A 72089-nucleotide genomic window follows, 5' to 3' on the forward strand; every position below is an offset into this window, starting at 1 on the left:
TTTGATTGAGCATGATTTTCTAAGTATAAGCAGCGTAACATTGTTTTTCTGCAAAGTGGAAAAAAAAGTGTTGCTGTGCAAGTTTCTAAAATGGTTTAGTGTTGGATAAGCTACGCTGGAAAAACAGTAAATGGTGAAGTTTATGACTGAGTTTACAAGACTGAAAATGCTGATGCGATGCTCACCACTGTAGCTTAGTGTGCTAGCGTTGTTACATTCCCTCATAAGCACAAAATACAGTTGTAGTTGATGGGAATGATGATGGTGCTAGACAACAAGTCAGGGGATCACCAAACACTTACTTAAATCCATCCAATAATGTACAGGCATTTTCAATAACTGTAGTCATTATAATCTATCATCTGGGGACCATGAATGATTCCCAGATCAAAATTCAGCATGAAGCAATGTGCATAAAATATTTCACCTGGTTTCTAAAAAGTCAGGGGTTCATCAGAAACATTCATCCTCTGAGGATAAGGAGTATTTGCAAATGGCAAGCCGATAAAAGTAATAGTTGAAAGAAATCCAGATTACGAAACATAAATATCAATCAGCTTGAGGAGGTGAACAAAAAAAAGTCAGATCACTGATGCATGGCTAAAAACCTGCAGGACCTCCTTAGTCTCTGAATGAAGATTTAAAAAAAACTCAAGCTGTCATGAAATGCATTCAGACAATCACCTCATAGAATTTTTTTTTTAGAGCAGGTGGAAAAGGAGAATGAAAAGAAACTGCTCATCTTGACAAGGTCAAGAGAAAAGAAAAGAGTTTTCTACAAGGAAATTACAGCCCGATTCCTGCTAATCAACACATCTGCTGGCTGACATTATCTTACAGCACTCTGTTCACCGCAGGAGAAAAGCTGAATGTCAAACTCGTTTTCCTAGAGAGGGAAGTTTGCGATATTAACATTGTCTCTAACCATCTCTGAACTTCTGGAATGAGGAAAGCAGTACTTCCTTGAAAGTGAATAATGCGCTTATTCCATGCAGGAAGTGGCCAAGCTGAATGTCTGGATGACGACTTTCTCTCAGCTCTTTCATGCTTTGGCTTCCTGCATTTGAATCCATTAATCCTTCATACTCAAAGTCTCCTCCCACTTATTTTTTATTTCTTAGGAAGTCATCCATCCCATTCTCCCTAAGCATAAGAGGAATAATGAGGTGATTAGGTGATTTTTTTTTGTTTTGCTGAGTTGTGTTTACCTCCTATATATGTTGTGAACACAATGTATTTCCGTGTTACAGGCAGAGAAATCTTAAAACTATTGTCCCATCAACCAGATTGCACTTCGCTGAACTGAAATCCTTTATACATTTTATACATCATAAAAGGAAACTGAAGTGTTGGAGATGTTGGAGTTACTTGTGGTAACGTCTATCAGTATCTTTCTTATATACTTCCTGTGTCACCCTATGTTGCTGTTCTATAGGATCTACTGTCAGTTATGTCGGTCAAGTAACCAGAGGGGAGATTTAGAATTCATTGAAGTCCTGTCTGGTTCTGCAGGTCGATTGATGTTGGCTGCCACCTAGTGGCCAAACATAGACAGCACGTGACTTGCTTTTCGTTTCATACTTTATCGATTTTTTTGCAAGGCTGGATTAAAATTATTTATTCTTTTAAATGAGGGGAAATTTGTTAGAGATACCAACATTTTGACTTACTTATCTCACTGTAATGTTAAATAAATAAAAGATCCGATGGAAATTGGAGTCTGGTTTTAAATAAAAATCACTTTATTTTTTTAAAATAAATGCATTTTTTACAGTCAGAGAAAACAAAACAAAACAGCAGGACATGCACCGCTGCTCCTGACACTGGAGGCAAACAATGATAACTTAAGAGAAAAGAAAAACACTCGGCTTGCTTTTCTCTTGACCTCTGATCACTTTTGCTGATTTGTCTCAAACTCCAGGGTCTAAACAATGTAGGACTCCTTCATACGGACATGTATTAAATGGCACACCTTAGCTGTGACAAAACAAGACAGTAAAGTGAAATAACTTTGCAGTACATAAGGTATCACTGTCTAAAGAATGAGCTAAAAAAAAAAAAGGGAAAGTAAACCCTCAGAGTCACAAACGGACATTGTCAGCCACAAAAAAAGTCAAAATGAACAGAAATACAAGGGGGGAAAGCACATAGAGAAGGCATAGGTATCTGTAGTTTTTTAATTATAATATGTACTCAAAAAATATCTTCATCAAACCTGGAGTTTGAGACTAGTGTTATCTTCATATATATCTTCATCTGACAAGTCACAACATAAGCAGGCACATTCTGAATACTAGACAAGTTGACGGATGCCCCCCCCCTCCCCCTTCCCTAAAAGCAGAAAAAAAAAACTGTACAATTCTATAAAATGTTTGTGTTTTTACATTAGTTACAAAAAAATAATACTTCATTTACTGATCCTTCATTTTAAGGACAGATGAAAAAAAAAAAGTTGCATTCTTCAAACTTGATGACCTTTTGCTGGTGTGTAATGATAATTATAGGATATAATACTATATGGTGTGAGAAACAGACTGGCAATTGAGTTCTAAGTAAAAAAAAAGTTGTGTGTGTGAACTGTAACGATGACACATCTGGGATTCCAAATGATTTTACATCAACGTGTTTGAAAAATGATGAACAATCTGCAGCACCTTTCTTTTTTTGAAAGCATGCTTTCAGATCATGCTTCCAAAACACGCTTCTGTGAAGGGGGATCGCCTAAATTTGGGAGGAAGTAATGAAATCTTGAAACATCATGGAGAAACGAAATTTTTAAGAAACTAAAATGACTAGACGTGATTTGTTTTTTATTGGATAAGATTTTTCAAATCCACGGGACTCTCATCCCAGTGAACTGAACTCTAGTGTTTCCAGACACGCTCAGCATTAGGTATCTTTTAAATATAAAATTAAACTCGGGCTCTTTAATGTCACACCTGTCAGCTAAGCAATTACACTTCAACAGACTCGACAGTCGCTTCAGCCGAGTTCTGACACAAAACTGACAAGACATCTAAAGCAAAGGGAACATTAGCAACAGCTTATTCATTAGCAGGACTGTATAGAGTAGAAAGGCCTCCGTGTGACTACACAGGGATTAAACCTCCATAGAGTGGAGAGGATGGACATGAAGCGCTGCCGTCGGTGGCCACTGCCGTTTACAGACGCCCCTTTTGTTTGGACGCTTTCAGGATAAATAAGTCGATATAACCGCATGAATCAGCGGTACTGCAGTCATAAAACGCTTTAATGAGAGTTTGATGTGAGCGCCTCAAGTCTGGTTCAAGAAGAAAGAGACAAAGAAGAGAAAAAAAAACAACAACCGTGAGAGATAGAAGGAAAAATAAAATATTCTTTGGGATTACATCTGGTGTTTGATTGGTTTTATGAGGTCGTCGTGGATGCAAGTGGTCAGCCGTTGGGCCGAGGAGGAGGGGCAGATGGTCGCCACAGGAAAGGAGAGAAGCCTCCTGTTTTAGGGTTCTGGAAAGCTTCTGTTCAAAAGTTCATCTGGACCTCATTTACCACAATGATAGTGGTTCAACGAATCAGCATTAATGTGAAAAAACAATGTGTGAGTTTGTGTGTGTGTGTCTGCGTGTGTGTGTGTGTGTACATACAGACTAAAATGCTGTCATCCATGGCAACTATGAAGCTGTTCTGGAATTTTCAGCACAGTTCCAAATTATTAAAAAAGACTGGGGGGGAAATAAAATAAAAATACAATACAATTGAATGTGGTTCCACCACCCAAACCACACTTAGTCACTCCCCTCCTGGCCCCTGACCTACAATCACTGACCCCCTGGTGGTCTGGGGGGGGGGGGTCGCTCAGACCCAGCCACTGGTCAGCTTATAGAACATCTCCTCATCTAGAGATTCGTTCTGGTCCTTGGCACGCGTGGACAGGAAGATGTAGCCACCGATGAACTCGTGGACCACCTTACAGTCCACCTCTGCACAGATGAAGGACAGACTGGGTTCGTCGGCAAATTCCACAGTCACCTGATGGGGGGAAAAATCAGTCACGCTATGACAAAAATCTGAGGGGATCTGATTATATTTCTCATCAATAGACAATAGAGTGTACGATGACATATACTACTAGAAATAACTGCTTTCTCTACCATCTTGATCTCCCAGTTGACGTTCCACTGTTTCATGTTGCTGAAGCGCCAGGTCTTGATAGCATCTCCAGTGCCGGCATCCATGCGGATCAAACGGTTGTAAGTGATGCCGATCAGCTCCTCCCGCTTTCCACCCTGGAACCTGACAAGAAGAAAGCCTCTTTCATATTTAAGCATGTAGATGAAATGATATGTGGCACTTAAACATAAAGCAAAGACCAGGTGACAGAGGCCTACATATGAAGGCAGCAACAACATACTTTGCAAGGAAATGAGTGATTCCAAACTCAGGCAGGGACTGCCACGCCTGGATGAAGCGCATCTTGGCTTCAATGAGGCTCATCTGGGCCACATTCTGGTGGGCTTCAAGAATCCGGGCAGAAATCTTAGAGATACAGAAAATACGCATGACTTTTCACAATATGTCCAACAGTTGACCAATGATATTTACACACAACCTGTGAAGAAATACCTCCTGTCGTCCCAGTTCATTCACCTGAAGCACCCAAATCCAAATAGGGTCCCAGATGAAGTTATCACACACATTATCAGGATTTCACCAGAACGCAGTAAGAGTCTACAAATACAAACCTATCAGGCCTCTGAGGAGCGAGACTATTGTTGGTGATCCAAGGGAAGCTCCAATATGTATGACTGTCCACTAGGGCTGCCACAATTAGTCGACTACTTAGAATTATGTCGGCTATTAAAATCGTCAACAATTTAATAGTCGATGTCATTTCTTGCTTTTTTTAAAATCTTTTTTTTTCGCTCAAAACCGCTGCTGCACCTTCCACTGTTGCTTCTGTTTTTCTATCCTTGACACATTTCATGTGTTTTCTGTAATGTTAAGATTAATAATAATTCTGTAATTACATGAGCTCAGTCATTGTTGCTACGTTTGATGACAAAGACAAAGGTAAGGAAAAAAACAAAATAACCCTGAAGTATTTAATTTTGTGATATTTAGGCTAGTGCCTTTTCCTTATTTTACTCAGCTGTTTGCACTGTTTGCTACACAGTTCAACAACTGTTTTTAAATTACACAATGTTTGTTGTTACAAAAACTTTTCATTAAATGTTTAATGAACTATCATCTCAACTGTCTTCTATTTTTAGTTAGCACGTACCTTAAACACTTCAAACTGAAAACTAATGATGAATATATAAGAGCAGCTTCATGCTGTTGCAATAAGGTGTATGTTGTACATTCAATTGACGTTTGACCACATTAGTCAACTAATCAAAAAATAATCGGTTATTAGTCAACTATCAAAAATCATCTGTGGCAGCCCTACTGTCCACAGTCCCCTACTGACCCTGGGTCAGTAAGGGAAAACATGCAGCCCATTATTTTAATCATGCAACTCAACAGGGCTGCCATCTGTATAATTAATGATAAGCATTTTCAGTCGTGGATTTAGTCTTCCTCCTCCACAGGTCACCAATCAGTCACTTCATTTGCTTGCAATATGGAAATCAGCTAATAGAGACTCAGGTATTAGTAAAATAAACAAGTCCATTTAAGGGAACTTTGTGATGCTCACTTCCCACGTAACATTTAACATTCTCAAGTTTAAATAAAAACACCCACATAATTAAAAAACATAATTAAACTACTTTGAGATCACAAAATTTGTTACTTTAGAATACATTTTCTAATATTCTTTCTAGATTCCAAAGGGTTGATTTGACAAATGATTTGCATTAATGTTAAGTTTGCAGGACGTGTTAAAAAGCCCAAAACATGCAAAAACACTGGATCATTTGTTTGACTGAAAAACCCCAGGATATCAATTTGTCCCTAACTTGCCTGCAAAGACTCAAATATGACCAAATATTACATCAATAGGATGGCTTGTGATTTGCATGTCTTATGATTTGCTGCAAACATTATAGCTTGTGAGAACAAGAAGAACCTACTTCTACTGGCCACCAGCCCCTATGCGCTACGGTTGGTTAGGTATGACGGTTAAGACGCAAAAAAAAAGGTGTCAAAGCTTATGCATCATGCACAAACGTACGTATCTAAGGCTTACAGGCAACCAGTGGCTCAACTTACCAAGTCCCTGATATAGCCTGGCTGAACATTGGAGGTGGGGAAGGGTGAAAAATGAAGCAGATGCATATAATGAGAAAAGAAATACATTTTTTTACAAATAACAAGCAAGGAAACTAAATTTGAGGATGAAGGTATCAAAAACAAAATAGAATGTGGTCATAGTCGCAATGAAACCAAGCAAAATGTGAAGAGTGGCAGTGAAGGTTGGGAGTCATGCAGCATTTAGAGTACAGCACAGGCACACAATATTTGGCTGGTTTCACGTGAAGGTAGTGATAATGGAACTGTACAGTTTACGCTTCTCTTCTATCTCTTCTATCACCACAGTCATTCAAGTAATTCCACGGATTTCTAGTAATTCAATTCCCATCCACCAGATGGCAGCGCAGACCAAGCCGCACCCACAGGGGCCTCATACGTCTCTGATTCAACAGTATATTATTGTGCCTTTAATGTTTGCTTTCTCAGATGTAAATGAACAGATTTGTTCAGAGGCCATGTCGGTCCAAGTAAACTAAAGGTTCCTGTGTGTCTGCTCCAGGGACTTCTCTCCCAACAGGAAGTCCAGTTCAAGGGAGATGGGGAGGGGTCGCAGCTATGAGAGTGTGGACTGGCTTTTCCCAGAGAGTTGTCCCACTCCGCATTCCCAGGCGCGGCTCATTTCCTGATGTTCCACGCCCACTACGACAGTACACGTGTGTGAGTGCGCCTGAAAATACACTCTTTCATGCTGTGCCTGAGGGACACCGCTTATCACACTAACTGTTGGTTTGCAGGTCCAGAGAGAACCATGGCACGAGACACCTCCATCTAACCATCCATCTATGCATCTCTTGCTTCCACCGCGACCCGACCCAAGATAAATTGAAGGAATCAGATGGATGGAAGGACAAAACAAAAGAAATTACAGTAGTGTTCCATAAACATAGTTTCCATGAGTTTTTGATTGTACGCATGTGGTTTCAGGGAATTTCCAGCAAACTTCATGATTCATGTTAATGAAATTGATGAGCTGCTAAAAACTGAATTTCTATCATTGTCTTGTAGTGTAGAAACTGGAGCGGGAATCTCAGTATCAAAGAGCATGATGTGGAGATGAAAAAAACCCCCCATTGAACAAATCGTGGTTTGTAGCTTCACTAACAATAATTTAATACATTCTATCCACCCTACATCCAGCATATTTCAGGATATGACCAAGACTGTTTCTGGGTCATTACTTACTGCAGCAACACCCTTCCAACATCCCTCCGACCCTTTGGCAAATATTCCACTTGTGCTGCAACTTAAACGAAACCAGACTGAGTAAGCTATGGGTAGACACCCCCCACATGCACACATGTATACCCAACTAACACCACTATGGTAACCGTGTACTCAGCTGCTCCGCTGTACATACGCCATCCTGTTGGTTACATGCTAATCTGATGGACACATTGCAAACCTTTTCAAATGCTGGCATGTGTATTCATTCACATAATTGTTGTCGATGACATTGCTTTCACTCACAGTCTGGACTTGCAGAATAATTTCTTCATTTGTCAGTTCTAGCAGAAGTTTTGTCCACAAGTACAAAGACAGAGGACAGAAGAACTATTCATTACAATATGACATGAGCAATTCTACTGTATGCATGCCGAGTGGTTTGGACGTCTGCTGTCCTGGTTTCCCCTCAGACGGAGGGGGGCTGGGGAAGTAGGAATAGAAGGAAGAGGAGGAGGAGAGTAAATGAGGGGGAGTCGAGGGAGGCTGCATTCCAATGCAAGACAACACAGGAGCGGTCCATCTGGGAAGCATCAGACGCTTTAATTCCACAACAGACTTGTCAAACAAGTAAACAAGTTTCCCGAAAATACACATCAGCCCTTAATCCGTTCTCTTTGTTCATCCACGCTGCTTTTAACTAAACCTGGGAGGCACATTTAAATGCATCTTGAGTAGCACTGCCTACCTGCTTATTTTTGTACTTTTTCAGGTAGCGCGGAGACACCAGGCATTCCGGGTTGATATCGGTGGTGATCGGCTCGATGAACTGAGGGTCAGGGTTCATGTGTTGCATTTTGAGGAAGGACAGAATGTTCTGCACCTCCAGGTTGTAGGAGCTGTCGGCCATGGTTTTGCCTTTGGAGGCCAAGCGACATGCAGCCATCCAGTGGGCGTACTGTTTCTCCTGGAGAAGAAAGACAAACGCTGACATTGAAATCCTGCAAAAAGACAAGAAATGACTGTGACTGGTAAAAAAAAATAAAGAACTTGGGTCCACACCGTGTCACACCGAAGCCAGATCTCATTCATGCCATCAGCCACAGGGATTAGCAGTTTGATGTTGAATTTCTGACCCGAGATGTTCACATCTGGAGTTACCTCACAACCTACACATGGAAGCCAGAGCGCAGAGCAAGACACAGGTTAAAGATCATACGACAAAATAAAGCATAATATATATTTTAATATAAAAAAATTCCCACAACATGACACCATTTGTACCTCTAAGATTCATTTGGTGAGCTGGTGTCCCATGTGCCTCCTCTTTACTCTTGTAACAGGAAATTGTGATATCCTTGAACGTACACCAGTACTGCTTGTAGCCCTTCAGTGTCAGTTTCTTGGGTCTGCAAAATGCATAAGAAAAAAGACTTCTTAGGAAGATGAAGATAAATAAGTTTTTAAAAAAACCCTACAAAAACAGAGAGTCTCAAGTGCAAAGTCAGCAAGGTGAATAGGAAAGGAGACAAAATTGGAAATTAATGGAACACCAGATGAGATCCACACGTTTTATAACGTTTTATGAGTCACACTCCCAGATGCCACCAGCTTCTCAACCAAAGGCAAGAATGAGTATGCCTAAAATCTGCTTGGTCCAACTATAATAACTGAGAGCTCAGCTGGCAAATGGCCTGTGGCAAATAATGCATCCCATTACACTGATGCTGACCAGACACCATCTCTGTCGTTTGATTCAGCATCTTTTAGACAAATGAAAACTTTGCACGAACGCAACCACAGTTGTTCTGGGTTCTCCAAAGTGTAACAGTGAAACTGCAAAAAGTGTTGTGGGATTAGGAGGGTCTGGATTTGGACTTACTTAAAGACTTTGACGTAGTCCGCTAGCTCAGGAATAGATGTGATGTCACCCTAGAAGGAAGGAGGAGACAACTGTTAGTTTAAACATCTAAACCGTAACAGATTAAGAACATGGTTAAACATAATCAAAACTGAACTCTGGCTCAACCTTGTACATTTTCCATGTCACTCCATGGCAGAGTATTCTAAAGACGACATTTTATATGCAATATCTCTAAGCTCAGTTTACTCTGATAAGCTGTATAAACTAAAACAGTCCTGGGGGGCGGGGCTACAGTCACAACAGATAAAAGTGTTGGGTTCATTTAAGTACATAATATTTCACACTCCCAGGCTCTTGTCAGATGAAAGCTTAATAAATAACAGCAAGAAACTTCATTGTTCGTTCCCCTCTGCTGGACGGCGGTTCCTAGTCTCCATGGGTTTGAGCTCCTGTTTAATAAAGCTGATGACAGGAGACATCATCAGACCTCACTAGAGGAACAATGAACCAAACATACTGTCAACTACTGCAACTGGGGGAAATAATAATGGTGTATAATAGGGAAAAGAAAAACCAGTAAAGACATTTAAAATCAAAAGTTTTATATTACAGAAAATGACAATGTAAATATTTATTTGAAAACTAATACAGTATTTGAAAACACATCTTGACCCTGTTGTGTTATCATACCAGTGTATTGGACGTCTTTCCACCCTCCAAAGTAATCTCCAGGTCTGACAAGGCTGCGTCGACCTCATCTACCTCCTTCTCGCTGTTGTTCATGTGGTTGTCTGACGACATGATTGACAGCTTGTTGATGTGGTACTGAGGTAAAACAAGAAAAAAAAGGTTTCCTTTAAGCTACTTCTGACCTGTCATAGAATTATGATAGCATAATTAGAAGGTCCACAACGGTGTGAAATATGGACAACTCCATACCAAATCATGGTCTGTAAATCCTCAAATTCATTATCCTTATGTTAGCGGACTACATCTGAACCAGTGAAACAGAGACGTCTGGAAAGGTTCTCATCAACATCTTCCTTTAGGGCACAAAGTTACGGTAAAGACCTTCAAAGGTTACGGTGAACAAAACAAAGACTTAAGTTTCTGAGTGTGTGTACCAGATTTTCTTATTTTATCCATGAAGCAAACTGGAATCTATAAAATTTCAAAGAATATTTTTATCCAAATTTTCTGGTGAAAATTAATCACAAAGGTAAAGGATGATGGAGTCAGCAATTCAAACCCCTTCATCAAGTGATTTTAATAAAGGTTTCCTGCGCTAAGTGTTACAACAAATAAGCCCTCCAACTTTGGCTCATAAAAGTAAACTGCCCTGTGTTAATTGCCGCATAAATACTTAAACGTGTTGGTATTTATACTAGAAAGCACCGTCAGCGTGTACTATTGTTTATATCTGCGATAAAATGAAACTTTATTTTGAAGGAGACGAAGGAGAAGAGAACATGTTTGAAGATCAGGAGAGGATGAAGTGTTGGTGGTCATGACTCGCTAAAGAGGAATAAGCAACATTGGTAAGGACAGAATGTTTTCAGTGTGCCTTTGAACTTCAATAAGCCTCTGAAAATGTTTTTAGTGAGAACATATGTGAGACTCGGCGCATTCTCGTAAAAGAGGAAACACTAATTCATTAGGATGCAACGTTGCTAAAACTTTTACCACGTTTCCCTCAAAGTGTGAGACCCAGACACTAAATACAGCTTGTTGACAAACGGTATTCATAATGTCAACCCATTGCCAACCCCCACCAATATATGAATGAACAGCTGTCAGGACAGCGACAGATAGGGAGGGGTTTTTGAAGCTTTAGCTAGCTGTGGTTACAGAATGTGGGACAAAGGGTTTTGCCATGACACTTCATTCCATTGCATTTTTGATTCGATTGTCATCTAAAAGCTGCAAAGCCAGGTGGCTTGTTTCCCGTTTCGATTTTTAGGTGGTTGTTTATCTGCAGAGGTACAACGTGCTATCTTTACCCCAGAGGTTGGCTTTACTTCTCTTGACCAATGATTACCTCATTTCCATGCACAGCCTAAGTGGAATGTCCAAGTGACAGCAGGCTAACACAAGTCAGTAACATATTGAATATGAACCATCATTGTTCTTTATATAGATCCTGTGTATCTACCCAGACCAGAAGCTCAGAGTACCCAACTGAAACAGTAGTAGCTACTCAAGTGCTAACAGACAGGTAGTGAAAGAGTAGCTTCCTGTCTAAACACCCAACTCAGACTCATACATCTCATACATCTCTCAGGAAGTGTAACAAGAAACCCGTTATGTTTAATTATAAACCAGACTGATGAGGCACATCCTAACATCAGCGTGTCAGAGGGCTTTTAGAGGAATGTGAGCAGGTCTACGAGACGGTATCTTTCTGGGGATGGGTGGTCTTGGCCAAGGGACCGAGTGCTGTTGCCCGAGATGCTCTATAATTACCCTGCGGATGAAGACAGGGTGGCGTCCTGAGGTCTTGGCACCCCCCCATACCCAACTGGGTCAGAAATAGCAGAGGTGCCCCCACACACACACACAAGTGAGCGCACACATACGCACACACAGGGACCTACCTGAGGGGGTTAAAGGGTGCCACACCTGTATATCCTTTGCACTACTTCATGCATGTCTGTCCCGATAGACTTCAAAATGGTCTTAAAAGAGAAGCGTATGCATCTGAAATATTTAATGATTCAGGTAACTGATTAACACAGAAGTTCCTTTTGAAGTCCAATAGGAATGTGTGGCAATGTCCCCATTAAATCAGTTCGCAACTCTCTGCAAAGCATTAGCATGCATCCTACAGCAGAAGCAGCAGCTCGAGTCTGAAAACCATCCTATTCATTAGCTTGTGGATGAGATGGCAATATACCCACTGACCTCTGAAAAACAGGACTACACGTCATTCAAATTCAGATCCTGGCACAAAAAAGCTGCAAAAGGAAAGTCAAGATCTCACACTCACACACACAAACACACACATTTTTTAATATGTACCTGCAGGGCAGCAAACATCATCATTTCCTCCTCTGTGCACTCAATTTCCTCCAGCAGGATGGCCCACTTGGCTTGTTCATAGAGCTGGTTGACTCGGATGGCATCGTACTGTTGAGAGGTTGGACACAGATGTTAACACACACACACCAAGACTGAATAAACAAACGCCCACATTCGCTAATACACACAGGACAGAATTTAATTTCAGCAGAATTCACCACAGCAGTCCTAGAGCGGTCATGCTCCCAAAGAACAGTTATTACTTTTCTCCCCTTTAGGTAGTCAGTATATTGTCATACAGTATATTTTCACCCTTCATTTTGATAGCAACATGCGAACATATATCCCACAATGCCTCTGGGGCTTCTGTGTAAGATGAAACTGCATTCTCTATAGGATGTACCTTGGGGTTCAGGTCAAAGAAACTGTGGTATTTGAACCTCAGCAGCAGCACCTCATTCTCTTTGACATCCTGCTCCATCAGAGACCTGGATGAGTCCAACCATCTGTACATGCACAACAAGAACATGTCATATGAAACAACCTCCCTGCAGCTTTCTGAGCAGCAGAAGAACCATAAATATACTCCCAACTAAAGCATTTTGACCATGAGCTGATTAAATACAACCACTAATTGAGGATCATCTCACCCTTGGTTGATTTTAGCTTTATCCAGAAGAGACTGGGGCTTGTAGAGTTTGACCAGGATGTCTGGGGAGGAGATCGGCTGGCTGACTGCGAGGATGCCAGGATTTCCCTCAGAGAGGGGGCTATCCCCAAACCAGGCAGAGGTGGGTGATAGAGGGCTGCCATCTCTGGAATCATAGGTGGGGGTCATAGTCTTGCTGTACAAACCCGGGCTGGAGTAGATGCTCCCTGAAAAAAAGCATTAAACCATCAGAAGTTAATGATGATATCCTCCAAGAAAACAGTCTTATAGTTGGAATGAATATTACAATAATTATATTATGTTATTATTATTATTATTAACCATTATAATTTTAATTGTGGCCTCACACAGAAATTTAAAAAATGAAATTTTTTTTAACAACACACACTTGCAGCCTAGAAGGTCAGCTAGCAGTCACCACCACCATGTGACCACCAGCCCACATTTTGCAGATGAGTGGCTTAGACAATGTTTCCCTGCTGATGGCCGGATTGATGTGGCTCAGCATGCAGATGTTGCCCAACATGGTCAGAGTCACCCACTTATTCACAGTCAAAAACCCTGCAGGAATGCACTACACACAGCAAACTACCGCACAAGATGCCACAGAGAGGAGAGGGGGGGGGATGCAAAAATAGGGGAGGATGTGTAGATACAATGAAGATGATTTCTTAATGTAATGTTAAATCTAAAAAGGTAAACATGATCTACATTTTCTTTTGCTCTTTTGGTTTTCAATCCCTATTTAAATTCAAACAGTTGTGTTTGCATTTCCTTTTGGCTTGGAGTATTTTTGGCCCACATTCCCCCTCCCCTCCGTAGGGTCTAGGTCAAGAAGCAACACCAGCTAAACCACTAAATCCCTTCTGAAATGAGGAAATGGGCTCAGTTTATGTTTGCGACTTTGCACGTGTATGTTTGTGCATGCAGGCTGAGGTCATGAGAACAGCGGGCCCCGCTACGGTCACCCGTTCCTTGCAGGGAGGGTGCTATTCAGCAGCTCTTTTAAGGTTGCTCCTCAATGCCTCCCTAATGGGTTCATCAGGTCATGAGGAGAACTCCCATTTCCCATAGGGTCTCTTGAGGAATCTCAAATATCCAGAGAGATATAAAAAAGAAAGCTGGCAGCCCATTAAAAATACAACTAGGTCACTTCCATCCTGTTTACAGACCATCCAGTAAAGGCAAAGAGGCGCTAAGAATGTTATCGTGACTTGACTCCCTAATGCTCCCACACTGCGGATTCCTGAAGGGCTTAGATGGATGGAGCTGGACCACCAGGGGCTCCTAAGACAAAAAGTCAATCAAGGCAGAGCTGTCAATAAATAAATGTGTCTTTTGTGGATTAGATTTTCAACAAAAAGCTCATGTGTGCAGTTTTAGCTGTGGAATGCATTTAGGACTTTGGACGAATATAGAAAAAAACCAGAACAAAAACCCACAAAAACAGGATAATAATTTACCTGTGACTGTTTCTCCCTAACAGCTTAACTTTAGTTATCCGCAAACGTTTGAGGGGGGCTGGAGCAACAGAACAAAAAATGATCTCTGATCTAGCTGATATGAGGCATAGCTTTTATCATGTGACCACCCAAATCAGCTGACTTCCTATGGAAGTACAGTCAAGTGACTTGGCTACTGAGTCTCCAAGCCTACAGATGTCATGTGACCTCAACACTCCAGATGTTTGGGGGGTGGGGGGGCAGTGAAGGACAGGGAGGAAAAGGCAAGGCAAAGGTGAGGAAGCAGCGCTTTAAGAGTAAAGGACAGAGGAAGAGGAAAGCTTACCTTTGACAGGTCCGATGTAAATTATCTCAGAGGCTAGGATGAAAACAAAGAGTAAGAGAAAGAAATAAAAAGCTAGGAGGTGGAAGGAGGAAATGGAACGGAAACAAACAATACCAAGTGGACAGACTTAAGATATTAAGGACCCTGAGAAGACAGGCACGTAAAAGGAAAGCAGAGGAACACAAAAACGGGGAGATGTGTGGCATTTCCACCGGCCACTGCCAGCTGCCAAGTCTCGGATTGAGCGATGAGTCAGTTCACCCTTCATCACTCTGGAACGAGCGTTGAGGTTCAGTCCTTTCCATCCACCCATTCATAACCACCCAACACAGCATGACTGATTGAAAACACAGACATTGCTCTGGTCAAAGTGACCCAACCATGCATCTATAAACTGAAGCAAAAATATAAAGTAATGCTTGTGTGGAGCGTTATCCTCAATGCTGACAGGAAAGATAATTCGATACAACAGGCGGATCAACATGTGGTGAGCTCATAGGGAACTGATGTACAGGCATCATGACCAACAGCTAAACCATGGCAGTAGCAGTAGGATTAGGAAGTAAAATAACCAGATCAGTGGGGAACTTGATATGTGTGCAGACAGACAGGAGACGTCATCAACGGGTAGTGGATGAGATTTTTTTTTTTTAAGGATTTAGAGCATTTAAGCATAAATAATTAGTTAAGTTCTCCTTATCCACCCACATCTTTTATGTCTGAGGTCAGTGTCAACCTCACTGGAATATATACAATATTGAAATGTTGTAAGCAATGAGTGACTGCGTAAGGACTGCCAACTCATTATCCAGTTGTTTCAACATCATTTTAATTCTATTAATGAAAAGGGTATCAAAGTGATATCCAGTTGATCTCTCCATAAACCGTTCATCGATGTCAGAGTTAGATGTGTTCAATGTTCTTTTTTGCTCAAGGAACAATAAAGAACCAAAATATAAACACACCCGACCAAAGAGGTGAGCCGTTCTACAAAAGGCTGAACGCGGCCTCTGATCTGGTGAAGGAGGATGCAGATGTGTCGGTTTATAGCACACACACACACGCACGCGCACACACACGCACGTACGGAAACTGGTGACGGCAAACTACATTGAATATGGCGGTGCGAAGTTGTTCGTATCTACGAATGTTCTTAAGTCAGAGGTTCTTATCTTGAGGACTACCTGCAATCCACAACTAGCTTCACTATGAATCATATCAACCTGTGATTAGAATTAGTACTTGTGAGAAATGTTCCAGTGACTTTTCGTGACTCTCCAGCTCACATGAGAGTGTGTAAGCCATTACAGGAGCCAGGAGACGAACCAGGGACTGAGGCATGACAGACTCAAACCATACAAAGGGACCCATTCACCCGGGTCTCACAGTGTTAGCTTCATGCTAACAGCAGCATAACCTGCTGTGTTACTCCCCGTTCACAAGACCGTAAGTCCCTCATCACTGTGAGGAGAGAAAAAGGCCAGTATAACACGCAGTCATGTAGCCTGGTTTGAGTTTTAAAATGGTAGCATGACCAACAATGTGTGGAATCTCAACCATTCTTCGTCCTCCCTGCCAAGGAATCAGTAGGCAGGCCTCAAACTCTCACATTCGTATTTGGTCACCAGAAATAGGGCGAAGCAATCTGGAGTTATCTTAGTTGGTTTTAGAACCACAGGCACGATCACACACACACACAAAGAATAGAAAACTCTCCATTACAACCACTGGAACCTGCTATTCAACCTGCTGCTGGAGGGAAATGATAGGGTTACACACAGTGAAATACAAATGTTTATTTAGTTCATTGCACAGAGTAGCAATCCATCCACCCAGTCACCTGATCCTGGGGTTAACAGAGGACCTTCCAGCTCCAAATCATCTTCTTCCGCCTCCTCCAACTTTTTCTTCTTCTTCTTGGGATCACGGGGCTTACGCAGCAGAGACAGCTCCTCCGGGTGGCGAATATCTGGAGTGAGAGTGAGGAAGAAAAAAAAAGGTCATTTGGCACAAACGTTGCCTCACAGCAGGTCACTACAAAATAAATTCCTTGTTAAAGTTTAAGCTTCAATCAGACCACATGAGAGCAGTCAGACAGCACATGCCTTCAATAAGTAATTTACAAAATCCCACTATGGCCATGACGTCTCTCAAATGGAACCTCAGAAATGTCACCGTAAACACAGCCAATCAGAGGAAGACTAGGGTGGGGGATGTCATCACCACTGCAGAATTTAGGAGAGAAAACTTAAATTCTGTTTCTGGATCCTTACCATGTTCCAGATAACCCTCAAAATTTAATTACACGTTTTTCTCCCGAGGGGAAACCTTTCGACAACATTTCATTAAAATCAGTTCAAACATGTTGGGTTGTCTTGCTTACACACAAACAAATAAACAGACAGTACTGATCACCAAACCTCCAACTCTCTGGTGAAGGCAATAATGGAAATTTAAAAAAGTTGAGGATAAAAGAGGAAAGAATAAAGAGGCAAAAGGAGAAATGAATTCGGTAAGGATTGTTGACAGCTGTGCACAAGGAGTGGAAAATTGCAAATCCCTTTTCTCAGGCCCCCCAACAAATCTTGCTTTAACTGTAATCCCCAACTGAGACAGGGCAGACAACCTCTCTTTCTTTCTTGCCCTCTTCCATTCCTTCATCTTTTCATCTCACTGACACATAAAACCAGTATTCAGTTGCTGGAAGCAAATACTAGGACCCCTACTCTACAAGAGAAAAGAATAATCCTTGACAAATGAAATGAAATAAACATCCTAAATGTACGTGAGCTGAGTGCAAGATAGTAAGACAAGCAGATTGAATATAATGAATAAAACAGAGCTGCCTCTCTCTTCTCTTTTCCTTCCATCCCTTAAACCTGGAGCCTAGGGAACCATCATCCAGCACAGTAATGGTGTTTTAAGATGGAACGGTTCTGATTTCTGATATAGCAGAGACAGCAAGAACACATCCAACTGAGAATAATCGGTCTTAGATTAGAGGTCTTCTTCACATTTTCTAAAGACGAAGAATTTGAAAGGTGTTGCAGATGGATCGAGGATGGTTTTTGGGGGGAACTTAAGAGCAGAAGGGGAGAGAATGTCTTGGCTGGGTGAGAAATGTTGTTTGGTTTGTGTAACTAAAGCAAAAGCATTCCAGGCGTTTAAGAACTACCAGATGAGAGCTCACAGTCTCTCTCTCCCTCTCTCTCTTCCTCTCCCTCTCCCTTCGTTCTTGCTCTGCTGCAGCGATGAAGCACAATCTCTGTGCCCTTATACAGCCATGTGAGGTGCAGGGGGCCCACAGAGCTGTGTGAGCGGGCCAAATACAAACACTCAAGTGTGTACCAAAATATGTGTACATGGGTAGAACATTGTCCCTCGATGAGACACAGCATAGGCTTGTGGTACTTTTAAACTATGTCATTTTCCGTGTTCATGCTCATGATCTCATTGCAACCAACATCAAGAAAAGAGAAGACTAATGAGACATAATAAAAGATCTGACATAACTTCCATCAATTGTTTCCGGATTACAAACCTCAACAAATGTGTTTCCGTATTTTTTTTTTAATTTTGTTCCATTCAAACCATAATAAATACAATTATCAAGCTTTAAAATCCATTACCTGCAACATATAAAAGTGAAATGAAATTTTAAAAAAGGACTTGACGGAAAAATATATAACACGATAATATCAGGTATCTTTAAGTTTGGTTACCATAGAAAAAACAAACAAATCAGGATAGATGAGCATTGGCGTAAATTCCTGCTGACATTCTCCGTTAAGTGATGAATAAAGTGTCTGTAGTGATAATTCAAGAATCATGACTTAGAGATGGGGACGTGATTGCCTACACTCACCACATACTTTTCACCGTGACATCGGGAAGGGGAGGAGGAAGTAGAGGAAGGCTGAGTAATGCCGGAGTGAAAAACTTCCATTGGTAGAAATGATACCTCAGACAATAAAGACCTAAATCTTCCATCCTGCAGACTCGTGGTAGAAACTGAGCCCGGAGCCAGAAGTGAGAAGTTGACTGAGAGCCATTTAGGCTGACGTGATGTAATTCTTGGAACTCATGATTCATTGCGGTGAGTAGGGCCAGCTGTAGAAAAATCACTAACACTGTCACAATTTGATTTTATAGCACTCAAGTTTGCCGTACAAACAGACCCTACATGGACAAAAAAAAATTTTTTTGAAGGAGTGATTTGACCTTTGTTTTTCTCCTGCATTCTTATCGACCTTGTGAAGATATACTGATCAAATAGTGCTTGGTTTTTTTAATGCAATAAGGAGTGTGATATAGTGAGATTAACAATGCTATAAACCAGTGACAACACACTAAGATATCCAGAGCACATGTGGCATTTTTTGTTGAAGATTTATAATAATAATAAAGAATAAAATGATAATAATTGATCTTGACATTTTGTTAAGAGTGGAAGTTGTGTTCAACTAATGAAAGGAAGCAAAAAGGACACTAAAAAGGGACAATAACATTAATTTAAGAGTTGAAGGTGAGGCCAAACTACACTCCTGTTTTGTGTCAACAGTGGCCTGTACACTTGGTCCAGTTGAGCAGACCACTGATTGATGGGACATAAATCTGCTCACCCAAAACAATTAAACATTAGTCCAGGACATTTATGAAAATATTTCTAAAGGAGAAAGTGCTCTGGCTAAACTTCACTTTAATACATTTAATCAACTCAACACTCCTCCTGTGCTCTTTATCTTCATCCATTCCAAACACACACAGCAAAGTTGCAGTATTGTTGTTACTCCTATTGTGTCTCAGTTTTCCCACATATGGAAGCGAAAGAGTGCTGCCTAAAAAAGAAAAAAGAAAAAGAAAAAACCCACAAAACTTAAGTGGAGACGCCTGACTCTTATTTCCCCTGAAGTTGCGCTTTGCTGAGCGAAGCAGCCTCAACATCAGGCTCCCAGTCCAGTCATGTGTTCGTCGGTAGTGGGAGAGAACATTTTGTGATCTGGCTCAAGGAAAGAGAAAAGCAGTCCTCCTGTAAGAGGGAGGAGGTTTATATGTGTGTTTAATGTCTTGGAAGTAAGTCTGCAATGTCTAGACAGGACAAGCTCATGTCATATTGAGTCTTCGCCGAGCAAATGACCCTTTGCAGAATGAGGGGCCGGTCTAATATGTCAGACCTTTGAGCAATTTATACAGAAATTTAGAGCTGAAATAAATTTAATGATTATCTGACCTTTCTTTATTTCAGTTTACAACATCCATCAATCAATTTCATCAATCAATCAATGCTGTGGCATACAGTTTCCAGTACTCTCTGCCACCGACTATAAACATTTAGCACAAGGGTAGCCATAATTAGCTTCAGCCTGACTGGACCTCAACCTACTTTTGTAGATTGCACTACAAAACAATCAACCCTTCAACAAATTGTCAAACTTAAATTTGAGTGATCTTGGGAAACCCCCACCCCCCCACCCCCACCCCCCCACCCCTTCATAAACTTAAATTTAAGTGATCTTGGGAAACCCCCACCCCTTCATATTTTCCTTTTCCATAAAAAGATCGCTAAAGCCCTGGATGTAAGAGCTGCCAAACCGAATCAGAGGTCAAAAAAGGAGTAGACTGAGTGATCTTCATGTGTAACAGCACATCAATCTTTTTGCTGAGTGTTCTCAGGTCCCGACCAGCCCAGATGGACCGTATCTGTGTCAGGACACAGCTGCCATGGACATGGGCGTAGTAAAGCGGTGATAATGGGTTTCATAGTTAAATTCATAAAGTTGCGTTGATTTCCTACACTTTTCTAATGTATGTAATGAGTCTGAGTGGCACGAAAGAGATTTAAAAGGAGAGTATAAGATTGCTGCACCTAAAAACATGTCGATATGCATGTTGATAAAATGTTCTGGAACAGGAAGTAGCGTCCGTCTGAATACACCGAAGCAAAAATAGCCCAGATAGAAAATTAGTATGAACTGGAGACAGAAGGTGAACTAAAATCTCCAATGGTTTCCTCTGGGTTTCTGTCTTACACTATACCCACCACCCCCCCTTTTGCTGTCTAGAGTAGAGGCTAGTTGGACAGGGCTCGTCGCTCTGATTCTCTAGGTCGCACAGCTCACAGGGAGTCAGCAAAAACTCTGTACAGGAAATAGTAAAACTCAACGTTGACCCTGATAGCAAAAATTTAAAAAAAAGAAAGGTTTCCAGACCAGCTGGAAGTCAGCTGTCATGCCCCACCGTTCCAGCTAAGAGCTTTCCAACTGCTCTCATGGTACATTCTGGTTTGTTTGGTTTTTTTCTGGCAAGACATCAAAAACTTCAGGACATGTACAACTAACCAAAAGAAAATTTGTCTGCAACTCAAGCTGAAATCAATTTATTACAGAAGCAACAGGCACATTCCTAACTATTCCTGCCCCCCTCGACCCCCACCCCCCTGCTGCTGCTTTCAAAAAAAAAAAAGTCTTTCTGTATATCCTGAACAAACAGTGGCACTCGGTCGATTTTATTTTGTTAAAAGGCCCACAGCTTTGTAAAACTCAAAACCTTTTCATTCCTGCCTAGTTAAGAACGAGGTGGACCCCTGCTTGTAAAACAGCGCAAAGCAGTTGAAGTTGGAGCTCCTGCCTGTTGTGTGTGACAAACACACAAACAGGTGTGGTATGACCCTGCCTAATGGAGGCACTTATATTGGTGGGTGCTCCACAAACCAGCTAACCCCACTGGAGACAGTGACTAAGTTGAAGTGGGAAAGGGTGGCGTCTGGGCGTTAGCAGGTCAGAAGTCACTGTGGTCCAGTGGGTGACCTCTGACATATGTATGACGGGACAGGGTGGAGGCAGCAATGGAATATATCCATAATGTCTGAGTGTGCAAACCTTGGGTACTATTAAAATCCCAGGGAACAGTTAATTTTAGACATGCCAACAAAAAAGAAGAGATAAAAGTGAGTAAGAGTACAAGATCACATGCATGTCAGCATTCATGTGTGTTTTAAGTCTGAGACACTTTGATAATCTCGGTTTACAAAACATTAATTTGAGACGGGTGGAGCCGAGGTCTCAGGATGTGACCCCAGTGACTTAAGAACAGCAGACTTATACATAAAGGTTATTCAACACAACAAACTGTCATACATTAAAAAAAAGGAAAGAATCAAATTTGATTTCTTGAATCTTTCCAAAAAGGAATTAGTTATGGGGATTGGTTCAGGAGTCTAGCAACAGCAGACTCAAAGTAGACTGGACCCCTATTCTGTGCTTATTTCCATAATACATTCCCAGTCAGTCACACATCGTCTCACATTCAACTGTTTTTCCACATCAACTAAATCTATGAACGCCACTCTGCTTTCCTGTCAATTATTCAACTTACTGAAAGTTTTGCAGATGTCAGACACGGCCTTAAAGACACGGTCCGAGAAGTTGACCTTGACCTTCATGTGCTTCATGTTGGGCAGTTGGAGACGCAGCAGCTTGTGCTGCGGCGTGAAGAGCAGCCTGGCGTCGGCTTGGATGCCGTACTTGTCTAAAGTCCAGTGGGTTTTCAGCAGCCATGTCTTCTTCTTCTCCCACCACAAAGCATGGTCCGACCAGTCCTTCTTCACATCTGTGGAGGGGAGGGAAAGAGGAGAAAGGATGGGTTTTAATCACCAGCAGAAAATGCGACAACTTTTTATTTGCATAATTTGTCACATCTAGGGTTGTCGTACTGTTCACACTTTAATGATCTGAGGTCACCAAATACGTCTTTTCAAGAATGAGGTTGGGGTTTTTTTGTGGTTGGGTTGTTGGGGGTTGAGTGAATGTTTGCACAGGGGCGGTGAGGTCAAAGTGAAGGGGAGGAGACATATGTGTGTGTGTGAAAGACGTGGCTGTTTGTGTGACACCATGGGGATATCAGGTTCATACCTCCTCCTTTGTTCCAAGGCTGCACTGTGATCCGTAAAGCAGATACAAGCCACTCAAAACCCCCTTATAGCTCCCAGTCTTTTTGCTCTAGGGGGGCGCAGCACAAAGCTACACACCTTCTGTTGTCACCGTGTATCTGGCTTCAAAGAAAAAGGTGAAACCCGCAGACCTCTATGTGTTGACGGATTTTTTTTCATACTGTACTGAATGCGTTACTTGACGTCTCAGATTCTGGTTGATTGTTGAGAGGGTTCTAATAAGGCCATCGTTTCTCAGCCTACTACACTTTTCCCTGTTTCTTTCCAAGTGGTGATGTCATTGGTCTGGCATTAGTCAAGAAAAGCACTTCCCATGCAGGGTTTTCATTTCCTCCACCCACGTACGTCATCATAGCTTCTCGGGCTTTTCCTCGATGTCCGTCTGGGTCCTCTCAGGATTCACAGACAATATATATTTTTCCACCTCAATCATTAGTTATTTATCATAGCAGTCAATCTGACTTAAATTCTATACAGCTGCAGTAACAAGATCGTTTGAAGCATATACTGATTTTGATCACTGTAGTGTATGATGGCAAACAGCCAAGTTATATGAATGTTCCTGTGGTCAAACATAAGAGCTTCATTTTGACCCTCAATGAGAAGTGCATCCATTTTCTATTGTAGGTTGATGGCACATTACATCATGTGGCAACAACACTGCATTCATACAAAGGAGGCTGCATCTACTAATGGAAAAAACTGCAGGCATAATTGAAATTACTTTATGATGCTTAACACACAAAATGTAGAAAACATCAGCACCAACAAGCTGGAATTATTCCACTACTGATGCATGCACGTCGCTTCCTCTCGCGCTAAAAGGAATATAGTAACAACGATGGTGATTCTCAATGCGTCTCAACAGTCCTCCATATGTCCGACAGCTTGGCGCCATGGTAACCTAAACCTTGATTGCCCTTCTGCTTCTGTGTGGTGCTATTGTTTCCCAATGACCTTAACTTTACATAGGGGCACCCCCATGTATCGCCTACACGCCGGTGCTGACCCCGATTTAAAGCCCAGTGAATGGGATTAGATGGTAAGTAGGAGAACCAACAGAATGGCTGCTTCAAACCAGAGAGTAGACTGCTGTGATGTGGGGAAAGCAACCATCAATAGGGAGAAGATAACAGTTTATAGAAGATGAGTGACCACCAGCATCTCAATGCGTGTGTCATTGTGAGAGACTTTTGGAGAGGGACTGGCGGGGGCAAGAGGATTTGGCTGGGGGAGTTGTTTATCAAGCAGTCGGGTTTTATGCTGTTTACACCAGGGGGAAAACACTTTGTACTTGAGTAAGGACATTCCCGTCTCTCTTCTCTCGGAGACCCTCTGTTAGTTAGTCTGGTAGCGTGGGGTCTGGCTGTCATCACTCCAGTCCGTTGCCTCAGCTGTGCAGAACACAACCTCATCGCTGGTTTAAAAAGAAACTGCTCCTGCTAATGTGCACTGCCATTATTAAAGCCAACTAATGAGAGGGAGCAAGGATCTGAAATTTGAAAATAGACCAGAATATATTTTCATAACTCCAGTCACAGTTTTTCCACCAAGAACCTTGTAATTTCGGGTGTCTCAGGGTAATGCACAACGCCTAGCCTAACACTTGGCACTTAGGTCTTCGCCGCAGACCACATTCCATAGAAACATCCTCATACTCAGCATGCATGACCAATGTACAGCTTGTGGGGAGGTATGAATAAAAATCCTGGCTGCTCCATGTTACCCTCAACAAGCTCTAAATGGCCTCTGCTCTGTTTTTTTGTAGCCGCCCATGAGCAAAACCTTAATTGACACGGTCTTTCCTTTGGCTGGCTTATGTCGTTGCGCAGTCCTTTGATTTGTTCTGAGTGGACGAGGATAGCTTGGGGAGGGGTCCGTTGGTTTCTTTCAGCAACAAGGTGGCAACTGAACCCATGGAGAAGGAGGGAGCTGACTTGTTCGAGCTAAAAATACAGCCTGCCAAGCCTGACGTAATGCAACAGCCAGAGAAGAGGGGGCCTAAGTAATTGGGTGCATTAAATGTGGACCCACAGCTCTGCAGTAGAGTGATTGGTGTGTGTGTGTGTGTGTGTGTGTGTGTGTGTGTGTGTGTGTGTGTGTGTGTGTGTGTGTGTGTGTGTGTGTGTGTGTGTGTCTGTGTGTGTGTGTGTGCTCGAAAATGGAAGGCTTGAAAGACAAGGGGAGGCGAAACAGAATGGCAAAACCATGTTTTATGACCTCTGCAGGTTGTGAAAGATGATCCAGAGATTGCGCGTCTGTGTGTTAGTGCATGCACACAGGTTTGTGGATTTATCTAAGCAATGGTGTTCTTATCCATCCATTAAATGCATTAGCTGCGTGTGTGTGCGTGCTTTAACCTGGCAAATTAATCCATAAATTTTGACCGACTCAGTTATTTTCATTCATTCACCACCATCACTTCTGCAGCGCCTGACCGAGACCGCTTCCTCGGCTCAGTGCACCAAATACAACAGGAAGAAATCATGGTTTTAAGAAGGCATGGTTTAATATAGACTTGTCTGAAAAGCAGTGAAGCTAAAAGCAAAAACACCAAAGCCAAATGGTAAATGCGTCCAGGGTTTTCATTTGGATGACACAGGAAATGGTCCCTTCTTCCTTCTCCTGCTCATCCCTCCTTTCTGCTCTTGACCTATTTGGAGTAACTATGGTGTTTACATTAGGAGACGGCTTTGTTTATGGAGGCCGGTCTGTGAGAGGGAGGGGAGTTGGTTCGCAGTGGAGAGGAGGAGAAAGAAGGAATGAGAAAAAACGGCACGAAAAAGAGATAAGAATAATGGAGGATGAGCTAACATTGGGAATTCAATAATATGAGAAGCAGCCGAAGCCACGAGGAAACAGGATACTACAACATCATCCACCGTATCACACACAACTGATTCACAACATTGAATGTAACGCTCAACTGTTCACCATGTTTATTTTTCTGAAATTTTTGATCAAACACTTTGGTATTAAAATCGACAGGTGCAATTTTTGATGAAAAATATGTTCTGCAGTCATGACATTCAACTAAAATCTGAACATAAAAGCTGAATTAAGTTCAGTATAAATAGACCGATCAATTGATTCTTTTTAATGCAAACCATGTAGCCCAGCCACGATGACACTTGGACTATAATTAATGATTATTTTCATTATTAATTCATCTGCTGAGCATTCAATATCCTCAAATGGAGGGAACGGTCAAGTGTCTGGGGTTATAGCTATCAGTGATTTAATAGTTTTCCACCAACGAATCAATTAGTCGATGAATTGCTCTAGTTCTGGGTGTGACAAAGGCTGAAAAGATAAAAGAAATCCACGCTGCTGCTCTGGGCTGTTCCTCCACCTGAAGGGAGTAATAGCTGAACCCATCTGTATGAACACAGGGTATTTTCCATGAGCTGTTGGAGATCAGACGTTCACCATCAGTGACAACCGTGACTAGTCTGACGATTTGTCATTTACAGCCATCAGCTGATAAAAACATTGTGGTTGCGCCTGGTCGGACCAGTCATGCAGTTTCCTTGGCGACTCTCGGCTGACGCCTTAAGGCAATGGAGCACGGCCACGGAGCCGTTTTCACATAAAACAATGACACGGAGCTGCAAGTTTGGCAATCTTGTTCTCCCTCTTAAACGTACACACAGACACACTCAAACAATTTATCCTCCTCTACAACATGAAAACTGTCTCTACCTAAAAATATCCTTTGTATTGACAAGGCTGGTATTGACAAGTAAACATGGAGACAGCAACTGCTCCAAGCTGTCCTTAAATTAGATCCACTGTAAATGGCTTTTAGACACACATCCTCGTGCTATTCACAAATAGCAAATATATGATAATATATATGATAACACAGGTGATAATATCTGTGTAGCAGACAACAGATACATCTCCATAAAATTACATTGTTCTGATACCAAATAGCATAAATCGATGCAATACATGATTTTAACTTTGACCCTAGAGAGATGAAATACTTCACTAATATTTTCATGTCTTTTAGAGGTCTCCTTCTGGCGTTCTATAACAAATACCATGAAAAGCCTAACCCTTGACAACCAGTTAAATAGGATTAGCTGAGATTGTTTGTTATTTTTGATATAAAGCACAGTTCAGTTCCATGCCAGTAGTCAATAACATGACATTTATCACATGCATCAAACATGCAGCACAGATCAGACCCAGATTCAGCTGGAAGTCAATCGCTACTAACTACGAGACACCCAACATTGACATTTCAGGTTGCAGTAATGAGAAACAAAAAGTTTATCTGGGTCACTTTCTTTCTACATCACAGATAGAATATCTTTAAAAGGTCACGACTGGCATTAAAATGTGTAAAGCAACTACTCTTCCATATACAGAGTTCAGATCCAGACACTTTTCTATGTCAACACATATATAAATTTACAATCATGCTCATGCCTCTAAGGCTTTACTATTACAATATTTATTCCATAACGCAATACATGCTTTCCATCTGGGGCGCATCCAACCAGCAACAATAGCAAAGGCAATGCAACAGTTCTGGCTTTGATGCATTAGGAGAGGTTAGGAGGGCCATTAGAGGAATCCTCCTTAGAGACAGATAGTTTGTATCCATTTGTGTCATTTTCCAAACACAGGAAAACAGTAAGGGTTGTCTCCTCCTGCCCCGACTCAGCTTTATACAATTAAGTGTTCAGGGACACAGCAAAATAATGGTGTTACAAGAAGTACTGGGACAAAGATCAATGGAGCAGATAAACAATATTCATCTGCCTTTCTATCCATCCATGCATCCTGCCAGACGTCCTTGTAGGACCATGATCGGTTGTCCAGCTGAGGCGTCCGAGTTCAACAGGAAGCTAAGCTGCTCCACAGCTTTCTCGCCAAATTTCTGGTCATACTCTGAGATTTTTTTTAACGTAACAATTCAGATTGAGTAAAGCTGGTGAGCACAAGTCCAAGGTAACATTTCAACAACGTACAGCAGGACTACACAAGGAAAACTCAAATCATTGCTGTTTCCACGATGAATCAAATGGAGAACTCTGTCTGACATTACAGAATTGGTTTGATTCCAGCATGAGCCATTTTATATTATTTTTACTATTATTACTATTATTATTTTTAGTAGTAGTAGTAGTAGAGTAAAACTATTTAACCTCTGCACAGAACCACCTTAAACGAGGCTTCATCCCTTCGTTATGACAACAAACACCTCTCGCACTTTGTTCTGTCAGAGGGAGTGCAGGGAAAGATGAGAGGTGTGGGTATTAAGTTTAAATGAATGAAAGGCGTGAAGAGAACGGAGGCAAATTTACTCATCCGACGTTACCGGTGTGTTACAACAATAAACTGCATCATTGCATTAAACTGGATGAGAAGTTAAGATTAAACCTTGAGGCCAATAATTAAATATTATAAACTGTAAAAATAATGAGAATGTAAGTGAATACATACATAGGCCAGGGGTCTTCAGCACAATCACAGCAGCATCTAACTAGTGAAACAGGAAGTTACTGGCCTGGGCAGGACCACTACTTAGGCTAACTACTTCCTGTCGGAGATTGGAGAGCAGGATGATCACACAGGCTGCCAGGCGGTTTGTCACTTCCAAGATGCCAGGTATTTATTGAGGGCTCCACATTTACAATCAATGATTCTCATTAAGCAAAGTGATAGAGCAGATCTGTGTGTGACGGCAAGATGATATGAGGTACAGCCTTGAAAGCAAACTATTAAGGGAATACCGGTTTGTTATGGTTTGATATATTGAACGTTGAATTGCAAGTTGTGCTCATAGCGCTTACATAATTAACACAGATATTCCTTTGCTATCTCCAGTCTTTCTTTCGCTCTTTTTCACCTCAGTTGGGGGGGGGGGTGGAAGGGCAGGAAGGCAGGAATGCAAGGAAAGCACAAGGGAGAAGAAAAAACAAAGGAAGTCAAGCATCCTGTGTTGAATCGCATCTGTTTCCTAATGAAACTTGGATTCCTTTGTCATACTGAAGTCATCTCCCCCTGGTTGATGCAACCTCTAGCTAAAAAGTACCTTGGAATCCAAAAAAGGGTATAGAATTCAAAATCTAACAAGCAGAACTATCCCAAATGATACTGAGAGGACACTTAAAGCCACATCTAATTTTACTCTTCTAACTGAACATTATAATAATAACAACTGGTATTTTCTTTAAGAGTTGCCTATAAATAGAAAGAAAAAAAAGACATTATGGTTCATGTTAGCTACATGATTGTTCCAAAAAGACCCAGAAATGAACGAGGAAATTTGGGATATGAATATCTAGGTCAGCGCAAATACGAAACACACGTTTTCTCTGACATGCAGGGAATATTTGCTGTGGCTCGCTGGTGGTGTAGCAGCCAAAAACTGCAGGCCACTCACTGGAAACATACACACGAACTCTCCAAGTCACACTGGACCAATTAGCTTGCGCAAGTCCTATTTATGGAACGTTTCAGTCAGCAGAATCTGGAACAAACTGAACAATGCTATTGGTTATTTAAGCTTTGCAACGTGACTGGATGATTGCATGGTGTTAAATATGACGCTTCCGAAATTTAAAAATAGGTGGAATTTTCTTTATAAAGAAGGACAGAAAAAAGGGGGAAAGGAAAAGAAGGAGATTTGAGAAGGAAAAGGGGAGGTAGTGGAAGCAAGCAACAGAGAATCCAGCAATGACGGTGACATGCCAAACCTAGGAAGTCATTTCCTGCTTCACCGAAGACTTTTATGGAATTCTAGCATTGTGGCTAACGTCACACTGCTCGAAGGCAGACACGGAGACCAAGACTATACTCAACTCTCCCGTCTTTTCTCCGTTCTCTATCCAGTCCCTCTACTTACGAGGTGAAGCACAGCCAAAACCACCAATGTACCTCCAGTTGTGTAGCGGTATTTGTTGGCAGCCAAGAGAGCAAGATTAATCACCAATAAAGGCAGCCAAGAACAAAAGGAATAGACTTGGAACCAAAACATCTACAACCACAGACTAAGGCTAATACATCAGTTCACATATCCCTGGTCTATGGGATATGTGACGCGAACATTTTGCATTCAAATGCCCCCAAACAAATCTGGAACACTTTAATTTGAATTCTGAAATTTATAATGATTTTTAACAATCCCATACTAGTTATGCCCATGAACAAATAGTCATTTTACTACAGTTCTGAGGAGGCATTTCTCATCATTTAGTAGACTTATACGCACGTCTTGCACATGTGCTATGCGTGTGTCTGACTGTGTGTGTGTGTGCGTTTCCTACTTCCACAGTCCTTGCACCTGAATGAGAAATTGTGAGGTAGATTAAGCCCATGAACTTCCTTTTCATGGTTCTAAAATCATCAATCTAAGAAAATGTCCCATGCTTTTGTGAGGAAACACAAAGCAGTTACGGTTAGCAACAATTTGCAAGACTAAAAAGCCATGTACCTCAGTAATAATCCCTTGAGATACAATAAAAATCCCACCAGCTAATGTCTTGTGCAGCATTTATTTTCCTTTATAAACAGCCAAATATTAGCTTTTAGAGAGGAAAGCAGCACTTTTGGAAAACCTCAGCTAAGAATAACAACAACATTAATAAGTAAATCAAGGATGAAAAGATTACAGGGTCAGGAGACTAAGGGTAGTCAATCAGGTGGCTTTAAATACTAAAATCCTGAAGGGCTGAATGGGAAATGGATGCAGAATTCACTACTCTGATCAATAGCTGAGTGCCTTCCTGGCATTTGTCTATTTAATCCATTATCAAAGGTCATTTGAGCCTGCACTGTCGATGAGATGACCTGCAGCTCCAAGGTAGGGGCGAAAAACAGATGTGGGACACGTGGACAAGACACACCCACAACCCCACGTAACCCTGTTCACGAGTTGGAAATAAATGAACACACACACAAACACAAATAAGGGAAATACATCAGCAGACTTTCACACAGTGAAAAAAAGTGTCATAAAAAGGCATGGTGACAAGAAAACTGAGCACTAGCTGCACTATGGGAAACAATTCCTGTAACACAAGGTCAGTCATTCATGTTGCGTAAGAGAGAAGGAGACATTGTGTCATTGCACCAGAAGGTCTTTCCAAAAGCAAGAGGGAGTCACTGCCTTCAGAAACTCTGAGGTGTCCACTTGTCTCTTATTACAGTAACACTTTGAAGTGTGTGTAAATCTACACATATACAGCAGCCAGGCACAATTCCCACAATCCAACATCTGTAGCCCCATTGATGGGTGAGTGACATCACTGGAGGTGACCAGCAGGTGCCACAGTAACAGGAGCAGGTCGGAGTCAGAGGAGTTAACATATTATAAGTGATTCAGGGCTCATTCTTCAAGCTATTGCCTCGATGTGGGAGTTCACAATGCATATATCAGAGTTCTTCGATAAGAAGAGGGGTGATGTGTGACACAAACGCTGTTTAGTATTCTATGCTTGTTCTTCAAAATGCAGGTAAAATTCAAAACAGAATATTCCAGAATAGCAAGAAATATTCAAGTCAAAACATAATCTCTGTACCAGAAGTTAAGGGCCTCAAATATTAAATTCTACCTCTATTAGCATTAACTGTGCTTCAGTGAGCTACTTTCACTGAAGTAATGGCCATTTTAGTATGAAAACACAGGGGATTTAAATAAGTTCAATACCAGCAAAAAAAGGATGGAACTGAATCACATTTGTGATAAGACAGTGGTAGAAACCACGTACACCCACATCCTGTTATTTCTCTTTGGAGGAATAAACATCCAACCATGTTGGACCATTCAAACTATCATCAACATGACGACCTTAAGTCGCCGGAATCCTAAGCAGATAGCAAAAAACAAAGACAAGTCATCAGCCAAAATAGAAACTGAAATTGATGGTCACAATGGCTGCGCAGAACAAGCTAATTTTTCCAACATTCAAAACACAAACAGCGAATGGTGGAACACTTCCCCCACACTACAGGTCCTTCTCAAAAAATTAGCATATTGTGATAAAGTTAATTATTTTCTGTAATGTACTGAAAAACATTAGACTTTCATATATTTTAGATTCATTACACACAACTGAAGTAGTTCAAGCCTTTTATTGTTTCAATATTGATGATTTTGGCAAAAGGTAAAGAAAAACCAAAAATCCCTATCTCAAAAAATTAGCCTATTTCATCCAACCAATAAAAAAAAGTGTTTTTAATACAAAAAAAGTCAACCTTCAAATAGGTAATTATGTTCAGTTATGCACTCAATACTTGGTCGGGAATCCTTTTGCAGAAATGATTAATTCTATGCGGCGTGGCATTTAGGCAATCAGCCCGTGGCACTGCTGAGGTGTTATGGAGGCCCAGGATGCTTCGATAGCGGCCTTAAGCTCATCCACAGTGTTGGGTCTGGTGTCTCTCAACTTCCTCTTCACAATATCCCACAGATTCTCTATGGGGTTCAGGTCAGGAGAGTTGGCAGGCCAATTGAGCACAGTAATACCATGGTCAGTAAACCATTTACCAGTGGTTTTGGCACTGTGAGCAGGTGGCAGGTCATGCGGAAAAATGAAATCTTCATCTCCATAAAGCTTGTCAGGAGATGGAAGCATGAAGTGCTCCAAAATCTCCTGATAGCTAGCTGCATTGACCATGCCCTTGATAAAACACGCTGGACCAACACCAGCAGCTGACATGGCCCCCCAGACCATCACTGACTATGGGTACTTGACACTGGACTTCAGGCATCAGGCATTTTCCCCAGTCTTCCTCCAGACTCTGGCGCCTTGATTTCTGAACGACATGCAAAATTTGCTTTCATCCGAAAAAAGTACTTTGGAGCACTGTGCAACAGTCCAGTGCTGCTTCTCTGTAGACCAGGTCAGGCGCTTGTGCCTCCGTTTCTGGTTCAAAAGTGGCTTGACCTGGGGCATGCGGCACCTGTAGCCCATTTCCTGCGCACGCCTGTGGATGTTTCTACTCCGGACTCAGTCCACTGCCTCCGCAGGTCCCCCAAGGTCTGGAATCGGCCTTTCTCCACAATCTTTCTCAGGGTCCGGTCACCTCTTCTGGTTGTGCAGCGTTTTCTGACACACTTTTTCCTTCCCACAGACTTCCCACTGAGGTATCTTGATACAGCACTCTGGGAACAGCCTATTCGCTCAGAAATTTCTTTCTGTGTCTTACCCTCTGGCTTGAGGGTGTCGATGATGGCCTTCTGGACAGCAGTCAGGTCAGCAGTCCTACCCATGATTGCGGTTTTGAGTAATGAACCAGGCTGGGAGTTTTTAAAAGCCTCAGGAATCTTTTGCAGGTGTTTAGAGTTAATTCTTTGAATCAGATGATCATGTTTATAGCTTGTTTAGAGTACCTTTTCATGATATGCAAATTTTTTGAGATAGGAATTTGGGGTTTTCATGAGCTGTATGCCAAAATCATCAGTATTAAAACAATAAAAGATCTGAAATATTTTAGTTGGTGTGAATGAATCAAAAATATATGAGTTTAAAGTTTAATTTTTATCATTACATTATGGAAAATAACCAACTTTATCTCAATATGCTAATTTTTTGAGAAGGACCGTACAACACAAAGAAGGTGTCATATCATGGAAAGTCATACCCTTCAACCAGATCTTTAACAAAAAGAGCTAACATAACTCAAACAATGGATAAGGCCAAGCCTTGAGCGAAGTTGGGTGGGGAGGCCTAATGAATTCATGTCGTCCCACACGCGGCAGCAACACTGTGCTCTTCTAGCAGAGATGCAGCACAGCAAAGCCGACCACAGAAAACAAAGACCTCAGTTATGCCGGGCTCCAACAGGAGAGCTAAAAATGGGAGCATGGGCAGGGAATAAAACCTTGGAGCGCAACAGGAATGCTCAGCACTTGAGCGACATCGACACACAACGCACTGTCACTCCCAAGTCAGGCGGCCACCACCATTGAACTTTCTCTAACCTCCATGAAACAGAGCCATGCTCAAGTGGCCGGAACAGAGGAGTCCTTTAGCTTTCTTGCACCCAAATCTGTAAAGTGCGTAATTGCAGCTACAGAACAGTGCACAATACAGTGTTGGGGAGGCAGGCTGTGTATAATTTCTTTATAACTTGGGTTACTGACCTACATTCCCTGAAGGGTAACAAAAAAACTGTTAATCTAAAAGAGGAGTCTGAGCTACTATGATGCAACAAATATACTCTGCCTGGTGGAGATCTGAACAATGAAATTGGAGAAAATCTATTCTTAACTTAATCTTGTATTCTGAAACAATCTGTGTTTCAACACAGGAGGTGATGTTTACTTGATGGAATCACACGACTCTCAGATAGACAACTATAAAGGCATTTATTCCCCTTCGGCCATTGACGCACAAATTTTCTACAATGAACAGAAGCAACATTGAAGTCAAATGTGAAGGACTTCATTACAGCAAAGTGGATTGTTGAAAAAACAACCATGAAAGTGAGATTAATGCATACCTAGTTTCTCCACGAGCTTCAGCATGACTCCACCGATGTGGATTTCCCCAGTGACCCTCAGCGACACGTCCCTGTGTAGGTCAGTGACGTGCATTTTCAATTCCCACGTCCCGTCGGCGTAGCAGCCATCAGGCATCCGGATCCCGTCCAGCGCCATCCTGTCAAATACACACCCACGGTCAGAAATGGAAAGGTCCATTTGTCTGGACACTGGAGTGAAAAGCAACCTTTGGACCTCCATAGAAAAGAAGAAATTTGGTGTAAAGTGAATGCATAACCCGTCTAGAGAAATAACTAGCACATTTTCAAACCATTAGCTAATCTCTAAGCATGTTTACAGAAAATTGCTGCAAATTAACTGACTTACTTGACTGCAGCCAAGCATTTCACTTGAGTCTTCGATTACAAAGGTTGAGATTTGATACTGCTTTAAAGAAACCAATCGAACGACAATGTGGCCATAGCCATACGTTATGCTATACAAATCCAATCACTGAACACGTGATCAATCGACGGTCATGGTTGGTACAAATAGTAATCATTGATTTGTCTATGTAACATCTTCAGTTTTTTAGGACGAGTTCCCAAAGTCCAAACCAGTGTTTCTGGTGGTTACTGTGATGTCATCGGGGTTGCTGTATGCCAGCTTGAAATGGGACCACAGATTTATAACAAACAGCCAGTGTGTCATGCTGGGAATGAGGACTTTGAACAACATTGAACAAAGAAGAAAAAAGTTTCATTATTTGTCAAGCATTCAAACAGAAATTTACACTCCAATACTTTGTCCATAAACAATTTCTTTCTTTTTCCATTGACATATGGAAGACTTAAAAACTATATCAGTGTTTCTTCTCCACTGCAGTACTCCTGGTTTTTACTTCTTCTTCTTTCTTTTTTTAACTTTCCTGAAGATAGATAATGCTTCCAAATTCAGCATAATGTTATGACATGAGGTATGATTTTCTATTTGTGATGTCATAATGGTATGGTAAGGAATACAGGATGACTTGTCCATCACTGCCTTTGCCTCATGTTCCTTGTCCTGAAAAGGTTTCTTGTTAATAAGTTAACTCACAAACCCAAAGTTCTGTTATCGCCCCTCTCCAAGCTTTGGCAGCTTTCATCACTGCAAAGGCATGAAGAGGTTGTTCAATTCCTGGAGTTTGAACAATATGTACCACTACAGGCATATTTGAGGGCAATCTTACACATTAAATCAGATTTTTGGATCCAAGTGCTGTCAAAGATTGACTACATTGGATACACACACAAAAAGGAATTCCGTTTCCTGTATTCATAGACAGTTTTCATAAGACTTCCCCTTATACCGATGGGATTTCTGATTTTAGTTTTACTTTTTATGCATCAAATTGTGTCATTTTTAAATCCCGAACCACATTAGAGCTTTTTTTTTTTAAATTTTACTTTAATAAAAGTGATAAATACTTCCAGCATTAGCTCATGGTGGTTAACGATGACGTGATTTAAATCATGGTTGAACATTTATCAGGGATGATTTTTTTTTAAAAATAAAATAACAGCAGAAAAATCGTGCCCATCCCGGTGGTTATTATCGCGTACAATCATTTAAAAAAAATAATAATTTTTTTAAAAAAAGTTATATGATAGCCTGTCAATCGGGGGGCGATCAGACACGGAGATTTATCGATAAACACGGCCGAACAAAGGGCTGCGGGGCCCGGGGAGGGGGCTACAAGTTCAACCAGGACGCTTTAGCGGCGTTCATGTCCGCCAACGAGCCGGTTCACCTGTTAAAAATAACGGTAAAGGAAGTCTTACAAATAGACACGGGGGTTAGCTAATTACGTAAGCAGGCTCCGTACAACCGCCCTCCCGGCTCCGAGCACACTCACCCCACAGCGGGCGAAGTTTGGTGGGAAGTCCGCCGAGAAGAAGCGAACAAACTAGCTTAAATTAGCCAGAGTTGTTAGCAGAGGCGCGAGGGAAGACGACGCGAAACGTCATCAACAAAAAAACCTCACAGGTTTCCACGTTTCTGTCAGCGGACGAGCACAGCTTTCAGGACGGGCACTCACCTTCACAAAGAGGGGGGAAAAAAACACTACTAGAGTCGACTACACCGTACGGAGAGAAGAAAAAAAAAAAAACAAGTTCGCCCTCTTTACTTCATGTAGAAAGTGTTCCCAGACAATAGAGAGAAGGAGAAATTCCCGAAGAAGTCGTTCGAGAAGTGAAGTATCCCAAACACTTTTCCCGCAGGCTTCGGGCTTAATGGAGTCCAGCCGTCCCTCTTTTCTCCCTCCCTCTTTTCCAGCAGCAGCGGATCACGTCACAGCTCCAATCCTACTTTTCCTTTCATACCGGGAGCGTCTCCGTTCGTCCGCTGCCCCCCCCCCGTCACCGCTTTCACACACACACACACACACACGCCTGACCCGGCAAGACTGAAATATTCTCCCTCTTTGACCTTACATGTTCACCTACAATAATCATAAATAAATAAAAATAAATAAATGAATAATATATATATATTTTTGCATTATCTGATCAGATTTTCACATCTTTCTCAACAAATGGCTTCAGTGACTCACCTTCACTCAATTGCTGTATAATAGTTTTTTTTTTTCAGGTAAATTTACTTTGAAAAGAAAAAGACTATTAGGGACATTTGCAATCTTTATTCTCAAGCTTAAATTATAGGTAGAAGTGCAGATAGATCCTGGAAAAAATTTTAAAAAACTAAATGTTCAACTTTTGTTGCTCCAACAGAAGAATATTAATGCATACAAGAAAAATATGCAATATGTTAAATTGTACAAAAATAACACATATTAGTATACTGTATATGACATGTTTTTTTTTTTTTTTACCACAAGTCTCCACGATACAAAATTCATGGGTTAGTGGTGGGGATGATGGACGTGCTGTTAAGATCTTGAGCTGCCTTTTATGGCAATGCTAGTTCTGCTGAACCCAGCAGAAGCACACAGGGACCTTTGGGTCTTTCCCCTTGGGAGTGAGTGCAAAGACTAACAAGGCATTTTATTTGTTGTCATTTTTGCAGTTCTGGTGTGTTCTTTTCAGTGTAGACTTCATTATATTGCAATATAAAGCTCAAGTGAAATACCTGAGATGTGAAGCCAATAACCACAGAAATCTGGGCCTACTTTTATACCTGACACATCACATACATGCAATCAGATAGTTAACTATACTTAAAAACTCTCTAAGGTGACAAGTTCTATGTAATTATTTAATCTTGTGTGAAATCTTATTTCAGAAAGTAACAAGAATGCAGCGAAGCTTCTTTGTATTTGCTAACATCTAAAATTGTGTACAGCTGCCTACAGACTCAATCCTGTAATGATAAGAAAATAATCTAGTATCTACTGTATATGGCAATATGATTTTTTAGCAATCTTTTATTTTCCTCATCCTCCACTATAGCATATGTGTTGACTGCATGCATTGGGATTTTTGTGAAAGAAAGCCACGAGATACAAAATCTGCTCTCTTTATTACTGAGAATGATATCATCTTTGATTTGATTTGATTCAGTTGAATAATACTTCATACAACTCAACGGATGGATCACACAAATGACAAGATGTGGAAGAGATTGGCAGCCAGCCCCCTCCTTTCTTTCCACGAAATACACCCCACCACACACACACACTCTCCAAGAGGTCCACAGCAAAGATCCATTAATCATGAGTGTTTCTGGCTCTGTCCTCAGCAAAGTTGCGCAGCGCCAAACCTCCAACTCAGGAATCTGGACTTTCAAACTGCAGTCAGCATCAAAGCGATTTATAAACTTTCCCCATTGCTTTGACCTCCTCGTCGGCGTCTGGCACCTAAATCCTTGCCTTTTATAGGCTGTGTTTTAATTGCAGTGTAAACACTCGAGTCAGTCAGAAGCAGAGCAGGAGAATCAGATAGGGAGCTTTGGCTGGATGGGTGCTGGGGATGTAGATGAGGAAAGAGGAGGTGAAGGAGAGAGAGGAGACAGATGCGGGATGTGAGGGGAGGCCGTCAAGAGGGTTTAGTCTGTCTGTGAGTCATCTTTAGAAATAAAAGTTGTTTTTCTGCTTTTGTGACTGGTGTGATTTTTTTATTTGGCATACAGGTGAAATTAAAAGCAACTGAGGAGCTGTCAGAATACCTCAATTAATTAAAGGCAATAAACGGGACGGAGTTACGGTACTTTAGTTTAGTTTAGTGGATTTCCTGTGACTGCCTGACCTCTAGTGGCCGCAAGCGGAACAACAGGGCCAGATTCAATATTTCATAGTCCCTTCTGTTTTAACTGCTCCCATCTGTGAGACTAACCTTTGCAGATGTTGCTTAACGTCATTAAAGCTGTAACTCGTGTGGAAACCATTACTTCTTCTGTATTACAATGCCGTCCATTCACGATCTATAAATCAATTATGTAATTAAGACCAGGGGTCGCCTTGGAAAGAATCTGATCTGAGCTTCAGATGAACAAATAGTTCTATTGTCTTCTAAAATCAACATGGAACTGAGCAATGGGATAATCTTTCACTGGAAAAGTAGAAAACAGAATTAAATTTCCGTATTTCATTCCTTCATCTATGCGTGGGATGTGACAAACGAAGAAGTAACAGTCATATCCAAAAAAAAAAAAAAAAGCTTTAATGAAAGAAAATAAATACAGTGCTTTGGAAGGCAGTTAGAATCCATTACAGGCATGGGTTATTGCACAACTCTAAGGACAGACAAAAACACTTTTCCAGACTTCTGTTCAAAGTTAAAGCAACGTGATTACACACAAATTGCACACATTTCTTTCAAAATGCCAATAGACCTCAATGCATATTATTCTTTCACACATAGTAACTGATTACACATGGCTGCAGGTCCTTCCTTATTAACCTTGGAATATATCAAAGATGCAGGTGTGACCGTGGACAATTATTTTACTTGATAATGGCTTCAAACTGGTGTCAACATCAGTGTTGAGTCCACAAAACACGAAACAACAGACATTTCCCTGATACTCGTGGTGCATTTAACAAGAAAAATATACTGTCATTCATAATTCTGCGCATTAAATGCTCATAGACTAAACTATGTTGCAAAGGTCTTACTTTTTTGTAGCAGAGTGAGTACAATTGAAAAACCTGTGCTTGAATCAAGGCTTGTAAAAAAAAAAAATGTCATACATTTTGGAAAACAGTCATGAACACAGGTACACACGATGGTCCGTCCCAAGTTCTTACGAGACATAGTTGCTGCCTCTAAAAGCACAAAGTGTGACCTAAAAGGTGGATAAACAACAACAGGGTTGACCTTGTATTTCACACATTGGTCTTCATACCTACTTTCCTCAGCAATAAATGAATCAACTGGATCATAGCAACACATACATATAATTTCCCTCATTTGTCCCTACTTCCATAAAACTCTTGAATGACCCATACAGTCACCTAACAGGCAGTCTGGTTTCAGTGAGCAGGCCTTTGCATAAATAACACAGAAAAGTGAATGATGGACCAGTCAGCAGAAGCCCTTGATTGTGTGGAATAAAGCTGCAGATTGAAACAATGGACATTATCCTTCCACAAGTAGGAGAAGAGTAAAATTTGATTCCAGTAACTGATTTTGTCGAATTTATTTTGCTCGATAATCTGGCGTTAAAATAATTTCTTCATCCATAAGAAACCTCCTAACTAATTTGACTACTTGAGTAATATTCTACACAGTAAAGAACATAGTTTTTTCGATTTGTGTTGGCACTCTGTAATGTCTTCTTAAATTTCTATTCAATGTTAATAAGACACCTTTGCAGGCAGTTCTGCAAAATTATTGGGAGTGTTTGCAAAGACATGATTTGACAAACATATAATCCATCAGTATCGGAGTGTTTTTTAGAAGCTTTTCTGACGGTAACCAAAGTTCTTTTCAGAAAATAAAATCATGATGTGCTGCCTCCAGTTGTTGTTTTTAAAATACATTTGCATGAAGTGTCAGTCAGGCAGTGACACTTCTACTGGCTGGAAAACAGGCTTTCAAATATGAAGACCACATTTTTTTCCACACAAAATAATACAAGCTGACATACGCATCGCACAAAGGAGGGAAATGTGAGTTGGTCATGGAACAAAGGCAAATAAACAATTCTGACATGCAATGGATCACAGGAGTCCGCAATTTAAAAAAAACAAACTTTTTACCTTCAGCCAATTATTGCTTCACCATGAATGAATTAGCTTTAGCATTACTAAAGCTAAAAAGTTTTTTTTTTTTGCCTCCAAGATAAGATCTGTTCTTTTTTACTTTTTTAGAGTCTGAAAATTACTAGGAAAAATATTTCTTCTGTTAATAAAAATACAGCTAGTTGCACTAATTTCATTTGGATCTCAATGTAAAGATGAGAGAGATCCTGTGTCTAGAAAAAAAAAAACAAGCAATTTCCAGGTGTTGGTATGTGTAGCATATAAAAATGATGATTTGCTCTTGTTTTTATTTGGTATATATTTCTTTCAAGAGTCAAGCAATGTTAACAGAGGCAAACATAAAAATAGAACAAATTCCAAATAATGGATCTGCACTTCAAAACAAGGATTAGAAAGGATAATGCCCTATGTTTTTAATAAGAGCTAAACACAAATAATCTGCAGGAATATTATTTGGCTAAGTTTGAAAGGCATTGATTTTGTTTGTTAGGTTTTTTTAGACTAAGCATTCATTAAAAGGATCAAGTAAGACCATCACAAATCCTACCTCTCGTGTTTTGCGGACAGCACTCTGACTTGTCAAACTTATTTGCAACATATTCCATGCTTTTACTTAGCTTGTGGTCATACTGGCATAGGGCGCTCTCCTTAGGGGTTCCCAAGTACAACAATGTCACCTTTAAGGTGTGCACTTGTGTAAAAACTACACAAAAAGTGACATTAATGCACATCTTGGAATGAAGTCAGTTTATCCCTTCAGAGTTCTGAAAGGGCTTGATCCAAAAGAAAACCCCCCCCCCAGACAATTAGTGTATATGAGCAACTCGTGTCTATGAAAAAAGAATGAGTGACACCATTCAAGTGTTTTAGGTGTTGTAATAAATGTGCTTCCTCAGTCTGGCTCTGCTGTGTCTTCTACCGGGTCAGTGGCTGGAATCTCCTGCTTGTATATGAAGGTCAACAGGAAGAGTGCTATGTCATGAGAGCACCAATAGCCTGTGTGTGAGGTCACCGCGGACCAATAGCGACTCTCCACCAACCCCTCTCGGAGCTCAAAGTCGATGCGACGTTCCAGTTCCACTGTAAGACAGAAACAGATATAAGTCCAATCAACCGGTGAGAGGCTCGGTCTACTATTGTTTAGTGTCGGTCAGGTTCAGTTCACTAACGTGATGTGTCCGGAGTGGGGGAGGTGGGGCGAGTCAATGTGGACAGGCCGTATGCCGACTGACTCTCTGTCCTCTTCTGCTCCTCTTCCTCAGTGTTTGGCACTCCCTCGAGCCCTAAAGACACCGATGGCTGGCTGTTGGAGCGGGAGAAACGTGAGAAGAGGATGCCTCCAATGCCCTTGCCAATACTTGCAGCTCCTAATGTGAAGGGGAAAAGTTGTGCTGGGTAAGAACATGGACAAGTAATTACATCAATGCTTTGCTTCCTGAATTTTTACATTATATGGTTTAGTTTCTCGTGAGCCTCTGCAACCTGGAATTGGACTACCAAGGCACCCTTCTTGTACTGCTGCCCAATCCGGGCACGTATGTCTACGAGGAAGTTCCAACATTGAGACCGGTGTTTGAATGTCAGACTAAAGGCAGTCTCTGGGAACCAACTGTGTTCGTAGGTTGAGGACTACCTGTACTCAAACCCCTTAGTTTATTTTAACAGAGGGACTGAACCCTCTCCATCTGTCCACAAGATGGCAGTGTTGATAAAGAAAAGCTTGGAGATTTTACCTATGGAATAAGAATCTTTTCATTTGCTAAACATTAGGAGTTTTTTTAAAAATGCATGAATGAAAAAAATAAAATCACAAACACCACTGGAGTTTGAGAGGCGATGAGAGTGTTTTACCCAGGATGCTAGCCTTGCCCAGACTAGTGATGGACTCTCCATAGTGCCTGCGAACAAGGACAGGAGATGTGCTTGGGCTGGGAATGCTCTCTGTGTCGGATGTTGGGTCTTTGACCGGGTTCAGGAATGTAGGGCGGATCTCATCGTAGGGTGTGGGGTTCGTAGCACTACACCTAGAGCAAGATAAAAACAATCACACCAAATATTCAGGAAGTTTATGACAACATTCTGCCAGACAACAAATACTGTGAAGTGCTTACCAGTGGATCTGAATGGGTGCAACATTGCTGTAATGTTTAAGGATGAGTGGCTCCAGTCTGTAGGCCTGAACACAGCAATGAAGCAATTCACAATCAAAAATGAGTTCTTAATCCCTGAGGGAAATTGGAGCATTATAGTTGCTCAAGTTGAATTTAATGGGCTAGGATAATCAAAGAGGGCTAACCACAGGATCTGTGGGATGGAAGACATTGAAGAGCCTGCCACAGATGGTGGTGGGTAGGATGTGGTCCTGGTGGCAGCTGGTACCAGGGCGGATCCCTCTCAGGGCCAAGAACACTGCTAGAGGAGAACCCATGCAGAAGAAGTTTTCCACCTGGGAAACAAACATTGGAAAGATGAATAAATGCCTTAATACGTGATGTTGCTTCTGATTCATATAACAACAGTTATTCAAGAGTCTAAATTAATTTCATATTGTAATAGCACACACCCCAAGCATTCACATAATGCATCTTACTTTAAATTTGAGAGCTGGGGGTGCTGAGGGTTTAGAGGCTTCCAGTGTGAGGAGTTGATTTTCAAGCTGCCGTAACCTGACAGGGACAACATGGTAATAAATGTGAAAACAAAACAAACCTCTGAAATGATCTTGAAACTCAGCTCACATAAAATCCTTTGTATTATCCAATTATCACATGAAACTAATTCATACACATACTGTAGGTTCCTGAAGACAAACTAGAAGTCTACCTCGTCCTTGTGAGCTTTAATTGCTCCAAAAGATGTCTCTCCTCATAGGATAACCACCGCATGTTCAGCTCTTCTTCCACAGCATGATGCTCCTGCAGACAGAAGCGCACGGGATCCCACCCTGTCATGATGTCATAGGTGATGACGCAGCCGAGGGAGTGGGACACGATAGAAACTTTGCCGCCGCTCTCCTCAAACTCAGGGTTACGGGAGCAGTAGAGCGTGTAGAGTCTGTTTAGCTCCTGGGTTAAGCCCTTGGTGATCTGGGAAGATAAGGAGTGCAGTAGATTTAAGAGGAAGTAGCGTAGTACAGAAAACTCTTAAATTCTTGTTCCTGGAAGTGTTTGGCTGTCACCTCATCCCGGTACAGCGGGCTGTTATAGTACATGATGTCCATGGCGCTACTGTTGAGTAGATCTCTCAGTCCTCTCACTTTGTCTGGTGTTATTGAGTCCACCGTATCTTCAGAAAAGAAAACCAGCAATATCACAATTAAAAGAATTTATTTAACGTCAGCGTCTAAATTCATACAATCAGACACTACTTTTAATCTACACCTATAAAATAAAAATGTCATTACTTCCAAAGCTGAGTATTAAAACTTATATCATCTGATCCCACCGCCCTTCTTTCAAGTACTGTTATCAGCTGTCCACAGTCTCAAATGCCAACACTGACCTCCATCCAGCGCCAGTTTGGATCGCCACTCGACGGGCAGGAACTCCACGTGCTCGATGTTTTGCTCAGAAAAGTGCTTCTCCTCCATCTTCCTCACACCTTCCCTCAGCCTGAACAGACACCATACAGCACAAACGTGAGAAGAAGATTTCACATCTCATTGCTTCAGAGTACCCTATTTGAATGCAGAGTTGTTTTTAGGTATAAACTTCCAGATATAAAAAAGAAGTAAAAAAGCTTGATTTGAAAATATCACATTGTGTGGTCAGGAGTGCATCACATTACATTCTACAGTCTAATCACAGAGAGAGTACGTGGTCTGTCCTCTCACAGACTTTATTAACTGTTAACATCACGACCATTTGCTGCTCACTGATGCAGCAGCTTCACTCATGCAGCACACACACACAATGACTGCAATGACACTGGTCGTATATGGGGCAGCAGCAGCTGGAAGGACACACTAAATACACAAAGAGAGTGAGGGGTGAAGGTAAAGCAGGATGTTGGCTCAGCTAAATGGAGGGAGAGGCTTTTAGGTGACTGCTTTGTGAATCAGGCACCGAATGCAGATTCAGACTGGAGCCTGCAGTCGACGCTCACACCTGCGTCAGAGCTGGAGCGTTCCACTTTAGTATGAATTAGTTAGCTTTGGGATAGCAGAAGCATAATACTGCCTTAACACCCAAACAATGTCCTACTTCATGACTGCTGGTGACACTGGGAATGGTATTGTTGAAATCAATCCAGCTCATAATTAAAAACAAAAAAAAAGAACCTGATTAGAAATGCCAGCTTGATCTTTTTTTTTTTTCCTTGAAGTGTGTGCGCTGTTCATAATCCACAGTTTCAAGCTGGTAGTGAGGCTTACAGCGCTCCGCAGCTTGACTTGGTCTACTTTATGTGCTTAGCTGGCTTAAGCTCCAGGCATTGGCCAGACGATAATTTTGTCACGCGGAGACAAGCATTACTCCGGGGTGCACATTCTGTACTATTGACTGTATTAATCACAGTCCAGGGACAGGGATATTTAGGATCAGGTATGTCTTTTCAGAGCAACGAGACAAAGTAAAGCCAGACTGTGAGAACGCAGTGAGATGCCAGTGATGTAACACTGAAAAAGGCAAACGCAGTGTGACAAGGACCGTATGGTTTAACAAGTATCTTCTCATAACTTCCCTGCTGTAGCCTCTACACAAGTATCTATGGCAACCAAATTCCTCAAAACGCCAGGCCTTTCCGGAGGAAAAGGAGGAGGAAGAAGAGTAAGAAAAAGAAGAAGAAAAAGGGGAAGACAAAGGATAAGTAGAAGAGAAAGAGGAAGTAGAAGAGAAAGAGGAAGAAGAGGATGAAGAGGAAAAAGAAGAAACATCTGTTATTGGTCCTCCAATTTGAAATGCCGTCAAAAAGCTGGCTAATACATCAGTGGGCAGAATCAGGCCATTGCTAACACTTAATTTTTCTTGGTTTTCAAGGAAATTTTATCAGCATACTGATGAAATGGGATGAAATATTTATTGTAATGACCAAAATTAGATTTGCACATTAAAGCATGGATTTGAAATGAGGAACTGATGGTGTTAGTTTACTGAGTAGCAAGGTCACATGTGTAGATTATGATAGGTGAATTTCATAGACATATTTTTAGGATGCATTAAGTGCTGTCTCCCAAATCCTTTTTGTTGTGTAGACTTTCAGTTGCATCACACTTTCTTTGCCAACGAACACCAGGCAAAAGATGAAGATACAGTAAGACAGTGAGAAAATGTAGAGAGAGAGGAGGAGAATGAAATAAAGGCCTTGTATGAGGCATTGTTCTGTGAGGACATTCCATTAGAACCCATTACACACTTGGCAATGGTGATGAACAAAAACATGAACCTGCAAAACAGGTCGATATCAAAAACGGCCATCAGTCAATAGAACCTTTATGCATGGGATTCAGCAGAAGGTCGCTATAGCACAGTTCACATCTCTTTAAAAACACACAGAATTTCATTTCAGTCACATGGCGTCTGGAAATAAAAACAAAAATATACAAAGTAGCGTGGGGTTATGTACTGTATGCTATTGTCCTCATCAATCAACAACCATTGACGACAAAAAAATAAATTAAAAAAATCCGCCAACTCAGAAAGTAAAGTAGATGAAAAGCTGATGATAAAGAAACACTCAACATGACTTCTCTAAGATAAAGAATTACAGATTTCTCATGAATATTTAACTGTCTGGTGTTTTGCAGACATCTTAATGTGGAAATGCTACCTGTGTCTTCAAAAGAAGATATAAGTAGTGAAGTAGAGCTGGTTGGAGTGAGAGCAATAATATTTGTTACATTTGCAGTTGTCAAAAATTCAGTACTTTTTATGCATTACAGTTATACACAATGGTGAAATTTAAATGACTTACATTCCAGTGTTTTTTATAATGCGCCCCTGGTCCATCTTCTGTCCAATCCCATGGACCACAAAGACAATGTGTGTGGTCTGAGGGGGTCTGTCCTCAGGCGAGGCCTCTTCCACATAACCTCGATGGAGTCGCGTTCCACTGCTGGAGACTGGAAGAGGAGAGAGGGGCAGGGTTGGAAAATTATTGTAAATGGATGTTTGCTTGCAATTTTTTGTACAGATGTGTACAAATATTTCAATATTGTGTTGCTAAATACACTCATTTCCCAAGCCAGGTTATAAATATCTCTGTTGGTGTTTAAGTAACAAGCTGCTCTGAGTCCAAGTAAGCTAAGAGGTGTCCTAATTTAGATTTTATAGTCCTCTCCAGTCATGTGCATCACAAGGGGATAGGTGTGGGAGATTTAGAGTGACAACACCAGTCTAACTTTTCTGTTACACTTGGGTCATTTGATTACAATTAACCCCTCAAGAACAGAGATGGGTGTGTGTGACCGTCAGGGCTAATCCGGTCAAGAGTGCTGTTCCCAGCCACGTTTAAAACAAATGTTTGCTAGAAAATGCCAGAGCACTACAAATTCACCTGCAGCAACATTGTTTACTGAATCTCAACCACTGGTGGATGAATTGCTACATAAATTGGTTCAGAGATTCATACTTTCCATCTTTACCTCAGCAATAGAGGAATAATAACGAGGTGCTTTAGGAGATCTATTATCTCTGAAGATGTCTATTTTTATAATGAGCATTTTATTTCACAACAAGAGTCTGTAGCAGAGTCCATTGTTATTATTTTTATTATTTTATTGTATGCTGTGTTTGTAATGGGAAAAACGTCCATGGTATTTTAATTACCCCATTTGGGGATCGATCAATCAATCTCTCTATCCATGTATCTAGAGGATGATACACTGTAGTACTGTACTGTACACATTACTGTACTGACCTTTGGAGAAGCCCAGTTTCTGGGTGACAGTGCGAGCAATTTTGGAGGTAGTGGCATCGCTGTAAAGGTAAACCTCATCCACGCTGTGCCAATCCACATGGGTCCGACTCAGCTTCAGACTGTGGATGGCTGTAAGGGGGGGAAGTGGCAGGGGAAGAGAGTGAGTAAATGAATGAAGGGAAGTGGGAAAATGAACAGAGCAGGCAGAGGGGGAGATTGATTATAAAAAAAAGGAGAGAAACCAAGGACATGGTGAAGGAAACACACTTCTTTAATAAGAAGGGTCATGTTTACATATTTCAAGGGTAGCACAGAGGGAGAGAAACCCCCAAAACACCGGAAGCCTTAAGACCTAGACAAAGTTGATCATCTCAAATGCAATACAAGCAAGGCAAATGTCTAGGATCTATTCACACACAGCTCAATCAAATGCACTCTGGAGCATTGATCTGCAGGTTGGAAAGAAGAACACATCAAACACACATACCAGGATTCAAGATTTAACTCTTGCTCATCTGACCTGCTTTTGTGTCATTGTCTGATTGAAGACAAAAATCCGATTCTTGTCCAATTTTTGAAGGTCCTTTAATTTGACTTCTGTTTCATTAAGTTTTTTTTCCTCTGCTTTTTGTTTTCAAGTGTGATGAATTTACTCAGGCAAATGTAAGACCAGAGGTTTAGCCAGAGAAGAACAAGAAGAAGCAAAGAGCCTTGAATTAAAATGGTTAGCTTGGGAGTTATTTTAATTCTCTGCAGCATGTTAAAACTTTGGATAGAATTTGTGGGAGGATGGCATAATAGAAACCATCACGGGTTTGTCAACTGTTCTTAACCAGTTTGTGAATAAAACCCTTAAGGTTGGCTAATGTTTAAGATCGCTATTCTTCTTGGAATAATTTCTCACTTTGGGAAAAAAGTCCCAGATACAATGCGCATAAATGTTCTTGAAAAATTATTGGAAGACTTGCGGATTGTCCTGCCCATCGTAGAGGACTGGGGGCGGGGGAGACATCAGACCAATGCATTGTTTCCTCTAATCCTCAAATAGCAGAACATTGAAATTCTTTCCATGTAAATTAATAAAACAAGTTAGATTGTATTTGCGTGTCACGTAGTGTGATTAACTGCGCATATGTAGCCTGATGGGCTAATCTCATCACTGGAGGGGCATGACGAAGGCCAAGCAGTGGTAATAAATGTCCAGCTCCAACGGGTTGAGACAAGGACATGAGTCTGGAGGAAGACTTTCTCTAAAGCAAGAGAATCATATGAAAAAAGGGCACTAAAATTAAATGTGGAATAGCAAAGTAATGGATGTTTTTATTTCTGAAGCAAGAGATAAAGTGTCCCACATAAGACCTGTCTGAATGTGATCACACAAACATTCTTAACCACCAACACCACACAAGACTAACAATGTCACACCAAAGTCTATGACAACAGCAGTAGGGGAGCAAACTCTTCTGAAGGTCCTTTAACTATTGGGTATGGCTTTATCTCAAACAGTCTAAAGTGGCCTTTTCTCCGCTAACTCATGGACTTACAAGGGAGGACAAAGGAGAAATGGGCCATGGCATCGATGCCACTTCAGACTGTTGAGCTTTATCTGTGATCCAATGTAAATCAGGAGTCCATAGAATAAAATAGATATTGAACATATCCATTAGCTGACTTTATCCATTTCAAATGTTCCTGTGGTGGGATTTAAAAGTGTAGCCAGCAAAAAGTAATATGTATGGGTTGTACAAGGACACTTCCTGTTTTACAATGAAAGACAATGTATTGCAAGTGGAAAAGGGGTTGGGGGGGAGGTGACTAAGTATGGCCAAGCTGGCAGTCAACCAAGAAAGGTTATAGAGTTTAGCATGGAAGTTATATAAGAATGCAGCAGTGAATTACCGAGGAGGTGGTTTGAAAAGTAAAGGCGAGTGGAAACAACTGGGAAAAGAAGGTACAAGGAAAATGTGTTTGGGAAGGAGGAAATGAAAAAGAAAGAACTGCCTGGAGAGGGTGAAAGGCATGAAAAGGAATCCATCAACTCATTGCATATCGGCTATTAGATGGCAATCGTATCACCAACATTTTCTTCATTCTGGTGTGATATTAATAAGATAATAAAAAATGCATCACATCTGCATGGATTTACTATGAGATGGAAACACATACGTCTCTGTTGAGCTGTTCTGATGAGGGTTAATGTGCCCAGAACCAGGACAGAGATGGACTTCTAAGAGGTTGACTCTACACACCATGTTAGGTGGCTGTAGTAAAAACCCACAATAGCTCCTCTGTTCGGCTCATCACTTGTGCTTAGCTCACAACAGAGAGCTTTGTTCATTGCCTTCAGAGTGAGAGCTGGTCAGCGTGGTTCATTAATCATGTTCATACCGCCAGAAGGGATGAGAGAGAGAAAGCAACGAGACACACAGTGAGAGATAAAAAGAAGAAAGGAATTGGAATTCTGAGGACCAGCTCATTTGTTTCCCATCCACTGATTTAAGTGGTCGTTCCCCCACTAAGGGAGTGAACTGTGTGTGTGTAGTTGCTATCTGAGCGAGAAGATAATGCTAAGCTTTCTGCAGAGACCAGCAGCAGCAGAGGTATCAAAAGTCAGAGCAACTAGACTCAGTTAAAGCTGCAATGAAGAATTGGAAGAGTAGCATTGATCCATTTTAGTACACCCATGTCTAACTGAGCCTAGTCTAGCTCAAAATGTTGAGACTGAAGAGATCAAAGCCACAAAAGAAAGGAAAATCTAGCAGCAAAAAGACTAAAGATCTACTTGGACTGAGGATACAAACTAGTAGATCTACCACAGCAGAAATAAATTTAAAAAAAAGAACTTAGCATTTACAGTACCTTGGCGGCGTTTGCGCTTGTGACATGAAGTTTTAGTACTCGTCTGATATCCACTCCATTTGAACAGAAAAGGGAGGTAGAAAGGGGGCAGGTGGGAGAGAACTAACAACCAAGAGAGAGTGAGTAACGGTGTCCGCCACACAGGCTACCGCTGTCATCGGTCTCCAACGGGCCGACCTGTCAAGCAGTGCTGCTATCGGGTCGTGGTTAACGACGGACGACTGCAGGTAGAGATCGTAAACACGACCTCTAACGGCTCAGACATTAAAAAAACACCTGCAGCTCCAAATGCAGCACCGCTTGACATCGTGGCCAAGATGACCGAGGTAGCGTGTGTTAAACACTCATCAGAGAAAAGTTGAGTCTTCACTGTGAAAAATAAACATTTCTACTCATCAAGTTCTTTCAAATCAGAAAGCTTTTCTTCAGGTCTACGTGAAATATTACAGAATATTTAGTTATTCAGTCAAAGATCAAAACTGTATGGTAAGACATATTAATATAACACAAATTTGAGAACTTCTAAATCTTTTTCCAAGCAAGTATACCACAAATAACCAATAGCACAAGCTCCTAAATATTGTGTTAGTTTCTACTTCATAATTTTATAAATGTCACACTGGGTGTAAGTATTTCCATATTAGTAAAATTCATATGTTAGAATTACTGGCCTAGGAAACATACACTCATCACACCCTCCCAGCGCTCTTTAAATCCCTGAAACAGCTGGAAGTGAACTTTGAGATCCAATATTTAAAAACACGCAGCATTTGTTAATCAAATATGCACAAATCCAGAGATCTCACTTTGGATTTGACTAAATCGTGACGTGAACATAGAACTCGCAAATGTAAGCAGTGCCTCAGTCAGCAGTAGCAGGGACAGTTCTGAGTACTGAGAAAATTTGTTTGCTGTAGAAACTATTAGTCAAAGACTGTCTGGGCCTAACAGTACTGATGGATCCATCCATAAAGTTGTGCTCCCTCATGACTGGAAAAGCTATTCTATAAGGAATTCTCATATAAATGTAAGGAGGGTTGTGTCTTCTGTGTATACAAACAGTGCTTTGTAGCAGGTTTAGCTCCTCTCATGCTGACTGAGGGTAAAAAACTATTTTCCACCTGATATTCGAGATGCTTGATTTCTGAAACACAACTAGTTCTGACAGCAAAACAAATGAGAGCCTTCTAAAGTCTGAAGAGAATTCTTTTAATACGGTTAGGCACACAGCATGTTTCCTGTCTCATGTGTGGTGTGAATGAATATGAAGCCTGCCGTCTTTCTTCTTCCTTGATATCCGAGATGCCTGACTGGGTGGGACACACCCTGCAGTTTCCACCATAGGCTTACTCCTCTCCACCCATACAGACATACGTATTCTTCCATTGGCTGGTTTTCAGAGGGATTACTCAAAACATTGAGTACAGATTTCCACAAAAAGGTGGAAGAAATGGAGTGTAAATTCTGGTGTAGATCCAGATAAATGGATGGAACCAGGAGCATTGATGATCGGGTGAGCAAGACAGTGAATGAGGAGAGGGAGATGCTCCCACGGTGACACACAATCCCACAGGAAGGTGTCACATCACTGACTTTAGTGTGAATTCAGATGAGGCAAGAACAAATAGACAAAAGGTCTCTGCTGGTAACAAGTCATAAGCGGTGATGCTGATGTACATATTAGAAATCCATTACAGTTGGCAGAAGGAAGCAGAAACATTAAAAGCATACATCAAGCGACTGTAACGCCCTGACAACAATAGAAATAAGAGCTATGAGTTCAAACGGCCGTGGGTCAGTCTCGTCACAACTTAACTATTTCATTATTTGTTAATCTGATGATTTTCTTCACAAAGAATCCATTAAATATCCAAAAAAAAGTTATAATCACAAAAATGCATACACACAGTAACACCATTAAACTACTCATGACTGAAAATACAAACACTCTTCATTTAATGTGTATTTTAAAAAAGGTCAAAGAAATTCAGCAAATATTTAAACGGCAAAAAAAAATTTGACATTTTTGCTTAGAAATTACAACAAATCAGTTTCTTTTGATTCTGAGTGAGTCGTCACTTGTATGACTTTAAAAGGTTTAGAAACAGCAACAGCTAGACGTCCATAAAAATACCATAAATGTCAATGAGAAAAGCTGTTTTTGATAAAAGAAAGCATCTGTGAACAAAGCCAACAAATCAGTCTGGAGTTCTTTTGGTATGGTGAAATAACTACTGTGAAATCTTGCACTCTTCAATATGACAACAACCATGGGTGCTGGAAGTGCTGTTCCTCCAACTCCCCCCTTTAACTAAGTCATGAATCACTGGATCCCTGTGGATTGCAACCCTCACTGGAAAATGATGTTTCAATCATTCCTGTCCAGCCCAAGTCTGGACCACAAACCAAATGTGTTTTTATTTCCACACAACAGACAGGCTCTCAACTGATGCAGAGGTGAGCAAATCAATTCCTGTCTTATCCTTTAAGATTCAGAGAAACATTCATAAGTATCTCTGAGAGCCCTGGAAACTGATGCACCTTTTGTACCGCCCTGCCCACACCTTTGTGTTATACCTCCATACTATGCTGGTATGTCTACAATATGATTCCTACTTGACTGCCCCTTGGCTTCAGCAAGGGAGACTGAAGAGAGAGGAGATATAAGTGAACATTTCTGCAATGCATTCGTGACAGCTCACTGGCCTCGAGGTCCATTTACTCATTCTAACATATTTCAACGTCGCTGAAGAAATGCTCCGCGTTCTTCAGATTTTAAATTCAATGACACAATATTCACCTGTAAAGGTTTTCAATTATAAGGAGCAACACGAGGTGGATTAACAAGATCTATAGCTCCTTTTAATATTCAGTTAAATCATGGAGTCAGAACAAACCTACCCAGGAATGCAGCCAGAGCGTTTAAAACAGATGCTCTGTAATATTTCAAGATGCATGCCATGAAGTAAATCATGAAAACATGTATAAATACAGCCAGTACTGGCTTTTCCTCACATAAACTGTGTAAGTCATAGCAAGACATGCTGAATTCATCCCTGCAGGAATGAAGATTGCCAATTGGACAAGCTAAGGTCATGTGATCTTTATGTTGTAAAATGAGCTTCTATATATCCAACAAACGCTGGAACACCTTCACCTGACTCAGAATCAGACCGTGACTCGTTCACCCGCTGGGACTGTTTATATACCTCCAGCCATATACAGATACTCCATTGTCCAACTGTTTATGTACACTACAGGCGTGGAATTGGAATGAGCTCCCAGTTCTTTTTGAAATGTCTCTCAGTTCAGGAAACAGCCAGTGCCTGTGAGTGCATGTCACAAACTATAATAATGCAAAACTAATAAAACACATTTGCGGTTCCTTTCCTCTGTTCCACTGATGTCACTGCCTGCCTTCATTTTTCTTAGCAGCCGGCGTCCTGACGTGTCAGCTTAATCTTAAATGTTCCGGATAAACCTGGTCCTGCATATCTTGCAGATTATTATTTGCGTGTTTCTATGATGCACACTTCACGTTTTCTCACCCTGACTGAACAGCTGCTACGTCTTTTCCTTCTCTGTTCCTCTCTATTTATCTGCCACGCTCACACACCCACACATCCATCACAAGTGAAGGTCCCACAGAACATGCTGCCAAACGGAGACCGCTGAATCAAAGGAGCTCTTTCTTATTGCCTGTCCCAACACAAACCTGCTCCGTTTTTTTTCCTGAGCCAGGCCTCCCCCACCCCGAGAGACAAAATGTGCCAGAATGCAGATCTAGGCTTTACGTCGGAAGCATGAGAAGACAGAAACCTACTCTCACATGAATGGAAGCATCTTTATCCATCCTTTCTAGAGTTCAGGCAGGGCCATCACATCATTAGAAATAACATTGGACATCCGTGTAAACTCTAAACCACATTGACTGTGTGACTATATTCACCATCGAATTTAGTTATCAAGTATTTAACTGTTTTTTACTGAGATTTTGGATTTAGCGAAAGATTTTCCTTTTTAAACCCTACAGCTTGGAGTCTTTTCCAGATACGGTGCCTTCTGTCTCACAATTCTTAAATCATACAATATCATCCTTATTCATCTACTCCTCCCCTTTTTTGTTCTCTCACCATCTTTACTATCCACGGTCCTGACCATCACATCCGTCTCAAACGTGTCTTGCATCTGCTGCCCACGAAAATGGTTCAGGTGCTCCTGCTCGATGAGGTCGCTTTCGTCCTCCTCCAACGGGAGCCAGGTACCGTCGATAAACCACTGACCTCTCATGACTGGAATATGGTCTTGTTCTGTAAAAGAGCCAAATAACAGCAGAATAGTTTTTAGATACTCTCTGTAGACATAACATCTTGTACAAGACATGGCAGAATCTGAGCGTGCAGGTGAGAAATGGACTAACAAAGACAAGAAAGAACAAAATTGCAAGCTTGTAGAAATGACTATCAAAGTAAATTTCAACAAGTATCTTCTCTCGCATTTACTGAAACTTGAGAATTCATAAAATGTCTTTTTTCTCTGAGCATAACTTTAGTTTGCTTAAAAAAAGTAGAAATCCTCCTCCAGCAACATACCATAATATTACCACAGAAAGACCCCAGCAAACTTTTTTGCTTGGCCTTTTAAAACGACACATAAGTGGTAAGGAAATTCACTCAACAAGTCTGGCAAAACCATGAGTGTCACATCTTGGAGGCATATGGAGCTGGACCAGTTTGGTCACCATCGTCTGGCGATGAGCAAGAATCTAAAGACATACTTTTGAAAGCACAGAGTTCATCTGTATATCCTTACCCTACCACACAAAATCCTGAGACGACACGAAAGACAATGAGCGTATCACAGTACAGTAAAGATCTGGTCAGAGGCAATAAGACCGGAGATAAGAGAGTAGAAAATTGTTTTTTCACTTTTTGTAATGTTTATATAGTAAAGAGAAGTAGTACGATAACATGCCAGAACACCCGCACAATAGTTCTCTTTGGTATTTTTATGTTTTTTTTAATGTTCTTAGATTTCAGTCTATCAACAACTTCACCTTCCACAGTGTCAAATCCACATACTGACCCCTTTCTCTCTCAAACTGATATGCTTTTGTTTCTTTTTGAAATAAAGTCTTCCAGTATACATGTTTCCATCTCATCAAAGGTCATTCTAAGGTCAGAAGCTACAAAAGACTAACATCCACAGCATGAACGTTCAGGAAAACAGCTGCTTCTCTAAATGTCACTTGGCATTAACCTTCTAAAGAACTGGCAGCCCATGAACTCTTTCATCAAGGTCAGTTTTTCAGAGGCTTCTATTGTGATCGCCTTCATTTGTTCACTGTCCTTTCCTGGAACTGTCCATAGGGTCAGCAGAGTTCCTGGATTGTCTGAATTCCCAAACAGGAAGCTCAATTATGACTTTGCTTTAGGAAGTAACTTATGAGGGTGAGAAAATCAGCTGCTAGTTTGCATCAGGCCAGACTTGTGAGTGGCTTTGAGGTCATTCATTTATATCCTCTCAGCCATCACACAGCAGAACATTCAGTACATGAAGTGTATGCATAAATATGTAGATTTCTCTACTGATGGAGAATATGATGGTACTCACGCTTCCAGTAAACAGGATTGCATTCCCTTCCTTTAACATCCACCTCATAGAGCCCTCCCCGGACACAAACAGGCTCCACGTTGATTTCAATGCTGTCGAGGTCCCTCTCGTCCGAGGATGAGGCGGAGGTTTCCAGGGATCCCCGGCCTCCACGCACGCAGTCGGCTCCCGTCTCCACCTGCACCGCACCGTTCAGGCTCCGGCTGTTCACGCCGGTACATCCGCGCTCATCCTCCGCGTCGCTGACGCGAGATCGCGCTACACCGCGATTCAACTCGCAATATTTCCGAAACATAAGCTCAATATTAAGCGAGTCATTCCCCACGAAGGGTTTCCAAGTTTTCTTATCCTCCTTGTAAAACCAGCGCACCTCCTCCGGACCCAGCTCGGTCACCACGTCGCCGAAGCGATGCCTGGAGCTATTGGACCGCGACCTCTTTCTCTTCTCGAACAACGGACCAGCGTTGTTCCCATCGTTATCCCGGTACTCCAGCGAGCTGCTGTCCAAGTAGGCAGTTGTCGAGCTCAGGTCCAGCAGCAACCCGTCCTGGCTGCCGTGGTGCCGGGCGTGTAAAATCGGCAGGTGTCCGTCCAGTCCCGACTGGACTAAAGACATCTCTGCCTGTATCGTCTCATCCATGGGACTCATGTCGTGGCAGCAGGAAAACACATCACTTCCAACGTCCCACTCCTCGTTGTTGTTGCTCGGGTCGACGTTGACCTCCGGATTTTTACCGTCGTTGCTCAAAGACCTGCATGTGGAGGTTTGGGTCGTAATGTCGAAACTGCTCATAACTATGTGGACAAGCCAACCTCACCTACCTCATCACGTGAATCGGGCTATACGCTAGATCGGAAGAGGTATTCAGACATGTTACAGTGATCGATAAGAAAAAAACTAAATGTCAAGAAATTTGAAACGAACGTTCCGCCGCATTTCGTCGTTTAAAGCGCAGCCATTGCCTTTGCAGCTTGTTAGCTTGCCAAGCTAAAGCTAAGCTAAGGAAGCCGGCTGAAGAACTCAGATGCTAGCTCTTTAGGAAGCTACAACACTGTCACCGGAAAACCCGTAGCCCCTTTTTTCTGCTCGTCCAACAAAAATTAACCTGTTTCCAACGTATTTCCTGTCAGTGTCTTAAATCCAGAGTAATGGGAGTAATAGTGCACACTCCATGTTGACAGGTTCCCAGTCTCTGACGGAGTTCTCAGTCATCCGTTGTCTATATCAATCTTAGCAAGAGACAGGACTGTAGCGTGCGCGAGTATGTTTTGACAGTTGACGTACAGATCACAAGATTTGCTCGTGAACGCGCACGTAGAGGTGCGCAAAGACGACGTAATACAGTAAGCATATTTCGGCATTAAACGGCATTCTTCGTATTGGGCACTAGATGGGGACAAAAACTCGGTAATTAATTTAGATTCAATAACTTGATATGACACTAGGGGGTAGCAAAGATCCATTTATTTGAAAACTAATCCGCACCCAAATGGATCCGCTTCTTGAGGAAGGACTGAACTGAAGATTTTTCTTTAAAATTAATGTTTATTTCAAGCAAGATTTGAAATTAATTTAATTGTAATTAAATAGCCAAATACAAAAACATTGCAAACGTGTCTGCAGCCAAGCAAACATCTTTTTTTACACAAAGCATTATTTCTTTCTTCAAAACTACTTGTATTTTTCATAACAAGTATTCTTAATATATGATTTTTATGTGACTTGTACACTTTCGCAATATATACAGGTTAATACAATGATTTCATCAAAAATCCAATGCAGCATGCAGACATAAAATGTTTGCTTCTGAGTTTAAGTCCATCAGTGTCGTTGACCCCCACAATCTGTTTGTGTTTCTTCAAGTGCACAATGTGTTTACATTTTTGTGTGTGAGTGCATGCAGTACAGTGTGAGTTTGTGCTTGAGTCTTTCAGCATATACATGCATGTGCTGGTTTATTCATTTATATGGAGTCCATATGTTTGTATAATGTATGTTTGTTGTGTGTACTGCTGGTCCAGGTGATCCCAAGACTGTGGTGTTGCCTGTAGGGAGCAAAGGAGAGGGATAGGTGAGAGGCCCAGGCAGCTGTATTTGGGATAAACAGACATTACCCTGCTGTGTTCTAATTTACTGCAGAGTGGGAATTAAAATTTAAACCCATTCCACCCTTCTGCAGACCAGTATTCCATGCTTCTGGCCATCAACGACTACTTCCACAATGTGCATTATTAAAGAGCTTCTTCTTCTCCTTTCGGCTTTTCCCTTCAGGTCACCACAGCAAATCAGTTGCCTCCATCTAACCCTGTCTTCTGCATCCTGTTCTTCCACACCAGTGCTATGCCATTCAAAATCAGCATTTTTAGCATCAAATTCACAAACCCTTGTCATCTTCAAAATTAAAAAAATGTTTTTCACAAAGCACCATTTTGGTTGAGTTTTGAAATGTTTTAGATAAAATAATGTTGAAGCAGCTTATGTAGCTTTTTTGTCCAAATAATGATTTGGAATATACTAGGCTTAGGAACTGGTGGTTGAGAAGTGTAGTATTTTGGACATGTCATTTGAAATTCCTCTGTGGATTTTGGTTTTCACTTTTTGACTGAAATGAACTGCACGTAGATGCAATTTGCTATTAACAAAAATATTTTCCTTGTGTTTGAAAAATGCTTTACTGAAAGCAAAGGAATTTCAGTCACTGGAGCACTTATTCAAGATTCATAGCAGCCCTTGATTGCATTTCACAGTTTTGATAGTGGAACAGAACAGTCTGAGGCAAACATCCAGAAACTTTCAAGATGTTTTTTGCATTAATCTTGGTTAGATATCAGATGCTCTATTAAGAATATTCTGCAGGCCCAGCTGGAGATGAATAGTTTAATACTGGTATTTGCCAGATGATGGTCATTAAAAATGACTCTAACGTTGCATAACAATGAGTACATGTCTAATATAGATTTGAACAATAATATAACATGGAGGGCCAGAATAATTACTGGGTTAAATATGCAATGAGATCTTGCCAAGTGCTTTCTCGCTCTACAAGTTTACACTCGAGGATGACATGTGGCTTTCATATAACAATTAGTCAAATTCCTCCTTTTTGGCAGTCAAACAGGTTGGCCTCTCTCTCTCTCCCATTCTCTCTCTCTCTCTCTCTCTGTATCTCTTTCTCTCCCACCCTCTCTGTCTGTACTGATGTTTTGCAACCGCCAGGCCCACCACCTGGATGAGTGGATGACAAACAAACTGCAAATTTTCTTTCCAGTAACTGACCAAATAGATATTTATAACCAGCTGGTCCTTTCCACACCTAGTCCCCCCCCCCCCCCAGACATGGCTGTGAAAGCTCTCTTTAAAGACCAGTTGTGTCACTTCTGCCTTTGTTCTTTAACAAAGACAACTGCCCCTCATCTGCCCGTAATTGGGGCAACTCTTGGAATGTGCTTGATGTCTATGTGCGACCATTGCTACTCCAACTGAAAGGCATAGGTTGCCAAGACATGATATGTAATGAATGGAAGTACATCCACCCATTTCTGTTTTTGGTCTTTGTCTGTTTTCTTTTTCTTCTTCACTTCCTCTATCCTTATTTTTTCCCCTTTTTACCACTGTTTCACCTTGTCTTACCCACCTATCTCAGGATGGAGGATGTCTCAGCTGAAAAAAGAAATCCCACACCCTGGCTAAATGGAACAGTCTGCCTATTGACTTCACCGGGTCTGTTTGGCCTCTCCGAGCTGTACCACCTCACTAAGGTGGGGTTGTTGGACGCACTACAAGGCTGATCTGCGGCACATGTCACTAGCACTTACTCAGGTGATGTTGAACATGGGCAGACTGTTGAGAGGGGATTGGAGGGTGTTTACTGCATTGTTACTCAAAGGAAAGCAATTTAGAGAGTTCAAATTCCATTTGTACAGAAGGGAAAATGTTGAAACAGTAGTTGGCAGGCTACCAAAAGTTTGAGCCCCTAATTGTTTTCATTAATAGCAAATAATCTCGGGGAGCTTATGTATTCTGGGAAACATTATGGTGTTATGTTCAAGATGAATACATCTGGGAATCATCCGAGGATTAGTTTAGAAATTTGTCCATAGCAATCACACAACTCCCAGGTGAAACATCTTAGGGCGTCTTTGATATCTTAGTGTCTTTGAGGTGCTGTTTTGTACTTCCAGGTGTTTAAAAAAAACCTTGTCCCCAGATTCCAACCCTTTGATTGGGTTTGGTCATGACTCATTTAATCCTGAGTCCTTCACCTTTAACCCCAGCTCTACTCTCGTGCCACATGCTAGCTACCCTGGATAAGTAAATATATGATGTAATGTGTAGTCTCCACCTTCACCCCCAACCCCAATCCATCTCCACTCAAATCCAGAGGTGATTAAACTGCAGCAAAGCAATTTTAGGGAGAGATATACTGGTTTGTTCTAAAGGGTTCTGAGGAGGAGAAGCTGGTGGTAGACAAGATCAAATCAAAGGGAGGGGTTTAACAATGTTGGTTTGGGGCAAATGTAAATGAAGGGAGGGGTGCATGCAGGTCAGCAACAGGGTGGGACTTGGAGCGAGGAAACATCACAGCCCTGGTTGATCTCTGTCTGGGCTGGGGGTCTTCTGTCCCTTGAGCACATAGCCCTTGTCAGACCAGCGGCTCCTCCTTCCCCCCAGCTCTCTGAGCTCCAGGTTCTAACTGGTGATTGGGGCTGTTGACTCCAGAGGCTTTTACCTGGCCCTGTGGTCTATAACAAATCCCTTCAGGGCTTCCGGGACCATTGTCATTCAGACTAACAGGTATAATTCACAAGTCTGATGTCCCTCCACACTGGAGCCTGGTCTGAGATGGGCTGCCTGGTTCGTTCCCGTGGTTGCATGTTACTTGGGAATGATAAGCCTTTATGTGTCGTGGTGTTTTAATTACAATGGGTTTGTCTTACAAGGAATTTCTTAACTATTTGGATTATTACTTGTTTTTGTCTGTGTGGCTGACTTATTAATTAATTGACTTAATAATAGTCAAAAAATTTAAGCTGCCAATTTTGATGCAATTTACATGAGAAGATCAATTTTCCTCTCAAGCCTGCCATTAACCCAAAGCTGTGACAGGGAGAAAGTCTTAGTAGAATGCAGAACCAGCTAATCTAACCTTAACCTGAGGTTACAACATCCACCTGCCTGCAGTTCCAAAGCTTACTCATTAACATGTCATATCTTGTTGGTTTAATCAGTTGAAAAAACAGTGTTAAAATTAAAAGTCACAGATTTAAGCACATTCACCCCTGGAAACAACAACTTCCTGGACTTTCTGGCAGTTGAAACCTCACAGCAACAAGACGTGAGGATGCCACCATAATCTCTGAAAACGTGTTTTTTTAAACACAGAGACCGCGAACAGATTTGTGTTGGTCTGCTCCAGAGGAACAAAAAGACTCGTGCACCTTTCCATACAAGTGTCTGCCTGGTTTGTGTCAACAGACAGAAGTTGTTCATTTGGATTATATGAATTAACATGTTTTTTATGTTGTTGTTTTTTTTTTTCTAATAAAAGTAGAAAGCAGGAAAACTGTACATGAAAGTCTTAATGCTTTGCAGGTCTACTCCTTTCTGTGGCAGCTGGCTAGAAGAAAGCATTCATCCACACATACAGGGAATTCCATTGTAAGAGACAAGACCGGTGCAGAGGGCTTGAAAGAGTTCAGAGAATAGGATGGCATGTAAATTACAAACTGTCTAAATTATTACTTGTGGGGGATGTTAAACATTTTGCATTTTAAGGCGGCCGTTTGGGTATCAGTCACTTTCACCTCCACATAAAAGTAAACTTGCTGGCAAAACAGACAGCTGTGGAGTGGAAAGTACCGGGGAGATTAATGAGGTGTGCCTTTCCTCTCTTTCATACTATCCCTCTTTTTATCCCTGTTTTTCTCTGCAGGTTGTGGGTGGATGTGTGTGTGGGGGGCTCCATGTGGGGTAACCCGATGGGGCAACACGTTGAAGTAAACAAGTAGAGGAGACAGCAGGGTGATGTTCCTCTCACTTGGGTTTACACAGTGAGAGGAACATCTATATTCTTTGTTTCCAAACTCAACTTTTTCTCTTGCCAAAAGTGACATTTTTGGGAAATGCATTGATTTCATTCATTTCCTCTGAAACACTGCTTGTCATTTACTAGGTGAGAATTCTGTCCCAAAGACCCCTCCGGACCCACATGAAGGTCTACATGTGTCGGGACAATCCTCGGTGTTTTCGGATGATGTTTCACACTGTCAAGGTTGACTTATCTGAGTGGGAAAAAGTTCCCAGGGAGTAGACATATCCCACAGACAGCTTTGGAATGTTTTTACAGAATGGCCCCAGGGACCCTCAAAAACAAGTTTTGCTCTACACCGCCGGCAAAACAACAGCAAGATTGTCATTGTGGTAACCAGGTTTAAAAAAAAAAGGTATCTAAGGCGTTTCTATGTCTATTTGATACAACTGGTTTCAGGTACCAGCATTTCATGTCTGTTGAATTAATTATGTTCATTCTATTGTTTTATCAGCAGTCATCAAGTGTAATACGACCATGTGATGTTTGCTTGATGGCCGGTAAATTATAAAGCATATTACTTAATACTACCATAACCTGCGGCAGAGTTGTTCTATGTTACAGTTACAGTACCACATCTGTTCTTCCTTCTTTTTCATTACCTTTCCTGTTTGTGTTTTGTTCTGTGTCACCAGATTGATTGGACCATGCCATTATGAGAATGGAATTGGAGAATTTTTACAGGCGCTCAAGCACACTAAAAATGCAATCACTCTTGGGAAAATAAGGGGTTTTGTTTTGCAGAAAGTGTCAACCAAATTGCACACATTTTATGATCTTGGTTAAAAATTGTATGCACATGTTCAAGGGTTTGGTTGCCCGTGTAGAGAGAGTATGCATTGTAACCCAAGTTTGCACCAATCTCTAGCTGTCAGAAATATCCCCTCTTTCAATCTCTTTCATCCTTCCCCCCTTCCCTTCCTTTCTTTTCGAGGAGAGGAGCTGAGAGATGGGACCGCAAGTCCCCTCAGAGGCTTCATCCTCCATCAGTATCTTTAATGGATGTCAGATGTGTGCGAGAGGAGGCTGTAGCGTGAGTGTTTCATGTTAGTTCTCAGCATGATGAGCAGGGAAGCAGCTGGAGATGAACAGAAACTGCCTTGGCCTGCCTTACAATACCTCCATTTTTTATTCTATCCCTCTAAAGTAATGCTCCCCTGCTTTTCCCAAAGTAATATATTGGTATTAATAAAGCCAAACAAAGGCAAACATTCTGTAATGGGAGAGGAGAGGGAGATATTTTGGTTTCCTGGAGAACCAGACAGCGGCTCTTTACTTCTTCTCACTATAAATCTTGTGGCAGTTTCAATGGTTGGATGACCGTGCCCTGTGTTAACGTTTCCCTGAGTTGATTACATAGGAGCTCAAGCCCAACTGCTCTGCTATTGCTTACAGCCGTGGTACCTAATACAGTGGAGCACTTCAATCGCATGTGCTGTCATACAATATCAATTTGGACCTTGAATGGAATTTGCCTTTCTCCAAAGCAATTTCTGTATAGCTATGGTTCTTCACTGTTAGTGCCATTTGAGCAAAGACAAATGATCGCCACTGACCCCCCCCCCCAATTGCTTAATAAGAATTCAAATTTCCCACAAAGGTCTTAGTTGGCGGGCACCCCATTACGACAAACATTAAAGCTGCAGCAACATTTTATTGCTGTTTTTCCTTTGCAATATTCCCCTTTGGGGAAGCTGGTAATGAGTGCAGTGCTGGGTTGCTAATCCTAATTAACAAATAATACAGCAAGAGGTCGTATAATATAATGTTGAGTGCGTTTTATAAGGTGACAAAAAGAAAACACAAAAACTCCAGGTGTTTTGCTGTGAAGGAGATCCAGTCTAATTGATGATTCAAAATGAGTGTTTCCTACTCGTCAACAAACAGAACTGCCTGCAATGAGTAAGACTTGGCTGATGTGTGGGCCAGGCGACTAAGTGAAGCCAGGATAGTTGAAAAGTGTTTGCATTTGTGAGCGTTAGAAATCATGAGCATGTCTGCAAGGAGCAGGCAGTGACCTAAAACAGCATAAGTGTGTCAAAAATGTGCACACACGATACTTTTTTTCAGGCTTTTGGAAAAGTCTCTCAATAGGAAAATGGAAAAAGCTCCTCTTTGTACTTGTTCGTTTGGCGAACAGTATGACTGAGTCCCAGATGCTCAGTCATGCTGTTAGCCAAATGAATGTATGGAGAGGGATGAGCAACATCGACAAATCAGACTTCAGATCAGACATGAAAAGGCTTATCTTAAACTAAGTAGTTAATTTATTTTCAGGTCATTATTTCTTATTTTACCATTGTCTGCTGCTACTGCGGTAAGTTATGCATCAAACCACTACTTTATGATTGGATAGAGGCTGCGTTAATAGACATAATATCAGCAGTGCCTGTGACACTGCCTTGCCATGTAATTTATTTATTAGAAATAGGACCCTGCTAGGCATCACGATGGCCCGGCAGACAGCGCTGTTCCGGGTTCAATTCCTGTCTGTCTGTGTTCTCTTTTGGTTCTCTGGCTTCCTCCCACCTCCAAAAACATGCAGCTTAGGTGAATTGGTCACACCAAATTGTCCAAAGGTGTGAGTGTGTGTCTTTGTTTCTCTTTCATGTGGCCCTGCGATGAGCTGGTGTCTTGTCTTGGGAGTATCCTGCCTTTAACCTGTAGCCAGCTGAAATAAGCTCCAGCAGATCCATGACCTGAAAGGTGGACAGGCAGCTGTAGACAAGATTATTGCAATTGCCTCCTCTAGAAGATGGACGGATGGATTGATGGATGGATGGATGGATGGATGGATGATGGATGGATTGATTGGATGGATTGATGGATCGTGCTACTTGCGAGCAGCATCTCATAAACCTGTGTACAACTTAATAGATTTTCTTTTTACTCCTTAAGTAACCAATAACCATAAATAACAGGACTTCTTATTTTTCACAATCTTCACGCGAAAGAAGGTAAAAATGAACAGAAGTTTTTCTTAGGGTGCTGTAAGCAACTGGGCTTGGAGTCGGTTGCTTGATTGTGGGGACGTAGAGTTGGTGGACCCCCTCTTTCACTGGCCAGACACAAAAGAGGTCCTCATTATATCTCTATCCATGTCAGGAGCTTAAGTTTGACCCCTCGCCATCCATTCTATAGCGAGCCGGAACCCTTTCTAGCTATGTCTGACCTAATAAAGGCATTGTCAATGATCCACAAAGAGGTTGTCCTCTCTCCTACTCCCTCTGCCTCTCCGCCCAGCTCTATCACCTCTCACCTCAACCTCTGTCTCTTGGGTACGACAGAATGCCCTTTTCTTGGTCTACCGTGTTTATGTCATTTCCCCCCTCCCTACTTTCATGCTCTTCTTCCAAACCTGTCGCTAATGACCTGGTTTCCCGCCTTCTGTGTAACTGTCTCTCTTTTAGGCTATTATTACTTGACAACAGTTTAGAGAAAAATGTTTACCTTTGGTGCCAAAAAAATTCTCTGCTCATATGGCAATGTTGTTGAAATGATCCTCGTGTACACAGATCAATAAAAACAAATGAAAAGTTATTAGTAGTGTAACTTTTCAAAATCAACACCAAGGAGAATACTCACAGTAATGGTACATAATCCACTATTGTTGTTATCTGTAGGATGCTGTCTGTGAATGGCTATTAGATTAAAAATGTAATATCAATGCTCAAATTGGGGCTGTGTCTTCACAGTTTTTCAGATTAGTGTTGCCTGTTTAGATACCTACAGAAATTCTATTTTTAAGAGATCACACTCTGGAAAAGTTTACAAAAGTTTGCATTCCCCAAAACACTGTTGTATAAACAAAAAGGCAAACCTCAACTAAAGTTAACTGCTTTTGCAATGATCGTTGTCGCCCCTTAAAACACCCACCGACATCTCCTTTGAGGTTGTGCATTTTATGTGGTTGTTGGGAACTGCTTGGTCTGGTTTTAACTGCTTCACACCTGCAGACAATGTTACCGCTCTTCATCACCGCTGACAGTAAGTTGACAGCAGCAACAGAGGGCAGTTGTCTTCAGGAGAGTGCTAAGGAAGATTTGTGACAACTCCATTTGGATGCTGATTTTCACTTTGGGAATAGAAACTATGTGTCTGGCCCAGCATATATTCCTCCATCTGGCTCAAATGTCCATGAGTCTTATTTCAGGTGTTACAGGTGTTCATTTGGGAGCAGATTCTTCCACCTATACTCAGTATGTGGGAACTCCCCTCCCTTTTTCTAGCAGTAGCAGCAGGAACCTGGTCCAGATCAGCTCTCTTTTCAGGCATGGTTGCCCTGTTAACACTGAAGGCTTAATTATGGTGATCTGGTAATAGCAGAGAAAATGGAAGGAATGCTGTCCTCATGGCCATACTCACAGCAGGATTAACTGCACGAGCTGCACTCCCCAGTGTCCACAAGTTGGACGGTCCCTCTCACAGCTGCTTATGTCTTGCCCTCCAAAGAAGGAAGGTGTGAGGAGGAGGGAGGAAAAGTAGAAAAAAAGAGAAGAGCCTAGAAAATTAATCTGCAGGATCTTAATTCGATTTAATGAAGGGCGCTGTAAGTCTGAGAGCCTTTGCACTTACACACCTCCACAGGCACGTACACATAGACACACACTCAGTGTACACTCATGTTGGCTCGATTGATCTGTTGAAACAAACCCTGTTACAGACGATTATGTTATTCACTAGCCAGGGCAAATCCAATGCTATTCTTCCATTGCTTGCCAAAAAATGGAGAGAAAATCTTTAACGTGATGCTTCCTGTTCACACTGAATGTGAGATTGGAAATCTTTTTTTCTGACCCTGTAATGCTTTTTTCTCGCAACACTGATCATGACTCTAAAGTTAAAAAAAAAAAAAAACAGTCTTGGCATTTGCATTAACCTCAGTTAAACTTGCAGAGATTAAAATACAGCAAAGCAACGACAAAACATGGGGTCTGACTTGTTGCTTCCTTTCACTCCTTTAAAACACAACGAGCAAAAGAAGTTTCTCCACCAATGCAGAAGTCCATTACTATGTTCATCTTCTCAGCGTTTGACAGGTGGAAGTAGAACTTTGGGGTTTATGTTTTAATTATAAAGAATTCCAGATGTGGAGGAGGGCTCATAAATTAGAAGCAGAGCTACTCAAATGTCTTTTTTCAAAGAGACCAAGCGGGTCAGCATCTGCTTCTCATTGTAGTCAATGTTATTAAGGACCTTGACTACAGAAAGGCCCAAGTCCCCCGTCTGGCCCCACAATAATTGACACTATTAAATGTGCCTAAACAGATTTAAAGCGTCCAGAAAAAGTTACATTTGTCTTGCAGAATGACTCTAATCATCCATTTTAAATTGAAGGGACCTCAAGAGGAAGAAGCAACCACCTAATCTTGTGCTTGATGCAGAGGGAGTGAGAAAAGACAGCCGGCAAAGCAGAAAGTGAGGAAAGCTGACCAAAAAAAATGCACAATTAAAAACAATTCAGCTCAGAACGACTGCGGAGGAACGTCATAGAGAGGGTGGGAGAGAAATCCAGATAGAAAGAGAGAGAGAGATCTGAACTCTATTACCATGTTCCAGACCATGCTGCTCAGGCTGGAACGGGTTGAGCTGAATGCACATGGTTGGCTGTACAAAAGCACCAGTCATGAGAGGCCATCTGCTCCGCTCCTCTGGTGATCATTTAAACACATTAATGCAGTTTTTCATCTTGGAATGATGTGATACACTGAGCAATTTTCTCTTTTATCAGGGCTTTATTTCACTCTGTTAACCAGCGTTTGAGAGTGGACACATTTGAAAGAGCTTTTTCCTGTTATACGTGTCTGTTATTTTGGGCATCCATGTTTGCATCCCTACTGCAGGACAAGGAATAGAAGCACATTGAAGTTTTGCATTCTTAAAGGCTCTGGGCTTGTTTTTGTAGTTAGTTTTTGGCCGGTGGATGAAGTGGAGGTGCAAAATAGGGGACAAGAAGCGTGAATAAGGGTGTAGAGTCATAACGGTTCGGTGCAAGGGTGCAAGGTTCCTCATCATTGCCAACAAAAAATTAAAAGGATTAAATTAAAAAGCAACTCAGTCATCCAAAAAGCTGAGACAGTTTTGTTGGAGAAAACTGGGGCAGGAACTCTCAGGGGTGTGATTGAAAGGGTGAGAAGTTAATTTGGCAGCTTTTCCTCCTCGCTTTGCTAATGTTTCCTCTCAGGGCTAAACACCCTCTGCACCCCCCCTCAGCCACCTCACCTCTCCAAACTCTGTAATCCCTAGACACCCTGCTACCCCACCACTTACTCACCCAACTTCCACTTTCAGCCCCTTTCAAACACACACACACACACACACACATACACACACACACACACACACACACACACACACACACACACACACACACACACACACACACACACACACACACACACACACACACACACACACACACACACACACACACACACACACACACACTACTTGTGCCATGTTCTGCTTCTTCAAATATCCTCATGCCTTATTTCTTACTGCCCTTTTTTTTTGGTCTTTCCTTCGTCCCCCCTTCTGCCCCCTCCACAAGCCCTCGTGAAAAAGTACCTTCCATTGCAGCAGAGCACGGTGACCCGGGATGAAACCTTTTCTCCCCAGGAAACATCCTGCTCTGAAACACTTTGGCTCAAGTGTGTTTTCTCCTGGGACACGTCGAGAAGGGTGGGTTTTGGGGGGGTTTGAGGTGATGGCAGTGAGGTACTTGAGCTAAATGTAGACTGTATGTTGGTGTATCTTCACGGCCTGTCAATCAGAAATCCGCTGATGTGTAGGGGCGCTCTGCTACAGCTCAGTTGAGGCTTAAAGGTCATGCGGGGCACTTCCAGAGGTGGCGGTGGTGGGTAATGGGGTCGGTGTGCACACAAATGTGTGTTTGTGCATGTGGTGTGTATGTTCCACAGGAGAGGACCACATGGTGTCTTTGCTCTCCTCACTCACCACATGCAGGATCACTCTCATCAACAGGAGAGTTTTGGACAAGAGCGGGGGGGGTTCTGGTTCTGGAGAGGGAAAGATGAAGGGAGTAAAGGGAGTCGGATCACATTTACATTTAAAAATGCATCCAAAGTTTAGACGAACATACAAACAAATGCTTGAATATTTCTGTATTTTGTTACATTTTCCTGGGAATCTATGAAATAACACATAAACTCAGATTTATCAATTTTTTTGGCACAAATTTCAGTAATTAAAAAAAAAACTTTAATGGAAACGCAGATTTTTATGGAAACTGACACTGTCCTTTTAACAGCTGTGTTGTCACCTTGTTAAGGCTCTCAGTGCAATGGGCAGTTCACATTTGCAGAATGACTGTTATGAAAAGCAATTTTCTCCTTTGGGGGATTAATGAAGGAGTTTGATTCTGATTCTGATTATTTGCAATACAAGGGAAGCAAGAAAATATTTACTGTGGACCAATTTAATTTACTTTTGGTGATTGTTTAACTTTCAGATGTGTGTCTTTGTAGGTTCCAAGTCATTCATGTTGAGGTAAATCAATTTGCATAATTCATTATGATTTTTCATTATGATTTCACACACACACACACACACACACACACACACACACACACACACACACACACACACACACACACACACACACACACACACACACACACACACACACACACGTGCGCACACACACATGGGACCTGCAGGCATACAACAGGATGATGGCAGAGCATTGGGCAGGTCCTCTCTGGTGTGGTCAATGAGCAACTTGTCCCGAGACGGTGCCTTGGTCAAGGGTACCTTGGCAGTGCTCAGGAGGTGAACCGGCAACTCTCCAACTACTAGTTCACAATCCAAATTTTTGGTCCATGGGTAGGTTTTGAGCCTGCTACGCTCCGGTCTACAGCCCAAGACCTAGCAGACCGAGCTACTGCCGCTCCTAGTGTGTTAGATTGAGTGATATTTATTTGTATTAATGTGGACATGGTGTGAGACAAAAGATCAAGCAGTAGCAAAGGCAAACACAATGCACTTTAAATTTACCAAAGAATTCTGACACAACTTGATAATGTCAGAAATGAAACGACTGAGGCATGCATGTCAGCATTTAATGGGGAACATTAAAGGTAATTGACTTAAATAAATGCTTTATAAATGTGATTTTAATTGATGATGTATGTAGTCAGTTATTGTCATGGAGACCGTGTCCCTTGGTACAAGGCTTGCAGGCCTACAGCGTGGAGGAGGGTGGGGTTGTGCTATTCAGGTTCCAAAAAGACTGACATCACCTTGTAGCTGTAACACATTTTGTTACAGTGGGCCCCGTTGCATGTAGTGCAACACTAATGAAACATACATGTTGGCTTAGGCTAGTCTCTTGCACATATGTCGATGATCTCAAACACTGAACCTATAGCCACACATGTGCACAATCTCAAACACCACAGAGAATGATCTCACACAAGCACATAATCACAAGCTCATAGACAGTCCTGTAAATTTCAAGTCACTTTAATGCCCATAAGTACTACTTGGGTCCCCATTGCGTGAGCAGCTCTTTTTAGCTGTATTATTTCTTAACATTCTTAGATCATGTCTATGGAGGGATTGCAGGAGTTTCATCATGATGTAATCAGATTTGACACACTGGCTGTGAATGGTGTTGTTATCTTAGTCTCATGTTGAAGCTAGTGTCAGGTGGTTGATGTATTTATGATGTATATTCATGATGATGTATTTATTGTGTTCGTGCTACTATTGGAGTGTTGTATTGCCTTTCTGTCCTCTTTTCACTTCGTCCAGGTATGTGTGCATATGTGTGTTGAACCTTTACAATATCATTAACAAGTGTCTACAATCCAAGCATCTAAACTACCATGAATATGTGTGATACGATATAGCAGCATGCTTGTCTACAATCCTGTGTATATCTACTGTATATGTACATTTCTTCCTGATCTCATGTTTAGCTGCTCGTGCATTTTCCTTCTCCAGACATCAGTTCCGGATAAGACGACATGCACCTAACACACTGCAGGTTGCAGCGTGAGACAGGCCAGGTCGGCTGGTGACAGTGTGCAGCCCCTCTCCTTTCTCATTTATCTGCTATGGCAGTGGACAGAATGCAATTTCCTGCGAGGGGGAGGCTTGGGGGGATGGAGCTTGGAGGAGGTCGGGGGATGCAAGGAACATCAAAGGACCCTGAAAGCTATCAGAAACTTGAGTACTGCCAGCACTGCGTGCCAACTCACCAGCCCTACCTCACCCTCGGGTGCTCCCGGACGTCAGCAATGGCTACATACACTCATTCATACGCCATGTGTGAGTAAGTAGGATAAAAATACCCGTTCCTTTTAGAGGCTCAGACACCTTGAGTTGGAGCACTCAGGGCAGCCATCAGGCACGTTGCAGTTTGAGGAGAAGGTCACAGTTTATCACGCCTGCCACCAGGCTTCAACGCAAACACCCGCTTACCATCCTCTGCTTTCCGCCCTCCCTCCACCACGTCCTTCAGTCGCTATCAGTGAGCAATCAGGGAGGTTCGATTAGGACCATTTGGCGGTGTGCAAGCTCTGTAGAGGGACCCTTAAATAAGAAACAGCTTGGTGCGGCGTGCCGTAGCTGTGTGAATATCCATTTTAAGTGTACATGTGTTTGGCTTCTGTGCTCCTGTGTCGCCTCTCATCTCACTGCATCTGTTTTTATTCCTTCCTCTGTATTCTCAGCGGTACCAAAAAAGCATTACAAGTACTTGCTTTCAAAACAAGATGTTGGCCATTTGCATATGGTCTCTGTGTGTTTATGTTGATCTTAACTCACTTTTATGTGTATATTTGTATGTGTTCCTATTATGTCTGTGCAGGACAAAAAATGACAGGAAGTAATAAGACTGCCCCCAATAGATTTTATCTGTTCCTACCTCATGTGGTCTCCTCCTGTCTCTTTTATGTAGAATCCAGCTGGAAGACTGTACAGAGCGAAGGAAATAACCCATCCAATGATGTCAGCCTGGACTCACCTGTTGGCACCTAAACCATGTATGTAAATCTTTCAGATTAGCTTTGTAATTAATTGATACAGATTTTATGAGAGAATATCTAAGTAGATTCTGCACAATAACCTCGAACTTCAACAATTCTTGTATTTTGAGCGATCACAAATGCACAAATAACTCTTTATACTTTTTCTTACTTCTTGATCGTATGGGATGATAGCAGCTGGCAGCTGGTTAAACAGTCAACAGCACTGACCTCTGTACATCCAAAATGTTTGCATCCATAGGACCGTAGCTGGGCTTCGGTGCACACAACATTCTCTGCATACACCAGCCAGCTGCGTGGAGTTCAATCCAACATGGGCTCTGTCGAGG

At 41.6% G+C, this 72089-nt stretch overlaps 2 protein-coding genes across 4 annotated transcripts; both read right to left on the reverse strand.

The window, feature by feature from the left end:
• Window positions 1-1719: 1719 nt before the first annotated feature.
• fermt2 (FERM domain containing kindlin 2) lies at window positions 1720-36407 on the reverse strand. 2 transcript variants are annotated; one of them, XM_068338026.1, is made up of 16 exons: window positions 36207-36407; window positions 34147-34304; window positions 22110-22343; window positions 16576-16704; window positions 14736-14768; window positions 12928-13153; window positions 12681-12783; window positions 12278-12385; window positions 9950-10084; window positions 9278-9327; window positions 8680-8804; window positions 8458-8564; window positions 8144-8362; window positions 4391-4515; window positions 4131-4272; window positions 1720-4008 (listed from the first exon to the last, which is right to left on the reverse strand). In XM_068338026.1, the coding sequence occupies exons 2-16, from the start codon at window positions 34301-34303 to the stop codon at window positions 3835-3837; spliced, it is 2067 nt and encodes a 688-aa protein (XP_068194127.1). In that variant the 5' UTR covers window position 34304; window positions 36207-36407; the 3' UTR covers window positions 1720-3834. The 2 variants fall into 2 exon arrangements, with proteins under 2 accessions (XP_068194127.1, XP_068194128.1); XM_068338027.1 differs by lacking the exon at window positions 14736-14768.
• A 2355-nt stretch (window positions 36408-38762) lies between these two features.
• ddhd1a (DDHD domain containing 1a) lies at window positions 38763-56921 on the reverse strand. Of its 2 annotated transcripts, XM_068339440.1 has the most exons (14): window positions 55659-56921; window positions 54179-54355; window positions 50046-50147; window positions 47187-47315; window positions 46242-46389; window positions 43833-43942; window positions 43510-43616; window positions 43155-43417; window positions 42922-42997; window positions 42628-42777; window positions 42443-42507; window positions 42183-42355; window positions 41501-41698; window positions 38763-41411 (listed from the first exon to the last, which is right to left on the reverse strand). In XM_068339440.1, the coding sequence occupies exons 1-14, from the start codon at window positions 56449-56451 to the stop codon at window positions 41224-41226; spliced, it is 2679 nt and encodes an 892-aa protein (XP_068195541.1). In that variant the 5' UTR covers window positions 56452-56921; the 3' UTR covers window positions 38763-41223. The 2 variants fall into 2 exon arrangements, with proteins under 2 accessions (XP_068195541.1, XP_068195542.1); XM_068339441.1 differs by lacking the exon at window positions 50046-50147 and having other exon boundaries at window positions 55659-56920.
• Window positions 56922-72089: the final 15168 nt, after the last annotated feature.

The sequence above is a fragment of the Antennarius striatus genome, chromosome 17 (genome assembly GCF_040054535.1).
Source record: "Antennarius striatus isolate MH-2024 chromosome 17, ASM4005453v1, whole genome shotgun sequence".
In the NCBI taxonomy this organism is placed as follows: Eukaryota; Metazoa; Chordata; class Actinopteri; order Lophiiformes; family Antennariidae; genus Antennarius; species Antennarius striatus.

Excerpts from the sequence above, each read along its gene's own strand:
- fermt2 (XM_068338026.1), bottom strand. The coding sequence starts at position 34,303 with ATGGCGCTGGACGGGATCCGGATGCCTGATGGCTGCTACGCCGACGGG. Across the intron at positions 12,386-12,680 it reads TCTTTGACCTGAACCCCAAG|TACGATGCCATCCGAGTCAA; the intron begins GTACATCCTATA and ends ACCTCTCAACAG. Across the intron at positions 8,363-8,457 it reads TCTGGCTTCGGTGTGACACG|GAGAAACAGTACGCCCACTG; the intron begins GTGTGGACCCAA and ends TTTCTTCTCCAG.
- ddhd1a (XM_068339440.1), bottom strand. The coding sequence starts at position 56,451 with ATGAGCAGTTTCGACATTACGACCCAAACCTCCACATGCAGGTCTTTG. Across the intron at positions 54,356-55,658 it reads CAATCCTGTTTACTGGAAGC|AACAAGACCATATTCCAGTC; the intron begins GTGAGTACCATC and ends GCTCTTTTACAG. Across the intron at positions 43,617-43,832 it reads CAAACTGGCGCTGGATGGAG|ATACGGTGGACTCAATAACA; the intron begins GTCAGTGTTGGC and ends TCTTTTCTGAAG.